Source organism: Bos indicus, chromosome 2, assembly GCF_029378745.1.
Source record: "Bos indicus isolate NIAB-ARS_2022 breed Sahiwal x Tharparkar chromosome 2, NIAB-ARS_B.indTharparkar_mat_pri_1.0, whole genome shotgun sequence".
Lineage (NCBI taxonomy): Eukaryota > Metazoa > Chordata > Mammalia > Artiodactyla > Bovidae > Bos > Bos indicus.
In genome coordinates this window covers 104,835,118-104,907,206 of record NC_091761.1, presented here as the reverse complement: position 1 = coordinate 104,907,206, position 72,089 = coordinate 104,835,118, and the positions used below count along the sequence as shown (strand labels likewise).

Below are 72,089 nucleotides of genomic sequence, written 5' to 3'. Positions count from 1 at the left end.
AAGCTATGATCCCCATCCAGGCACGCATCACATTTTCATGATGACCAATGAATCCCAGTGCTTAGCCTATGCCAGACACACAGTAGGTGCTCAACAAGTACCTGATGAATAAAAGAATAAATACAAAAATCAGTGAAGAAATAAATGAAGAACTGGGAGTCTATCTTTCATGCAGAGACTCATTTTGGACCACAGAAAGCCGGAATTCACCTCGTAGCTCAGTCAGTAAAGAATCCACCTGCAATGCAGGAGACCCAGGTTCATTTCCTAGGTCCAGAAGATCCACTGGAGAAAAAAATGACAACCTACTCCAGTATTCTTGCCTGGAAAATCCCATGGACAGAGGAACCTGGTGGGCTATAATCCATGGGGTCGCAAGAGTTGGACGGGACTTATCGACTAAACCACAGCAGGTTTCTGCTGTTGTGTTGTCCTGAGAGGTGGAGAAATGGAGTCCTTGAATTCTGACTCTCCCTCTGCCTAGTGAGCTACGTGGCCTTTTGGGTAGAAACAGTACATCTGAGGATGCAGAGCAAGATGCCCTTATCCCCATCTCTGCCCAGAGAGAGGTCTGGAGGCAGCAAGCTTGCCCACAGCCTGCCCCATCTATGTTGAGATGTCCTAGAAAAGCCTACTGTGTGCTAGTAAAGCTCATTTGTGCATGCACACTCCATAACAATTTTCAGCATCTGCATTGCTTTCACTGGAAGGGGCTTGCCTCTGTTGAAGTCTCCCTACCCTTCTTTAAAGTGGCTTGTATCTAGTCTTCTTTAAAACTATGAAGATAAAAATAAATAAAAATAAAAAATAAAAATAAATAAAATTTATGTTGTTAATGGGGATAGATCAACAACCTAAATAAAAAAACTAAAATTAAACCATTAGAAGAAACCAGAGAGTTATATATTCATGACCTTGGATTTGGTGATGGATTCTTTGGTTTAACACCAAAAGCATGAGAAATAGAAGAAAAAATTAGGTAAATTGGACTTCATAAAATTTAAAACTTTTGTGCATCTTAGGACATTGCCAAGAAAGTAATAAAAGACAGCCTATGGAACGAGAGAAAATATTTGCAAGTCTTTTATCTGGAAAGGGTCATATACCACAATATATAAGGAACACTTAACAACTAAACTGCAAAAAAAGAAAATAACCCAATATTAAAAGGGGGCAGAAGAATGGAATAGTCATTTCTCCAAAGACATGACCAATAAGCACACGGAAAGATATTCAACATCATTGGTCATTAAGAAATGAAAATCAAAACCACAATGAGATATCACTTCAAATCCACTAGGATGGCTATAATAATGGGGGGAAAAGAAAGAAAATAACAAAAATAGCAAGTGTTGGAGAGAATGTGGAGAACAGGAACTTTCATGCACTACTAGGGAAATCTAAGATGGTGCAGCCACTGTAGAAAACAGTCTGAATGTAGATTCCTATATGACCAACAATTCTACTCATAGGTGTATATCCAAAAGAATCGAAAATAGGTATTCAAAAAATACTTGTTCATGAACATTTATAGCAGGACTATTCACACTGATTTAAAAAAAAAAAAAGTGGCAACAACCCCAAATGTTATCAATAGATGAATTGATAAATAAGTTGTGGTATGTATATTTCCAATAAAATATTATTTAGCCGTAAAGAAGGAATGATATATCCATGCATGCTACAACAGAGTTAAACACTGAAAACGTTAAGTAAAAGAAGCAGCCAAAGACACAAAGTTCACATTGTACGATTCCTTTCATATGAAGTATCCAGAATAAGCAGGTCCATAGAGACAGAAGACAAGTAAGTGGTTGCCCGTGCATAGGGGGAGGCCGGAATCAGGAGTAACTACTTAATGGGTATAGGATATTCCTGAAGTGATCAAATAGCATTTCAACTAGAGAGAAGTGGTGCTTACACGTTGTGAATACTCTAAATACTGCTGAATTTTGCACTTAAAAATGGTTCACTCTATGTCATATGGATTTCATCTCAATAAAATAATCATAAAACTAATTTTTTAAAAGCTAAGAAAAAGGAACAGTGGAAATGTCTGTGTACTACTTGGAAACCCCACAGCGCTGTCCCACAGAGACATAGCAATGTTGCCGCCGTACGCCGTTAGCATTGTGGACTCCATTGGGAGTCCACCTGGGCTTAGGACTCTGCCTCTTTGTAATTGAATAACCTTGGGCAGTTTACTTAGGCTCCTGGGCTTCAGTTTTCTCATCTTTAAAATGGGGGTGATAGTATTATTATTATTAGATGCTGGTGTTTAGTCACTAAGCCATGTCCAACTCTTTTGTGACCCCAAAGACTGTAGCTCACCAGGCTCCTCTATCCATGGGATTTCCCAGGCAAGAATACTGAAATGGGTTGCCATTTCCTTTTCCAGGAGATCATCCCAATTGAGGGAATGAATCCTCACCTCTTATGTCTCCTGTGTCTGGGTGTGGTGGGTGGTCTTTACCATCAGTTAATACATGTGGAGTCTTAGAATAAACCTGATGATAACTGCTCAGTAGATGTGAGCCTCTCCTGTTCCCATACGTTAAGGAATTTTAGGCTGAAATTTTCTCTTTCTGCCACATCTACTTCTACAATGCCATGTTTATGTTTAAGCTCAGGGTATATTTATAAGGGAGTGGTGGATGAAAAATGGTTAGATAGCATCACTGACTCAATGAACATGAATTTGAGCAAACTCCAGGAGATAATGGAGGACAGAGGAGCCTGGCATGCTACAGTTCACGGGGTCGCAAAAAGCTGGACACAACTTAGCCACTAAACAACAATGTATTTATAAGATACATAAGTGAGCCCTGAGCAAATCTGGCCCTGGGGGTATTAAAACCCTGTGGGAAGACAGATTCCATAAAAGCAAGAGTATTTTATGACAGCCCCTCGTTCTGGGACCAGAGTTGGGGAGGAAATGATATAGAAAAATAATAGCAGGAGGAGGAAAGGCAAAACTCTGACCCTACCAGGCTCTTGGGAATATCTAAGTGTGAGCCTCCCACAATGTTTGGCCACACTAAATTAAACGGGTTTCTCCCTTCCAGCCTCTCTCACCCCCACAGCTGTGGCCACAGATGATGCAAGAAAAATTAGAACTGAGCTCTCTCCAACTTCAGGAATTTGCATATGGTTTCTGTAAAGCTATTTCATTAATATTTTTTATTTCAATAGACTTCCTTTTTAGCGTCAATAAATTTTATTTTACAGGAAATTTTATATTACTACTCTAAGTCAGGAACAGCAGACAATGGCCAGTTAGCCAAATCTGGCCAGCCACCTGTTTTTTCAAATAAAGTAGAAAACAATAAACGTAACACAGCCATGCCCATCTGTTTGCATATTGTCTATGGCTGCTATTGCATTCCAATAGCACAGTTCAGTTCACTTCAGTTCAGTCACTCAGTCGTGTTCGACTCTTTGCGACCCCATGAAACGAAGCATGCCAGGCCTCCCTGTCCATCACCATCTCCCTGAGTTCACTCAAACTCACGTCCATCGAATCGGTGATGCCATCCAGCCATCTTATCCTCTGGTGTCCCCTTCTCCTCCTGCCCTCAATCCCTCCCAGCATCGGAGTCTTTTCCAATGAGTCAACTCTTTGCATGAGGTAGCCAAAGTACTGGAGTTTCAGCTTCAGCATCATTCCCTCCAAAGAAAGCCCAGGGCTGATCTCCTTCAGAATGGACTGGTTGGATCTCCTTGCAGTCCAAAGGACTCTCAAGAGTCTTCTCCAACACCACAGTTCAAAAGCATCAATTCTTTGGTACTCAGCTTTCTTCACAGTCCAACTCTCACAACCACACATGACCACTGGAAAAACCATAGCCTTGATTAGATGGACCTTTGTTGGCAAAGTAATATCTCTGCTTTTCAATATACTATCTAGATTGGTCATAACTTTCCTTCCAAGGAGTAAGCATCTTTTATTTTCATGGCTGCAGTCACCATCTGCAGTGATTTTGGAGCCCCAAAAAATAAAGTCTGACACTGTTTCTACTGTTGCCCCATCTATTTCCCATGAAGTGATGGGACCAGATGCCATGATCTTAGTTTTCTGAATGTTGAGCTTTAAGCCAACTTTTTCACTCTCTTCTTTCACTTTCATCAAGAGGCTTTTGAGTTCCTCTTCACTTTCTGCCATAAGGGTGGTGTCATCTGCATATCTGAGGTTATTGATATTTCTCCCGGGAATCTTGATTCCAGCTCGTGCTTCCTCCAGCCCAGCATTTCTCATGATGTACTCTGCATATAAGTTAAACAAGCAGGGTAACTATATACAGCCTTGATGTACTCCTTTTCCTATTTGGAACCAGTCTGTTGCTCCATGTCCAGTTCTAACTGTTGCTTCCTGACCTGCATGTAGGTTTCTCATGAGGCAGGTCAGGTGGTCTGGTATTCCTATCTCTTTCAGAATTTTCCACAGTTTATTGTGATCCACACAGTCAAAGGCTTTGGCATACTCAATAAAGCAGAAATAGATGCTTTTCTGGAACTCTCTTGCTTTTTCCATGATCCAGCGGATGTTGGAAACTTGATCTCTGGTTCCTCTGCCTTTTCTAAAACCAGCTTGAACATGTGGAAGTTCACGGTTCATGTATAGCACAGTTAAGTAATTGCAATAGAGACCTTATGGTCTGCAAAGGCAAAAATATTTACCAACTGGCTTTTTCCAGAAAAAGTCTGTCTACCCCTTCTCTGGGCATCTCTGGTGGCTCAGATGGTAAAGAATCTGCCTGAAATGCAGGAGACCCAGGTTCTATCTCTGGGTTGGGAAGACCTCCTAGAGGAGGAAATGGCAACCCACTCCAGTATTCTTGCCTGGAGAATCTCATGGACCAAGGAGCCTGGCATGGCACCAGTCCATGGGTCGCAAAGAGTCAGACATGACTGAGTGACTGAGCATACACGCACACCTTCTCTAGGTGAAAACTAACATCACTTAACTAGAAGGGACAAGCAAAGATGAATATATTGGAAACATTATTATTAAATTCCAGCTATTCTATTATTTTTACTCAATAAAATAAGTGTCCATTCCATCTGTTCATTCATTATCTATTGAATACTTGGTTAAGACTCTCTGCAAGGTCCTGGAGATAAAGAGGCAAACAAGATACAAAGGTCCCAGCTTTCATGGGGGTTATGCTGTAGGGGGGAGTTGACAGGCACTGAAAAATGAGTATCTAAAGCTACCCAAAATAGAAGACATTCTAGTTATCTTTGAATTTCATTGTAACAGAAAATAACAACACAGTGCATGATGGATGACTAAGAGTCAGATAGTGGCCCTTTGAATTGGCAGTTCAGGGAGGATCTCTCTGAGAAGGTAACATTTGGGCACAAACTCCAGAATTTGTGGCAGAGAGGACAGAATGTGCAAAGGCCCTGGGACAGAGATAGACTTGATGCATTTCTTCTGGGCAACTATATGCCCATAAACAGATGGCCGTCTCTGATACCAATCAGCACACACTAAAAGGTATTGATTTGATTTGTCGGGATATTGCAGGGAGGGCTGTACACCTACTTTTCTGACCTTCAGGACATTCACCTGCCCAGAAGCTGGGACTGGGCCTGAAGCATGACTCTGAACTATTCTTGAGGAGAACCAGGAAATGGGATGTCACATTGGGTTCTCTATAGGCAGATGCTGAGAAGGAACTCAGGTGAATGCTGTTTATTAGGGATCAATGGTCACAAAAGGAGCTTCCCTGGTGGCGCAGATGGTAAAGAATCTGCCTGCAATGCAGGAAACCCAGTTTCGATTCCTGAGTCTTGAAGATCCCCTGGAGAAGGAAATGGCAACCCACTCCAGTATTCTTGCCTGGAAAATCCCATGGACAGAGGAGCCTAGCAGGCTACAGTCCATGGGGTTGCAAAGAGTCAGATACAACTGAGCAACTAACACACACACACTCACAAAAAGAGAGGAGTAGCCATAGGACTGAGCAGAGGAGGACGCTGAGCTACACATGGTAAGGCCTTGGCCAAGTTGCCGGCTGGCTCTGGGTGATCACTGCAGCTCAGCAGAGCTGGCCAGGCCTGTGTGCCACCATCTTGCATGGTCACTGGAGGTAGGTGCCTAAAAAGGGCTTGACCTTGAATGAAGTGGTTCCCTGGAGCTGGGGCTGACCCTGAGGAAGCTGACAGCTGGAAACCATCCACTTATGATTCACTTGCAGCTGGGCAAGAAGTCCTTCCCAGAAAGGGCACCTGGGCAGCGTGTCTCCAGGTCACCCATATAGGGAAACACTTTCACCAAAGACTGTGATGCTTCCTCTGATGCTTGTTCTGCCCCAAATCTTGGCCCACTGTGTGCCTCCAATTTTCCCTAGAACCTCATAATCAGCTGCCTAGAAGGACCTGAGAAAGGAGCTGAAGCCCAGCTAAGGCATTGGTTGGAGTGACTTATAGGACAAATGTTTTCCTTTAAGAACACAAAGACAAAAAGCCATCAGGACTCAATAAATAAATATGTTCATCAACTCATCTCCTAAGAAATTATGAGTCACATTATTGTGCTTAGCAGAGAAAAACTCAGAATCTCAGATACTATGTGTGACTTGGGGTTGTGAGCATTTTCTAGTCTTCCTGGAAACACACTAAATAGAAACCTATCTTCTAAGGCTTGTAAGCCTGGCCCACCCTAAAGCCTCTGTGCCTTGGGCCCTTGGACACTAGTGGCTGCCCAGGGCCAGGCTGACTGACCCACAGCAGCGAGGGGGAAAACCACAGGGTAGTTACTCATCAAAAACCACTGAACTGGTCAACGGTCCTCTTCATCTCAGAAAAAAAAAAAAAAAAACAGAAATTCCCCCAAGGAATCCCTGCCAGGCCTGAAAGGAGAGCAAGTGACTGTGGTCCAGATCCACTTGTCCGACTAGCTTCACTAGGGCATGCTGCAGCAGCCAAAGCCCCTTTTCACCAAAAACACCATGAGGACCCCTGAGTTAGCCAGTCGGTCTGCTTTAAAGATGTGCTGTTTGAGGGCAGCTGATGCTTGTGATATGGGCCCCCACACCCTCCATTCAAGCAGAGGTCCATGGAAGAGAGACAACTTGTGGGAGACCATACAGTCAGACCCTTCAGGGCCCGGAGAAGAGCCCCCGTCTCAGTCTCCTGCTTCCCCGTCTCCCTTATCACGGTCCACTGCAGTGTCCTGTCCTCCCCACGCCTGCCTCTTTCAATGGCTATGGTCCCTCAGGGCCCCATGCTAGGCCTGCGCCCCTCCAGCCTGGGCCCAGCTCGCCTTCTGTCTGAAAACTGGGAATGATGCCTCCTACCATGTTGCCAACATCACCTCACAACCCTGTCATTCAGCTGCTTCCAGGGACCGACCTCTCTCAACAGCGGGAGATTGTCCAGGCCCCTCCACTTCCTGAGGGAGTCCCTGTTGGGTCTTTACAGGAAGAAGCTGCAGACGACCAAAAAATGATGACACGTAACACGCATGAGGAGCCACATGTGCGTGTTCAGGGGAGTGGATTATGGACATGGGAAGGCAGGAGATAGGGGAACAGCCTGGGGCAATGGGGCAGCTGGCAGTGTGCCTAGACCCCTCTGGCTGGCCTAGGAGAGGGTGTTCATGATGCTCCTCGTCCTCTGTGCCCAGAGAGGGCTTCCTCAGCCTTGTGGGGAGGAGGACATGCCCTCCACCCTGCTCCATCCCCACGTGAGTGAGGATTCTGACTTCATCCTCCAAGTTTGAAGGATTGAGCTTTGAAGGATACTGAGAAGCCAACTACTTATTACTTCTGTGCTGTCCACCCACAGGCCTGAGCCTCCAACAAGTCCTTTGGAAAACAGAAAATGGGCTTAGAAATGTAAAAGCAAGGAGTTAAATGTCCTTTGCAGGGATCTAGCAGGAGGATGCTCTAGGTATGGGCGGGTGACAGCCAGACATTGGGTCAGAAGTCCGACAACCTCGGAGGGCGTTTTTTAAACAGGACCTCCTGCATTGGAACTCCCTGGATTGGGACATATGTTTTAAATCTAGATTCCTCCGCCTCACAGACCACAGCTTATTAAGTGGTCCCAATAGTCTGTACTTTATCCAGCCTCTGGATAAGGTGTCAGTACCATGACCAGACAGAGCCTCATCCTGTGTCCGTCAGAGAGCAGGTGAGCTTCTCGGAAGGTCTTGTTTCCTTTTCTGTAAAAACCAATTGCGTAGTTCCTTTTATTTCCGGAGTTTTTGCCATTTACAGTGCACTTTCAGACGTAGGAGGCCACCACCTTTAGAGAGGCAGGCCACGCCAAGGAAAGGGTCTGAGATTGGGAGGGCTTGGGAGTGGCAGAGGGTGTGGGTGCTGGATGTTTGAAGAAGCCTCCAAAGAGGATGCATCACCCCTTTAACCAAGTCATCACAACGAGAGGAAGGACGTCCAGGAAGTCAAGAAGCACCCAGCAAGAGGTGACTGGACAGGCATAGCTGAGACGCTGGGAACCAAGGAGGCTGAGGATCTCAGGAAGGCAGGAGGCTTTCCAGGGAAAAGGAGAGGCAGCCCTCGCGGATGGATGATGGAGGGTGAGAGGTTAGAGGGGAAAGAAGCCTGGCTCTGGAGTGGCCAGGGGTACTCAGGCTTGATGGACTTGCTTCAGGGAAGCTCAGTGAAGTGCTGTCCTCTCCACGAGCCTGGAAGGGCGTGGTCGCCCTGGGAAGGGTGTGGAGAGGTCACGGTTCCTGAAGGAGACATCTGTCAGTTCGCATCTGTTTCCAGCAAGCTGGGCAGGAAAGGCTCTGTAATGGCTCTGAGCCCAGGGATCAGGGATGGGAAGTGATGGAGGCATGAGTCATCTGGGAAGGAGAGAGAGGAGATGACTCTTCTGTCTACCCCCAACTCCTGATTATCTCCTTCCAGATTCTTTTCTACTCTGACCCAAAGTTCCAAGTCCCAGAGCCACAAGCCTGCTCCTCACCCTCATCTGACAGAATTCCTCCTTAAGACCCACTGCCAATCTGCCCAACCAGCTCAGCCAAAGAGTGAGACTGCCTTTGACCTTTGAGAGCTATTGTTTTGGGGGGGGGGGGCGCGGGGAGGTGGGTGGTGCTAAGGACCATGATGCAACATTAAAGGAATAAAGAATGGGTAGAATAGGTAATGTGACAGCCTTAAAGGACAACTTCAATGTTGCATGATGGAGAAACATTATACTTGTAGGACAAGAAGTTCTCTTTGAAGACATCGAATCTCAGCAGATATAGGCTTTCAAATCCTCAAAGGTGTAATCTTTCACAGTATGGAGTTTTCGCAAAAAACTAAAAATAGAACTATCATATGACCTAGCAATTCCACTCCTGGGCATATATAAAAAACAGAAACACTAATTCAAAAAGACATGTAAACCCCAATGTTCACAGACGCATTGTTTACCAAGATATGGATGCACCCTAAGTGTCCATTAACAGATGAAGAGATAATGGATACACAAACACACACACAGTGGAATACTATTCAGCCATAAAAAAGAATAAAATGTTGCCACTTGCAGCAACACGAATGGACTTGGAGGGCATTATGATAAGTGAAATAAGTCAGACAGAGAAAGACAAATTCTGTAGGATATGATTTATATGTGGAATCTAAAAAATGCAACAAATTAGGGAATATAACAAAAAAAGCAGCAGACTCACAGAAATAGAGAACAAACTTGTGGTTAACCATGGGGAGAGCGAGGGGGAAGGGACAAGATAAGAGTAGAGTATTAAGAGGTACAAACTATTGTATATAAAATAAGCTATATTGTACAGGGAATTCCCTGGCAGTCTCATGGTTAAGACTTCACCTTTCCCAGGGTTCCAGCCCTGGCTGGGGAGCTAACATCCCATATGTTTTTGCTGTTCAATCGCTAAGTCATGTCCAACACTTTGATCCCAAGGGCTGTAGCAAGACAAGCTCCTCTGTCCTCCACTATCTTCTGGAGTTTGCTTAAACTCACGTCCATTGAGTCGGTGATGCCATCCAACCATCTTGTCCTCTGTCGTCCCCTTCTCCTCCTGCCTTCAATCTTCCCCAGCATCAGGGTCTTTTCCAAGGAGTCCGTTTTTCCCATTAGGAGGCCAAAGTATTGGCGCTTCAGCTTCAGCATTAACCCTTCCAATGAATATTCAGGATTGATTTCTTTTGGGATTGACTGGTTTGATCTCCTTGCTGTCCAAGGGACTCTCAAGAGTCTTCTCCAGCACCACAGTTCAAAAGCATCAATTCTTCAGCACAGCTCAACCTTCTTTATGGACCAACTCTCACATCCCATATACTTTGCAGCCAAAAAACCAAAACACAAAATAACAGCAATATTGTAAGAAGTTCAATGAAGACTTTAAAAATGGTTCATATCAAAAAAAAAAATCTTTTAAAAGGAATATATTGTACAACATGGGGCATATAGCCAATATTTTGTAATAACCATCAGATCAGATCAGATCAGTCACTCAGTCGTGTCCGAATCTTTGCAACCCCATGAATTGCAGCACGCCAGGCCTCCCTGTCCATCACCAACCCCCGGAGTTCACTCAGACTCACATCCATCGAGTCAGTGATGCCATCCAGCCATCTCATCCTCTGTCGTCCCCTTCTCCTCCTGCCCCCAATCCCTCCCAGCATCAGAGTCTTTTCCAATGAGTCAACTCTTCCCATGAGGTGGCCAAAGTACTGGAGTTTCAGCTTTAGCATCATTCCTTCCAAAGAAATCCCAGGGATGATCTCCTTCAGAATGGACTGCTTGGATCTCCTTGCAGTCCAAGGGACCCGCAAGAGTCTTCTCCAACACCACAGTTCAAAAGCATCAATTCTTCGGTACTCAGCTTTCTTCACAGTCCAACTCTCACGTCCATACATGACCACAGGAAAAACCATAGCCTTGACTAGACAAACCTTTGTTGGCAAAGTAATGTCTCTGCTTTTGAATATGCTATCTAGGTTGGTCATGACTTTCCTTCCAAGGAGTAAGCATCTTTTAATTTCATGGCTGCAGTCACCATCTGTAGTGATTTTGGAGCCCAGAAAAATAAAGTCTGACACTGTTTCCACTGTTTCCCCATCTATTTCCCATGAAGTGGTGGGACCGGATGCCATGATCTTCATTTTCTGAATGTTGAGCTTTAAGCCAACTTTTTCACCACTTTCACTTTCATCAAGAGGCTTTTGAGTTCCTCTTCACTTTCTGCCATAAGGGTGGTGTCATCTGTATATCTGAGGTTATTGATATTTCTCCTGGCAATCTTGATTCCAGCTTGTGTTTCTTCCAGTCCAGCGTTTCTCATGATGTACTTTGCATATAAGTTAAATAAACAGGGTGACAATATACAGCCTTGACGAACTCCTTTTCCTATTTGGAACCAGTCTGTTGTTCCATGTCCAGTTCTAACTGTTGCTTCCTGACCTGCATACAGATTTCTCAAGAGGAAGATCAGGTGGTCTGGTATTCCCATCTCTTTCAGAATTTTCCACAGTTTATTGTGATCCACACAATCAAAGGCTTTGGCATAGTCAATAAAGCAGAAATAGATGTTTTTCTGGAACTCTCTTGCTTTTTCTATGATCCAGCGGATGTTGGCAATTTGATTTCTGGTTCCTCTGCCTTTTCTAAAACCAGCTTGAACATCAGGAAGTTCACAGTTCACATATTGCTGAAGCCTGGCTTGGAGAATTTTGAGCATTACTTTACTAGCATGTGAGATGAGTGCAATTGTGCGGTAGTTTGAGCATTCTTTGGCATTGCCTTTCTTTGGGATTGGAATGAAAACTGACCTTTTCCAGTCCTGTGGCCACTGCTGAGTTTTCCAAATTTGCTGGCATATTGAGTAATAACCATAAGAGCAGTATAACCTAAAAATTGTGAATCGTTGTATTGTACATCTGTAACTTATATAATATTGTATAATAACTATACTTCAATAAAAATGTTTAAAAGTATATAAACTTTCAATGTCCCAGTTTCCACTCTAGCTGTCATCCCTCTTCCCTTTCCTATCTCCTCTGAACATGAAGAATGCCTCATTACAGCCCTGAGCATAATGCTACTTACCCCATCAGAGGGAGGAGGGTCACAAATTTACTGCACTTATCCACCTTCCTCTCTTTATCCCCCTCAGACCTCCCAGAGCAATAGCTTGGCTCTGAGATTGACCAGAGTTTCCAGGAAGGTTGGGAGGGAAAATATAAAGACCCCAAACCAAGGTTTTGGTTGACTGTGCCCAACAGGACATGCTGCAAGCCAGGACAGGTGGGACAGCTCAGCACCTGATCTGCTTTGCAGAAGATCTGTGGGGCCACCCTTGGGTAGACCCACAAAGCAATAGCCTTGCTGACAATGCTGCACCCATTTTATTTATACCCGCAGCTCTGTGGTAGCCACAAACAAAGGCACTGCAGGCACCTGCCTTATGTTGCTCACTTCTCCCCTCCCATATCTAAAGGATCTGCGGAAACCACGTACTCCAATAGCTTCCCACCTCAGCCACCACCACCTCTGCTCTGGGGCTTTCTCCCACTGGCTCAGATGGTAAAGAATCTGCTTGCAATGCAGAAGTCCCAGATTCGATCCCTGGATCGGGAAGACCTCCTGGAGAAGGTCATGGCAACCCACTCCAGTATTCTTGCCTGGAGAATTCCATGGAAAGAGGATCCTGGTGGGCTATAGTCCGTGGGGTTGCAAAGAGCAACTAACACTCTCATATTCCAGCTTCAGGAACATGATTTGCCCACATGTGGAGCAGGTTGAAAGTCCTGGGGAGTTAATGCCCCAGGGGCAACTAGTGAGGTCAATAAACAGTTCTTAAACACACTGCCTTCCTCATGAAGTGGGCACCTCTGAGACGATCCCCATCAGTACTGAGCCCAGTTGTCCTGCTCATTAACACACTGACTTTCCTCCTTTTCTGCTGCCACTTTTCCTGTTCCTTACCATGCGTCCTGGAATCACCTAGTAAATCAATTCCTGCACCCAAATCCTGATTCAGGGTTTGCCTGGGAGAGAAACATAAACCGAGATAGTCTGGGGCATAAAGAATAAACTATGGGAACTATTCATCCCCTCTGAATGCAGTCTGTTACTTTCACCGCCATTGACTGCCAGTGCAACCGCCAACCATCAAAGATACAGAGAGCAAGAGGTGAGCAGGAACGGGGCCACCCCGGTAATGCAGACGTTACTCAGCTCCAGAACTTCCGGGCACACAGAGGGGTCTGTTCACCTCCTCTGAGCCACTGTTACCTGGCCCAGGAAAGCAGAGTGCTTTTGTATAAGGCAAGCAAAAGGTGCCCTGAGAAGCTGAGTCAATCCCAAGGCATGACTTCCGTTCTTAAGAGCTTCCTCTTTGGGAATTCAGCTCTGCCGGTCCCAGACCCCACAAACACAGAGGAGCAAGCTCCAGAAAACCCTGGCAACCTGGAAAACACAAAACAGTGAGCATGGCTTAGGAGAATTCTCTGTTGCTTAAGGGGAAAAAGGAAACATCTTGAACAGCTTTCCAAAGAGCCCCAAATCTGAAGCCAGCCTGTAGCCACAAACACCGTCCTTCCCTACACACAGCACATGGTCTGTCTGCTCAGCACTTGGGATGCCTGCTCTCCACACCTCCCTTCCTATTCATCTTTCTCACCAGTTGACCTTTCCTCCCTCAGCCCACCCCAGCCACTTGGCCACTAAACCACAGGAGATGAGGAAGAATGGCAGGGGAGAAGCTGGGAGCATGCTGGGTGGCCAGAGGGTGAGCAATCCCATCAGTGGGCCCACAGAGGGGAGGTGAGTTCCCAACACTCAAGCCTAGAGCTGAAGGGGGTGGGCTGGGCTGAGGGTGAGGGTGACGTTCCCTGGTTCTGAAACCCTTGTGTATTTTCAAGGAAATTTTATCCATATGTTTCTGATTCATTTACACTTAACTCATCAAAATGTTATTTGTTAAAAGCTATTTGAAGTCCAAGAAGCCTTATAACTGCCTGTTTAATGAGCCCAAAGAGCTTTTACACTTTCTTTTATTTTGTAGGAAGAGGATGGAATTTTTTTTTTTTTCCTCTTTTCTCTCCAGAAAAGCAAGCTGTCATATCCTGTATAGTGACTCAGGCCTATGAAACGCAAATCTATGGAAAGACCATGAGACAGGAAGGCAAAAGTCCAGATATTGGACTCTGATGTGCTCTGACCTGGGTAATCTTCTCTAGATGACTCACCTTCCCAGAGCTTATTCAGTCATCCAGACTGCATGATGCTTAAAACCAGAGGACCCTTGGTTTTAAGCTCCTGCAATTCCTCACTTCTATATTTGCCATCACCGGCTTCCCTATTGGCTCAGCTTGCAAAGAATCCACCTGCAATCCACCTGCAATGAGGGAGACCTGGGTTCAATCCCTGGGTTGGGAAGATCCCTTGGAGAAGGGAACAGCTACCCACTCCAGTGTTCTGGCCTGGAGAATCCATGGGGTTGCAAAGAATCAGATGTGACTGAGTGACTTTCACTTTCACATTCCCCAACCTCTATGCTTTGTCCAGACTTCAGTAAGGTAAATTCTGTTATGAATTAAAATCTTCGAGAAGAAAATAAATAGGAAGGGATATGTGTGGCAGAGGCTAAAAGCAATTATTTAATGAATATTAAAGCTTTATTCTCCAAAATCAACTGAACCTCAGACAAAATAAGAAGACATGTACTGAAAGAGAACCATTGTATAAAACTAGAAGCAGGAAAAACTAACCTTGAGAGGGTGAAATACCAGATTTTTAACCAGGGAAACTAGAATCTTTCTGTACATCCTAAAAGAAAGACTCACCTCCTTTTCATTGCATCACAGATCTACTAAGTTGATAATTAGCTGCCCTTCCTGGAGGCAGGAGAATGGACAAGTTGACCTTCGTAGGACCCTTGTTCACCCCCAGGACTTTTACAATTTGCCCATTAGCCCAGTTTAGCCTAGAGTCCACTAAGAACAGAGGGTCATTATGTCATTCTTTTCTTAAGACCGCAGACTCCCAGGGATGAAAAGGTCAGATGCCTCAGGGGCAGCCCACAGTTGCTGGTGCTTTGTCATTCAGGGTGAACACAAAGCCCAAGGACTAACTATTGCTCTCCCAGCTGGTGAACCTAGGCCCCAGGCTTTCTCCCTCATTCAGCAAGGCAGAGAATGTGCTACTTGGATTATTCTGGTTACTGAGCAAACAATTGAGGTACCGCGAATGAGAACAGCAGTTAAGATGCCAGATGACTTCACAAACTTGAAGAGAGTGGGGAAACTGAAGGCATTTGTGTGCAAGTGACTGTTGATGTCCATAGATTAGATCCAGAGATTTTCATTGCTGACTAAGCATCTAGGTCTAGCCACCCCTAATACAGATAGGATCTAGTCTTGCATCATTTTTTCTCTCTCATACCAGTTTCTGGACTTCCCCAGTGGCTCAGCAGGTGAAGAATGTGCTTGCAATGCAGGTGATGCCGAAGACTCAAGTTCGATTCCTAGGTCAAGAAGATCCCCTGGAGGAGGATATGGCAACCCACTCCAGTATTCTTGCTGGGGAAATCCCACGGGCCGAGGAACTTAGTGGGCTACAGTTTATGAGGGCACAAAGAATCGGACATGACTGAACACACTAGCACACACCAAAATCCCAGTTTGGGATGAAACAATTCCTATGTGAATCAACACATCTTTACTGAATGCCTGGTGGAAGAGAGAGAGAGAGGGAGAAAGGAAAAAAGAAAGAGAGAGGGAGGAAGGGAGTACGGAAGAAAGGAGAGAAGAGAAAATATCCAAAAGAGAAACCTCAGTTCTCCTGCATCCTAACCTTAGAAGTGACATTCCATTGGTTCTGCTACATTCTATTCACTAGAAGCAAGTCCATAATCCCACGCTCAAGACAAAAGAATTACAGGACACAGAAACCCTTGGGAGCCACCTTAGAAGCTGCCTCCCCTATACCACGAGGTTAAAAGTCAGGGGACGTGCATCCCAGCAAGTTCAACCTCTGCCATTTTCAGGCATGAGGCCTCTGGGACCTCTTTCTATCTGCAAAGTAAACAGGTTAGGATGGTTTCCCAAATGACACGGGCCACAACTTCGTGCCACTCAAGAGTGGGTGACAGACTCCTCGGGTGACTGAGTGCCTATGAAAGTCAACCATCCCACACCTCCTGATGGAAAAGCCTCTTCTCAGCCCTTGCATATGAACCTCCTGCTGCGATAGCCCTCGTGGGGAAGACACCACCTCTTCTAATCTCATCCATGCCAATACTTCATCCTTGCCCCCGGAGGGAGAGCTTCCTGGAGTCCATCCTTCATCTGTTTCTTCATCTGAAGCCTTGTTCCTTTTTTCTGTGTCTGGTCTTTTGGGACCAGAGGATAGCTTTTCCAGCTTTACCTAATAACCTTCATGTAACTTGAATGTGGAGAACCCACCCCCTCGGGTGCTTGGGTGAGATGACTTCCCTCTAACCAGGCAGATCACTGGTGTTTACTTCAGACATGAGGACATCGTGCTTGGATGACGATTCCCATGTGACTCGTTATTTTACTGCCTTGTCCTGTGGTTCTTTATCACCATGGACTCTCAGTCCAGAAAGGTCCTTAAAAAGAGAAAACTACAAAAAGTTAAGAAGACAGAGGGCGGGGAGAGTATATTTGGAACTGAAAGTGACACTGTGCTTAGGAGCTAGCACATCACCTCATTGACATCTCCCAGCAGACCTCTGTGAAGGTCATTGACTCAAGCTCTGTGTCCACAGCTGGAAAGTCAAAGTCAAGATGAAGCCCATGTCTGTTTCACACTAAGCCTTGAAACACTCTTAAGACTTGCTTCATGGTACCTTGGGACTTCCCAGGTAGAGCTAGGGGTAAAGAACCTGCCTGCCAATGCAGGAGATATAAGAGACATGAGTTCAATTCCTGGGTTGGGAAGATCCCCTGGAGGAGGACATGGCAACCTACTCCAGTACTCTTGCCTGGAGTATCCCCATGGACAGAGGAGCCTGGTGGGCTACAGTCCATAGGGTTTCAGAGTCAGACATGACTGAAGCAACTTGGCACACATGCACCCACATGGTGTCTTTGGTTAGTTTAGGCTGAAGCGAATCCTTTCTTTAAAAGAAGGCATCATCAGAATCCTTTAAGGTTTAGTGTGCAAGGGCCACCAGAGATGACTTCCTTTATTCCAGTTTGTGGGCAATTATCCTTCTGATGCCCTGTGTGGACTAAAGTTTCTGTTTAAGGAACCAGACTTCATTAGACTATGTATGCATCATGGAAACACAAGAGGTGAGAAGATTGAGACCCCAGAGGTAGTTGGGACTCAGGACCTCGTCCCCTCATCCCAGTTGAAGGAATCAGTTCTGACCCCCGGCCTCCTGTCCCACACCAAGGGCTGGAGGAAAATGCAGTAAGGCCACTTAAAGCTGGGACAGATAGACCAGTAGCCTCACCTTCTACTTCTCTCTTGTCTTCCTCTTGACCTAGGAGGCTTCTAGGTGTGGGAAGTGTCCCTGGGTCAGAAAGATCCCCTGGAGAAGGAACTGCTAACCCACTCCAGTATTCTTCCCTGGAAAATTCCATGCACAGAGGAATCTGGTGGGCTACAGTCCACTGGGTCCCAAAGAGTTAGATATGATTGAGCACAAACATAGATCTTTTGTCACATTCTTTCTGAACTGTGCACAGTCTGGCTAGAGAGGATCAGCTCTGTGAGGATGGAATGAAGTTCATAAATGACCCACATATTTTACTTACTGCCATAACACATCTGAATAGCAAGAATTTGATAGTCTCTCACAGCCTCCTTCAATCTTTCTCCCTTGGCTTTGAAAGAGAAGCCTGAGAACCACCCACCAATGCCAAGTTTGTTTGAGGCTCAGGCACTTGCTCTCCTTTTAAACCAGGACCACTGAACCCCACTAGAATGACTCATTGATGAGAGGAACAGTCCCAGGACTGACTGCAGAAATCTCTTTCCTCCTGCCACGCTGACTCAACTCCCCAACCCTGCCTACAGGGACAGCGGATGGGTTTATGCCTCATCTGTTAAGCCATGGGCCCCTTTCTGTGGATCAAAGAACTTTAAATACCAGGACTCCAGTGTGTTCACTACGATTACAAAATCCCTGTCCCCTGTAGGCACTATATTCTGCTTGTGACAAGGATTCTCTCCCTTAATCCTCAAAAGAGCCCTAGGAGGATAGCTCTTTTTTATTTCCCCTGCTGCTGCTGCTGCTGCTAAGTTGCTTCAGTTGTGTCCAACTCTGTGAGACCCCATAGACGGCAGCCCACCAGGCTCCCCTGTCCCTGGGATTCTCAAAGCAAGAACACCGGAGTGGGTTGCCATTTCCTTCTCTAATGCATGAAAGTGAAAAGTGAAAGTGAAGTCACTCAGTTGTGTCTGACTCACAGCGACCCCATGGACTGTAGTACCAGGCTCCTCCATCCTTGGGATTTTCCAGGCAAGAGTACTGGAGTGGGGTGTCATTGCCTTCTCCATTTATTTCCCCTACCTTTTCACAAATGAGAAAACTGAGGCTGTGGGAGATTAAGAAATTGCTAAAGTGACACAGCTAGACTGACTAAACTAGGGTTTGGATTTGGGTTAGGATTTAGACCCAGGCAGGCTGACCCTCTCAACTGCCTCTCAGGGAGGATCATAAGATATCCCATGGCTCTCAGTACAGCTGGAAGCAACTCATACCAGTGTGGAATGACAAAGCTGTGGCTTATGCATCAGATGTCTTTAAGAATGGGGCTTCCCTGATGGCTCCTCAGTAAAGAATCTGCCTGCAACGCAGGTGATGCAGGTTCCAAGTCCCTGGGTCAGAAAGATCCCCTGGAGAAGGAACTGGTAACCCACTCCAGTATTCTTCCCTGGAAAATTCCATGCACAGAGGAATCTGGGGGGCTACAGTCCACTGGGTCCCAAAGAGTTAGATATGATTGAGCACAAACATAGATCTTTAAGAACAAGCTCCCCCAAGGAGTCTGTGTTCTCCCAAGTTATTGTTGTTATTGCTGTTTAGTTGCTAAGTCGTGTCCAACTCTCTGTGACATGGTGGGCTCTGCCACCTCTTTTCCTTTTGCCTTCAGTCTTGGCCAGCATCAAGGTCTTTTCCAATGAGTAAGCTCTTCACATCAGGTGGCCAAAGTTTTAGAGCTTCAGGTCTAGCATCAGTCCTTCCAATGAGTATTCAGGGTTGATTTCCTTTCAGATTGACTGGCTTGATCTCCTAACTGTCCAAGGGACTCTCAAGAGTCTTCTCCAACACCACAGTTCGAAAGCATCAGTTCTCCAAAAGCTCGGCCTTCTTTATAGTCCAACTTTCACACCTGTACAAGACAAATGGAAAAACCATAGCTTTGACTATATGGACTTTTGTCAGTAAAGTAGTGTCTCTGATTTTTAATCGCTGTCCAGATTTCTCATAGCTTTCCCAAGATTAGACGTCAAACCAGTCTAAGGGCCTAAGAGATGAGGATCCCTTCACCACCCCACTTTCTGGAGTAGCATCACTAGGAAACAAATTTCTGCAGGGAAGTCAGCAGTTCCCTCCCACAGCCCATGCCCTTGCTTTTGGGAAGTCCCCAATTTTTCTTGCCATACAGATTGACAAGAGAGGTAAAATCTCAGGAGTTTCCTGCTTGGAAATGGAAGTCCAGCACCTCCACTGGTCCTCGGGTCCTCCTTAAACCCAGTGCTTAGAGACTGTGGCTTGAGAACCAGAAGGAAGTGGAAGGACAGGCATCTGTACTCTTGGCTGTGAAGCTACTATCTCTCAAGTGAGACATCTGGACTCTCCAGTCTCTAAGGTGCTGTTGGATGTGGTCTTAGTCACAAAAGTGCAGAAGCCAATGAAGAGGGCAAATATGGAGGAGGAGTATGCTTCTGAAATTAACTTATACGTGCAGGGTGCTGAGCTGTCAGGAGCCTCAGAGATCACACAGTACAGTTTTTCATTTTTCACATGAGGAATATTAATTATGAAGAATCACTTTTGAGGGCTTCCCTGTTGGTCCAGTAGTTAAGGATCCACCTGCCAGTGCCGGGGACATGGGTTTGATCCCTGCTCCAGGAATATCTCACATGCCATGAAACAACTAAGCCCACATGCCATAACTACCAACCCTGGACCCTAGAGCCCATGCTCTGCAACAAAAGAAGCCACCGCAATGAGAAGCCTGCACAGGGCAACTAGAGGAAGCCCTAGCACAGCAACAAAGTCCCAATACAGTCCAAAAAATTAAATAAATAAATAAACTTTCTTTAAAAAAAAAAAAAACTGTTTTGAAACTCTTTTCTGGGCTGACTTCAGTCCTGGTTAACCTATTTCAACCATGTGTCCACCAGGTCTCACTCTACATGCACCCCAAACTCATCAGAGCCTCTGTGAAGCTTTGAGTTGGCGTTTTCAGTGGCAGCTCTTTGACCTGAGAATATTTGTGTTTGAAGAGGAAGCATTCTCCAAAGATAAAAAATTCTAAGCAAAGAGATAATACAATTCATTATCTAAACCAGTAGACTTTAGAGAGGGATAAGGATAAGGACAAACCAGGAAAAATGGGGACAAAATCCCATAAGAGATTTCCTGGTCTTTCTTGGTGGAAGCATCATGTAAGCACAGAGCAGGGTTGCAGAAGGCCTGGGATGGCTCATTCATTGGATCAATGAATTGAATTCACTGAAAGCACCGGCTCAAAGCTTCAGAGAGGCTCTGATGAGTTTCTGGGTGCAGGTAGAGGGGGACCTGGTGGACACGTGCCTGAAGTAGTTTAACCAGGACTGTCTGGAGTCAGCCCAGCAAAGCGTTTCAAAACAGTTCTTTTTTTAAAAAAAGAAGGTTTATTCCTGGACACCAAGATTGTGACAAATAGGTAAAAGCCACATACACACAGACTAGATTTTTGGTGGTTCGGCTCCTACTACCAACCAGATGTGCCTTTCATAGGCCACTGCCTCTCTCTGGGCCTCCTTTCTATCTTCATAAAATGAAAAAGTTGAGTCACATCATGTCTGAGACCCCTCCCTTCAAGCTGTAGTGTCTAGGAGTCAGTGGGACCTCTGGCTGAGAAAGGGGGTCCCAGCACAGCAGCCTCCCCCCTTGCCAGCCCAATGCACTAACCAGCAGAACACATGGCCTGGCCCCTCTCAGGACCCCCAGGCCCCATCCTTACCCAGCCTGCTCCAGCCCCACCCTACACATGTGGTTGCTCTTCCTATCTGGTGTCTAGGAATATACTCGGAGACCCTAGGAAAAGAACTGCCACACGCACACACACACTTCAGAATCCTAACAAATATTAAAAGCCACAACATTCAAACAAGTGCAAAGGATACGCCAAGAATCCTCTGGCACTGCCTTCTGTGAAACACCTGGTCATGTTTAACCCAGCCCGAAAATCTGATTTCCGCATGAGACTCCTGGCAGGAGTGGTAGGAGGCAGACTGGACACCCTCAGCAGGGACTGGGCTAGCCTGAGTCACCCCATCTCCTCCTAAGGGACAGGTTCTGCCCCTGCCAGGCAGCAGGTGACAAAGAGGGAGAATGCAAGCACTCCAGCTCTCAGCCGTGTCCTCGCTTCAGATGCACTCTTAACCTAAGCCCTGCCACCACCTCCCTGGGAGCCAGCAGATGGAGAAACAGAAGGGAGACTGGCTGGTAGGGCCCATTGGCTTCCCATGGAGGACCTCAGCCTAATAGAAGTTGTCATGTGTCAGCTTAGGGCATGAGCAGAGCTCGCCTGGGCAGCAGCTGCTCCAGGGGCCCTGGGCCAAAACGGTGCTCACGTGAGAAGGGGGTGTGTGTGAGTAGGTGCGGGAGAGCAGGCCTAGCTCAGGAGCTGGACAGAGGAAGGAGCCCAGGACCAGCAACGTGAAAACAATCTGGCAGCACAGGAAGAGGAAAAGGACTCTAAATATAAATTCAACCTCCTCTTTAGCTGGTCCAGATCCTGATGTTTAATGATACTGCCTCTCAGAGGTGGCAAGTGAGAGAAAAGCAAGAAGGATCAGAGGGTAGAGAACCCACCATTAAGCTCGGTCCAAAGTGAAAGTGAAAGTCGTTCAGTCGTATCTGACTTTTTGCGACCCCATGGACTGTAGCCCGCCAGGCTCCTCTGTCCATGGGATTCTCCAGGCAAGAATACTTGAGTGGGTTGCCATGCCCTCCTCCAGGGGATCTTCCAAACCCAGGAATCAAACCCAGGTTTCCTGCACTGCAGGCAGATTCTTTACCAATTGAACCACAAAGGAATTCTTCCCCCAAATCCAAACTCTTAGCTGTGTTACTTGCTCAGTCATGTCCGACTCTTTGCGACCCTATAGACTGGACCCTTGGAGAAGGAGATGGCAACCCACTCCAGTGTTCTTGCCTGGAAAATTCCAGGGACGGGGGAGCTGCCGTCTATGGGGTCGCACAGAGTGGGACATGACTGAAGTGACTTAGCAGCAGCAGCAGCAGTGGCAGACTGGATCCTGCCAGGCTTGTTTGTTCTTGGGATTCTCCAGGCAATAATACAGGAATGGGTTGCCATTTCCTTCTCCGGGGATCTTTCCAACCCAGGGGATCGAACCTGGGTCTTCTGCATTGCAGACAGATTCTTTACTGTTTGAACCACCAGGGAAGTCTTGGAGTCTGATGGACTCAAGTTATCATGGTGTCTGACCCTCTCCTTCTACAAGTGAGTAACCTGATGCCAGAGATGCTCCAAGGACCTGACCCATGTGGTTCAGCTGGTGGAGCCTGAGTCATCCAGCCCAGTACTTTGCTTTGCACTCTGTTCTCTCCTACTTCTCATCAATAAGATACATAAACATCAAAATAAAGTCAACCATGAACTCATTCACTTAATCTCTATTCAAAGTAGCACACCTTTATTTAGAATCTTTACAAATCTCAAATATTATATAATTGTAAATAATAACTAAATATTGTAGTGAGGTGCATTTCAACAATGATTTTACTTAAACTAGTTATAGAGGTATAGAAATCTGTTAGAAATGTCTGAATCATAAAGAAATTATAACATTTTACCAAATTCTGAATGTTCTTTGTAACTGACCAAACAACCTAATTATGTGTAAACCTCCAGTTCCCTTTAATGCAACATTTGAATATACGGTACATGGATCTTTTGTGATCCATGTTTTTCTCACGCATGAGGTCTTGAGTTCCAGTGGTCATGCGCTGTGATTTCCTCATCAAGGATAATCAGAAAGAAAAGTGTTAATTTTGGTGAGAAATAAATAAACGATGTGAAATTGTTACAGCAAAGTTGAGTATTTTGCACTGAAATCATAGAAAACAGAAAAGAGGCCAAGGGCAAATTTTATTTTATAACAGAACTTAAGATCCACCCTCTTAAAACATTAAGTGTACAGTACAGTGTTATTCATTATAGGTATGACATTGTACAACGGACCTCTAAAAGGCATTCTTGCTTAAAGGAAACGTTATGCCTGTTGGGAACAAAGTTCTAAATCTTCTCCTAAAAAGAGTGTTAGGAGGAAGGGAACAGATGAGCAGAGAGCAGACAGAGCCAAGGCTGTGAAATCCCTTGTGCTGGGGACACTTGAGAAAGCCCGCTTACCTCTTCTAAGCAAGTTCAGTGCAAGTTAACCGAAGCACTCAAACGTTCCACCTCACCAGTCTTCCCTGGCCCACTGTGTTTCCGGAGAACTGCATTAACGTCCCCAGTGGTAAGATCACATTGGCCATTTGTGTGGAGAGCAGATGCAGAGTAAGTGCCTTTTAGCATGCTCATTGTCAGCAGCAAAGCAAAATGATTGTCAAGCCTGTCATGAAAACAGCAGGGGAGAAAAATCCTGAAAAAGTTATAGCAAACAAGGGAGAGAAATGGAAATTAAGTGAATATACAGTACCGTGAAGACGTGTAAAAAAGTCTTTAGCAAAGACAGAGCACTACGAAGGGTGCCATGTTTTATCTCAGTGAGTATATTTAGTCATTACTTAGTCCTTTGTGGATTGTATTTTAACCTCAGAGACCCATACTCTACTTATTCTTATTCAAGTCTTTAAATTCCTTAATAGTAAATTAGCAAATTTCCTTACTCTGTTTCTCGTGTGTTTCAGAAAACTTGCCTTCCTCTTAAAGGAAACAGATGCACATTTGCACACTCATTCAGACACACTCATACACACCCACAACTGAGAAAGATCTAGAGTATCAATAACAAATCTGGATAATTAAAAAAATACCATAATCTTCATGCTGATGGCTCATCTGTTTCCACGATCTGAAGTGAGATGTGATCCAAGCAACCTGCTGACCAGGTGGCCAGTTTAATGGACTGGTAATAGTTTTAACTACCTCTTTAGTTTGAAAGACATAGGAGTAATGCTGGTGTCAAGCCCCTCAGAGGCATAGACCCAAATGGGCTAGTTATCTCAGGGAGAAAAAGGAAATTAGTTCATAAACTTAGAAAGCCAAGCTGTCTGATGGAGTGGAAAACACAGCACACTGGAGGCACAGACCTGAAAATAATTTTCCTTTCTGCCCCCCTTAGTTTTGGGACTCTGGGTAAGTTATTTACACTCTCTGAACTTTCATTCCTTTACTTGCAAAGTTAAGAAAATAATGCCTACTTCACAGCACTGTGGTGAGGATGAAATGAAATTGTTTATGGAAAGCAGCTTGTATGCTATAAATTGCTAGATAGATATTATTCTAACGGCTAAAACTCCAAACCTCTGTCAGGTTGTAATCTGAAAAGTGATAACCACTTTCTGATTATACTATAAAACAAATGTGAATGAATGACTTTCCACTGTAAGCAAAATAGATCCACACTGGTCATCTAAAAACCTCCCTGCCATCTCCACCCCAGTAAGGCCTGCTTGTTCAGAATACTAGAATACTGGCTGGTGAAAGGTTACCAAAACTCCTTCTCAGGAGAGCTTTCCTTGCATGAGATCATCCCACTCTTAAGGGGGTAAAGAAGAGCTGAACCATCTCTTTGGAAACAAGATAGACAAAGTGAAAATTTCTATGTCAAAGGCATATTCAGAAATACCACTGGTCTCATACATTTGACACTAATAACTATGCTGACCATAAGAGTAACAACTTCCAGCTATCAAGAACTTCCTACATTGAGCATCTCGATTAGCAAGACTTTACGCAATAAACTGTGGAAAATTCTTAAAGAGATGGGAATACCAGACCACCTGACCTGCCTCTTGAGAAATCTGTATGCAGGTCAGGAAGCAACAGTTAGACCTGGACATGGAACAACAGACTGGTTCCAAATAGGAAAAGGAGTACGTCAAGGCTATATATTGTCACCTTGCTTATTTAACTTATGCGCAGAGTATATCATGAGAAATGCTGGGCTGGAGGAAGCACAAGCTGGAATCAAGATTGACAGGAGAAATATCAATAACCACAGATATGCAGATGACACCACCCTTATGGCAGAAAGTGAAGAAGAACTAAAGAGCTTCTTGATGAAAGTGAAAGAGGAGAGTGGAAAAGTTGGCTTAAAGCTCGACAGTAAGAAAACTAAGATCATAGCATCTGGTCCCATCATTTCATTGCACATAGATGTGGAAACAGTGGCTGACTTTATTTTTCTGGGCTCTAAAATCACTGCAGATGGTGATTGCAGCCATGAAATTAAAAGATGCTTACTCCTTGGAAGGAAAGTTATGACCAACCTAGACAGTGTATTAAAAAGCAGTGACATTACTTTGCCAACAAAGGTCCATCTTAGTCAAGGCTACGGTTTTTCCAGTGGTCATGTGTGGATGTGAGAGTTGGAATATAAAGAAAGCTGAGCACAGAAGAATTGGTGCTTTTGAACTGTGGTGTTGGAGAAGACTCTTGAGAGTCCCTTGGACTGCAAGGAGATCCAACCAGTCCATCCTAAAGGAAATCAGTCCTGGGTTTTCATTGGAAGGACTGATGTTGAAGCTGAAACTCCAATACTTTGGCCACCTGATGTGAAGAGCTGATTTGAAAAGACCCTGATGCTGGGAAAGATTGAAGACAGGAGAAGTGGATGACAGAGGATGAGATGGTTGGATGGCATCACTGACTCAATGGACATGGGTTTGGGTGGACTCTGGGAGTTGGTAATGGACAGAGAGGCCTGGCATGCTGTGGTTCATGGGGTTGCAAAGAGTTGGACACGACTGAGCGACTGAACTGCACTGACTGATGCATTTATCTGGGCTTCCCAGGTGGCGCTAGTGGTAAAGAACCCACTTGCAAAAAACATAAGAGACATGAGTTCGATCCCTGGGTTGGGAAGATCCCTTGGAGAGGGGCTTGCAACCTACTCCAGTATTCTTGCCCACAGAATCCCATGGACAGAGGAGCCTACTGGGCTGTAATCCTAGGGTCACACAGTCGGACATGACTGAAGTGACTAACCACGCATGCATTCATATATCTGAATTCTCACAATCCCCTTCTTGTGTGTGCAAGGCAGGAATTATCTTTTTCTGTTCTACCCACGAGAAAACGGAAGCTCCAATAATCCTACAGAATGCATCGAAGTGACACCTCTAGTAGCAGAGTTATGAATTGAGCCCAAATGTATCTGACTACAAAATTTGTTCTCCATTAAGCCAAACTACTTATATTATTTTCCTGTCCCTGTGTAACCAAATATCACAAACTGAGGAGCTTAAAGCAATACACATTATCTCCCAATTTCCATGGGTCAGGATCCTGGATATAACTTAGCTGGATCCTCTGTTCAGGGTCTCACTAAGCTGCATGCAAGATATTGACCAGGGAGTGCTCTCATCCACAAGGTTGACTAGGGAACTCCATCAAAGCAGCAAGGAGCTCCTCTCACTTTAGGTAGTGTCCAGTCCCTCTTTTAAGGGATCTTGCCTGATTAAGTCATGCCCATTCGGAATAATCTTCCTTTGGATTAACTCAAAATCAACTGAATAGGATCTTAATTAAGTCTGCTATACTCTCTTGGGTAGGAACAACTCACAAGTTCACCCATTTTCTGGGAAAGAAGATTATACAGGGCATGAACTTCGTGGGACAAGGATTGTAGGGCCATCTGAGAATTCTGCTTACCACACAACCTCCCTTGAGCTGTGGTTATAGGAGACACGATCACAAAGAACACAGCCTAGCACAGAAAGAGAACAGCTTGTTCTGCCCTGTCTTAGTATTTTCCTGTGGTGTCATAGAGAGCCCCAAGCTAGACCACTAGAAGCAGAAAATTGCCTCTGGTGTATATTCTAAAATCTAGATCTGCAAGAACAGATGTTCTAGACCTTGGCTACATGCTAGAATCATCTAGGGAGATTTTGAAACAAAAAATTATCTCCCAGAGAGCTTTATTTAATTGGTCTTAAGTAGGACCTGGGCATTTGTTTTTATCCTTGTTTGAGGGTGGTGGGGGGGTGAGGGTTTTTTGTTTCTTTTCTTTAAGCTTTTTATTTATTATTTATTTTGACATTTGAATCTTTAATTCATTAAGAATTAATGTGGTATGTGTTTTCTGGTGAGAAGCTATTTTTTTCCAGCTTGCCAACTGTTCCAGCATTAGTTTTGAATAATGTATCCTTTTCTTAATAACTTGTAATGCACCTCTATCTTATGTTATAATTTTATAACTGTAACAAGAAGGATTTACTACTGTTCTTTTTTCCCTCTTTCCTTTCAACTTCTCAGAATTCTCTAGTGTGATGTAAAGTTAAAAATGCCTGATCAGAAGAAAGTAGCAAGATATATTCAAAGACCTGAAAGGAAAAAGCCTGCAGCATAAGACACCCAGCAAGATTATTGCTTAGAATAGAAGGAGGGATAAAGGATTTCTCAGACAGGCAAAAACTAAAAGAATAGAGAAATACCAAACCTATCTTAAGAGAAATATTGAAAGATATTCTCTAAACAGAAAAGAAACAAGAATCTGCAGGAAAGAAAAAATAACAACTGCAAAATAAATCACTTACATAAGCCATTGCACAGATGTTTTTTAAATTTTAAAAATTTTGTGAAAGTGATTATAACTACAATGAACAACAAAAGGACAAATATAAAGATGTAAAAGAAGATATCAAAATCACAAAATGAGGGGGAGGGGAGTAAGGGAGTATAGTTTTTGGTTTTTTTTTAAGAATGTGTTTGAGCTTATATGACTACCAATCTAAAGCAAATAGATACAGTAATGGGTTAACATATTTGAAAAATAGGGTAACCACAAACTAAAAACATACAATAGATTCACAAACACCAAAAAGAAGAGAACACAGTATAATACAAAAGAAAGCCATCAAACCACAAAAGGAAAAACAAAAAGAAAGGAACAGAGTAGAAAAGCAAAATAAACCAGATAACAAGGTTTAAAAATGGCAACAAATACATATATATCAAAAATTATCTTAAATCTTAATGGACTAAATGCAGCAATCCAAAAACACAGAGTGTCAGATTGGATTAAAAAAATAGTCTACAACATGCTGCTTATAAGAAGCACACTTTAGGGCTAAGGACACACATAGATTGAAAGTGAGAGCATGGAAACATATATTTAATGCAAACAGAAATGACAAGAAAGCAGGGATAGCAATACTCATATCAGATAGTTCAGTTCAGTTCAGTTCAGTTTAGTTCATTTCAGTCGCTCAGTCGTGTCCAACTCTTTGCGACCCCATGAATCGCACCATGCCTGGCCTCCCTGTCCGTCACAAACTCCCGGGGTTCACCCAGACTCAGGTCTATCGAGTCAGTGATGCCATCCAGCCATCTCATCCTCTGGTGTCCCCTTCTCCTCCTGCCCTCAATCCATCCCAGCATCAGAGTCTCTTCCAATGAGTCAACTCTTCGCATGAGGTGGCCAAAGTACTGGAGTTTCAGCTTTAGCATCATTCCCTCCAAAGAAAACCCAGGGCTGATCTCCTTCAGAACGGACTGGTTGGATCTCCTTGCAGTCCAAGGGACCCGCAAGAGTCTTCTCCAACACCACAGTTCAAAAGCATCAATTCTTTGGCGCTCAGCTTTCTTCACAGTCCAACTCTCACATCCATACATGACCACAGGAAAAACCATAGCCTTGACTAGAGGGACCTTTGTTGGCAAAGTAATGTCTTTGCTTTTGAATATGCTATCTAGGTTGGTCATAACTTTCCTTCCAAGGAGTAAGCGTCTTTTAATTTCATGGCTACAGTCACCATCTGCAGTGATTTTTGAGCCCAAAAAAATAAAGTCTGACACTGTTTCCACTATTTCCCCATCTATTTCCCATGAAGTGATGGGACCAGATGCCATGATCTTCGTTTTCTGAATGTTGAGCTTTAAGCCAACTTTTTCACTCTCCACTTTCACTTTCATCAAGAGACTTTTGAGTTCCTCTTCACTTTCTGCCATAAGGGTGGTGTCATCTGCCTATCTGAGGTTATTGATATTTCTCCTGGCAATTTTGATTCCAGCTTGTGTTTCTTCCAGTCCAGCATTTCTCATGATGTACTCTGCATATAAGTTAAATAAGTAAGGTGACAATATACAGCCTTGACGTACTCCTTTTCCTATTTGGAACCAGTCTGTTGTTCCATGTCCAGGTCTAACTGTTGCTTTCTGACCTGCATACAGATTTCTCAAGAGGCAGATCAGGTGGTCTGGCATTCCCATCTTTTTCAGAATTTTCCACAGTTTATTGCTTTGGTATAGTCAATAAAGCAGAAATAGATGTTTTTCTGGAACTCTCTTGCTTTTTCCATGATCCAGCGGATGTTGGCAATTTGATATCTGGTTCCTCTGCCTTTTTTAAAACCAGCTTGAACATCAGGAAGTTCACGGTTCACATATTGCTGAAGCCTGGCTTGGAGAATTTTGAGCATGACTTTACTAGCATGTGAGATGAGTGCAATTGTGCGGTAGTTTGAGCATTCTTTGGCATTGCCTTTCTTTGGGATTGGAATGAAAACTGACCTTTTCCAGTCCTGTGGCCACTGCTGATTTTTCCAAATGTGCTGGCATATTGAGTGCAGCACTTTCACAGCATCATCTTTCAGGATTTGAAATAGCTGAACTGGAATTCCATCACCTCCACTAGCTGTGTTCATAGTGATGCTTTCTAAGGCCCACTTGACTTCACATTCCAGGATGTCTGGCTCTAGATCAGTGATCACACCATTGTGATTATCTGGGTCGTGAACATCTTTTTGTACAGTTCTTCTGTGTATTCTTGTCACCTCTTCTTAATATCTTCTGCTTCTGTTAGGTCCATACCATTTCTGTCCTTTATTGAGCCCATTTTTGCATGAAATGTTCCCTTGGTATCTCTAATTTTCTTGAAGAGATCTCTAGTTTTTCCCATTCTGTTGTTTTCCTCTATTTCTTTGCATTGATCACTGAGGAAGGCTTTCTTATCTCTTCTTGCCATTCTTTGGAACTCTGCATTCAGATGTTTATATCTTTCCTTTTCTCCTTTGCTTTTCACTTCTCTTCTTTTCACAGCTATTTGTAAGGCCTCCCCAGACAGCCATTTTGCTTTTTTGCATTTCTTTTCTATATGAATGGTCTTGATCCCTGTCTCCTGTACAATGTCACGAACCTCATTCCATAGTTCATCAGGCACTCTATCTATCAGATCTAGGCCCTTAAATCTATTTCTCACTTCCACTGTATAATCATAAGGGATTTGATTTAGGTCATACCTGAATGGTCTAGTGGTTTCCCCTACTTTCTTCAATTTAAGTCTGAATTTGGTAATAAGGAGTTCATGATCTGAGCCACAGTCAGCTCCCAGTCTTGTTTTTGTTGACTGTATAGAGCTTCTCCATCTTTGGCTGCAAAGAACATAATCAGTCTGATTTCAGTGTTGACCATCTGGTGATGTCCATGTGTAGAGTCTTCTCTCGTGTTGTTGAAAGAGAGTGTTTGCTATGACCAGTGCATTTTCTTGGCAAAACTCTATTAGTCTTTGCCCTGCTTCATTCCGTGTTCTAAGGCCAAATTTGCCTGTTACTCCAGGTGTTTCTTGACTTCCTACTTTTGCATTCCAGTCCCCTATTATGAAAAGGACAACTTTCTTGGGTGTTAGTTCTAAAAGGTCTTGTAGGTCTTCATAGAACCATTCAACTTCAGCTTCTTCAGCGTTACTGGTTGGGGCATAGACTTGGATTACTGTGATATTGAATGGTTTGCCTTGGAAACGAATAGAGATCATTCTGTCGTTTTTGAGATTGCATCCAAGTACTGCATTTCAGACTCTTCTGTTGACCATGATGTCTACTCCATTTCTTCTGAGGGATTCCTGCCCGCAGTAGTAGATATAATGGTCATCTGAGTTAAATTCACCCATTTCAGTCCATTTGAGTTCACTGATTCCTAAAATGTCAACATTCATGCTTGCCATCTCCTGTTTGACCACTTCCAATCTGCCTTGATTCGTGGACCTGACATTCCAGGTTCCTATGCAATATTGCTCTTTACAGCATCGGACCTTGCTTCTATCACCAGTCACATCCACAGCTGGGTATTCTTTTTGCTTTGGCTCTATCCCTTCATTCTTTCTGGAGTTATTTCTCCACTGATCTCCAGTAGCATATTGGGCACCTACTGACCTGAGGAGTTCCTCTTTCAGTATCCTATCATTTGCCTTTTCATACTGTTCGTGGGGTTCTCAAGGCAAGAATACTGAAGTGGTTTGCCATTCCCTTCTCCAGTGGACCACATTCTGTCAGATCTCTCCACCATGACCCATCCATCTTGGGTTGCCCCACGGGCATGGCTTAGTTTCACTGAGTTAGACAAGGCTGTGGTCCTAGTGTGATTAGGTTGACTAGTTTTCTGTGAGTATGGTTTCAGTGTGTCTGCCCTCTGATGCCCTCTTGCAACACCTACCATCTTACTTGGGTTTCTCTTACCTTGGGCATGGGGTATCTCTTCATGGCTGCTCCAGCAAAGCATATCCACTGCTTCTTACCTTGGATGAGGGGTATCTCAACAAAAGCAATAAGGAAGGATACTATACAATGATAAAAGGATCAATACAAGAAGAGGATATTACCCTGATTAACATATATGCATGCAATGTAGGAGCACCTAAATACTTAAAACAATTACTACCAGACACAAAGGGAGAAATTGAAATGAACAAAATAACAGTAGGAGAATTTACCACCCCTCTGACATCAATGGACAGATCTTCCAGACAGGAAATCAATAAGGTAACAGAGATCTTAACTGAAACAGTAGACCTGTTAGACTTAATTGTACTTTCAGGATATTATGTCCAAAAAAACCAGAATACACATTCTTTTCAAGTTCACATGGAATATTCTCTACAATAGATCACCTACTATGACACAAAACAAGCCTTAACAAATTTAAGAGGATAAGAATTATTTCAAACATCTTTTCTGGCCACAACAGCACGAAACTAGAAAAGAATACCTGGTCATTAACAGTGATCTACAAGGTGTGCTGTGTTCACCCCAAAGCTATGTGGATGACAATATATGCAAATGTGAGAAGAAAACCTTTAAACATCAATAAAAATGTGTTTTTTAATTTAAAAATATAGACAAAGAAGACTTTGACTTCTAGTTTCTGATCTGACACGTAAAGACCTGAATGTCACTACCATCTTCACAATAAGAAAAATCAGAACAAAGCAAAAATCAACCAATTTTCTTAAACCTATCAGAGAATTGAAGTCACAGAGTAAAGCACTGCCTCAGTCTGGAGAGGCAAGTGGATACAGAGAATTACAGAGGTGCCAATGCTTAGGAACAGAAGCCTACAGTTGGAGCCATCAAGCAGGATACATATCAACAACAACAACAAAAAATACACATAGGAACATCACATTCAAACTGGAAAATCAAGGACACAAAGGAAATCTTGAAAGAAGCCAGAGAGAAAAACACACAAAATGAAACACCTTACCTACAGAGGAATATGAGTAAAAATTACTTGGACTTCTCTGAACAAACAGTTCAAGCACAAAGAGAATGTAGTGGAATAAAATGTTGAAAGAAAAAAGTCACCAATCTCAAATTCTGTATCCAGCAAAATTATACTTCAAAAGGAAGGAGAAATAAAGACTAGACTTTCTTAAACAAACAAAAATGGAGGGAATTTGTTACCAAGACCTGCTTCACATAGAATGTAAAAGAGTTCTACAGCGAGAAGGAGAATTGTAAAGGTCAGAAACTCACATATATCTGAAAGGAAGGAAGAGTATTAGAGAAGAAATAAATTGAAGACAAAATAAAATCTTTTATTTTTAGATCTTAATTGACCTAACAAATAGCAACATGTTCAAAATAGTCATACCAATAATATATTCAGTAATTGTAGGTTATGGATAATTGAAATAAATGACAGCATTGTTTTAAGGGATGGAAGGAAGAATTGGAAATATTCTGTCATTATCAAGTAAGTCCTTGCCCTACCCATGATGTGGAATAGTGTCCTTTGAAATTTATTAGCTGTAAATATATATCACAAATTCTAGGGCAATCACTAAAAAAAAAAAAAATGTTAGACAGAAGCTGTCAAAGTTGAATTAAAAAACAAGACTCAAATATGCATTGCTTATAGGAAGACTTACTGATGTTTAATATTGATGAAAAACATACATATAATTCAAATATATAAATATTAAAGGTATATATATACTCAATCTTTTTTACAGATGGAACTGATCAATCTAAAATGTTTGAATGCTACTGATCTACAGTAGAAGCACTTCTGAAATCTTAATCTGACTGGAAATCACCTGGGGACTTGATTACAATACAGATTCTGGATTAGTGGATCTAGAATGGGGCTGGTATTTTATATTTAAGAAAAAACCCAAGGGTACCAATACAGGCATTCCTCAGGCCTCACTGTGGGCAGCAAGGGTATAAAGAACACATTCTAGACCCCAATAACTGTGTTTGGGTTGCACATAGGAAAGGAACCAAAGACCTGCCTTATTGAGGGGTTACTCCCCTCCTTGCAAGGACAATGTATGCATGTGTACTAGAGTACATATTTTTTTAAAGATCTATTGGGACAAAAAGAAGCAATAATTGATCTAAATGGGAACTTAAAAAAAGTGAAAGAAAAAGAAAGGAGAAAGGAAAAAGAGGAAAGCAAGGACAGAAGAAAGGAGAAGAGAATTAGAAACGGAGAAAGGATAAAGGGGCTAATTTTAGTAAGAAAACATTTTGGCTCTAGGGTCACGAATCAGAAAAAGTTATCAGAAAATTAAAGAAACTTATGGAGATAAATGATTAGTGTCTCACATTAAAAGCTTTACACATGGCTTAGTTGGTAAAGCATCTGCCTGCAATGCGGGAGGCCTGGGTTCAATTCCTGGGTGGGGAAGTTCCCCTGGAGAAGGGAATGGCAACCCACTCCAGTATTCTTGCCTGGAGAATTCCATGGACAGAGGAGCCTGGCAGGCTACAGTTCATGGGCTCGCAAGAATCCGACATGACTTAGCACTATCTTTCTTTCTTTCACATTAAAATTTGCTCAGATCATTTTAAAACTTATGATTACATGATGATGAATATTTTGAAATATGGGTCTCCAGAGCAGTCTATCATTTTATACTTTCCATTTTTATGGCTATTAAGGAAATCTTGTGATGGGATCTATACAATGCAGGTGTGGTAGAGGATCAGGTCATATCAACATCCTTAATTCTTGGACTGCAAGAAGATCCAACCATTCCATCCTAAAGGAGATCAGTCCTGAATATTCATTGGAAGGACCGATGCTGAAACTCCAATACTTTGACCACCTGATGCAAAGAACCCGCTCATTGGAAAAGACCCTGATGATGGGAAAGATTGAAGGCAGGAGAAGGGGGTGACAGAAGATAAGATGGTTGAATGGCATCACTGACTCAATGGACATGAGTTTGAGTAAACTCCGGAAGTTGGTGATGGACAGGGAGGCCTGGCATGCTGCAGTCCATGGGGTCGCCAAGAACTGGACATGACTGAGCGACTGAACTGAACTGAATTCTTGGAAGAGTATTTCAGAGAACAAAATTGGATGATCTCATGATAACCTGAATTTATACTAAGCAAGTTGGTTCAAGATCAACCTATATGGAGGGAAAGAAAGGAATACAGGCCATGATGCTGTGACATCTTCTTGACCAAAGCAAATGCTGGAGAGAATTTGAAGAGTACTTTTACAAGTAAATAAGTAAAAGGAGTAAATAAGTAAAAGGACAAATAAATTATTGTGAGAACAGAGATAAATTTACCAATTTGGAAAGGATCATAGCATTTACTTGAACTACTTCCACTCTTCTTATATACCCCTCTATAGGCCCTACCCTGGTTTCTGTTCTCCCCAATCCTTTCATCAACTTTCTACTGAAAGTTCTAAATTCACATGTCCTACCAACTTCAAAAATCCAAAGACAATGCCCAGCACTTCCAACTGACTATTTGGCAACATCTAACTTTGGTGTCACTAAATCAATCAACCAATCAATCAATCAAAATAAACAGGCTTTGAGGAGAAAGGGGGTGGTCTACATACTCTGGGTCTCCTCCCACATACCTGACAACAGTTCAATCTCCTCCCCTTCATCTCTTCTTTCAATCAACTTTTGAAATGTCTAAATGCATCTCTCTTAAAATATGGTGCCCAGAGGTCAATGGTACGGTGACTATGCTATAACCCATGTGAGGTCTGAACAAAGGCAAGTACAGTGGAAATAATCATTATCACTCGTTAACACTCTAAGAAAGAAAGAATTTAAATGCAGAGAGAACTAGAGAGAAGAGTGTCAGAGTTTCTGCTCCATACATTCAAAATTCTGTACAAAAAAATTTATCTAAGCCCCCTTTCCCCAAGTCAAGCCCATCTAAGTACAAAATCTTAATATTATAATATGTTATAGAGATAAATGTCTTTATATATTTTTAAACAAACTGCTTTTTGAAAAGAAAACTAGCTACATGGGAAAAATGATGTGTGAATTATTGATTGCAAAACATCCTATAATTTCTTGGCAACTTCTACCAATAAATTACTATCCACAGAAAAAGCAAAAACTAAAGTTATTACTTACTCCCTAGGTATCTTGCATAGTTCATTAGATTAAGGGGTGGAATATCAGTGAGGCTGGAGAGTATGGTATGTGATGGCTACAATAAGCAGTTGGCTCCTATGACATCTATCTCTGTATTGACTCAGATATTTGGCCTTGAGCAATTAAATCCCTTCTTGGCTTCCTCTCCTCATCTGTAAAATGAGCCTGTTGGATTCCGTGCTCTCTAAGTTCTGTTTTACGTACGTGATCAGCCTGGCCATGATTTCCCTTCCCAAAACATCCCATGGTCTTTATAATCACCTTTGTCTCCTCAGTCTTACCTTTTGAGAGTCCATTCACCTTCCTACCAGGACCCGCTCTCTCTGGATCTAGCTTTTTCATTTCATTTTCTTCCTGGAACCAGTCTATGGCTTGCATATAAGCTCTCCTCACCTACAGCGCACCGACTTGAAAAGAGAAAGAAACTGCATTAGCAGCTGGCATTGTCACATGAAAGGACATGTAAAACACAGACCATCTATAACTGGGCGTGAGACCAGTCCTGTGTTGCTGACTTCCACTGGGTGCCTCGGGAAAGTCATGAGTGCAGTCTGGAGATTGGTCCCCGAGGGCAGTGACCTGTCACCAGGCCTCATGGGAGCACAGGACCTGCTGTGCTAACTTGGCTCCACCTCCGCTTTAAAAATAGATTCTGTCCTATCTGTGGGCTCCTTTCCTTCCAAGCTGCCTGGGCAACTTCAGCTTATCTTCCCCATCCTTTCAGCTGCCTGAGAAAGTGGAGAAACTTGTTTTTCCTGATGTTCTTTGGGGCCCCTTGACCTTGCCTTTGATTCATTCTCTGGACCCCTTTTAGAGGAGAGGTCAGAACTATCTTGCTTCTCACTTAAGTGCTGAGTTTCCAGTTTTCTTCTCTATTGAGTGAAGGCCTGCAGGTCAAGCCTAAGGAGTGGTATGGAGAGGAATGTGGATCTTCCGTCCCTAAGGACTGGCCATTGCCCTGTCCCGCTGAACTTCACCACCCAGCCATATACACAGAGAGAACCCCCCGACAGAGGATGCTTGCAATTTATTCCACCTGTTTCTCTCCACTTCTATCAACTCTAACCTTCTTATGAAACTCTCTGGAGAAGAGATTCTCATCACCTCCTCCAGTTATCTACTTCTGCCCTCAATACCGGAAATTCATATATTTATCTGCCAGGATTTACCCAAGTAACACTTTTCTGAGAATAAACAGAACGTAAAGAGTGCTGCTTTATGGGGGAAAAAAGTGGGGGAGGGGTTCCTTTCATTTTGAAGCTGATAATGAAGGAAGCCAAAGGTAATGTTCAGCTGTTTATCCAAAATGTTATCTAATTTATTCACATCTTTCTGGCATTTAGATTAGCATGAAAATCTGTCTTCTGAAAAGTTCAAAATCTGCTTTGAGATAAACCCTTCCTGTTTTCAGTAAATGACTGTTGTAGCTTTAAGAAGGGTGGTCTCGCCATCATTCTCACACCAAATCTCTCTCTTATATTCCGAGACCTCAAGAAGCTGAGCCGGTACAGATAAGCCACTGGGGTTTGAGCAGTAGATATTCTGGGAGTCCTGTCAGGCACAGACCAGCACTGTACTCACAGGTTCCCAACTCACATTTGCTGCTTGGGTGGTGGTTACACCCTTAGAGCAAGGGTTCTCAAACAGGGATGATCCTGTCCCCCAGCGCACATATGGGAATGTCTGGATCTATTTTTCGTCATTCCAAGTGGTGTGGAGGGTTGTACTACTAGAATCTAGTGGATTAAGACTTTGTTGCTGTTCAGTCACTAAGTCACGTTCAACTCTTTGCAACCCCATGGACTGCAGCAGGTGAGGCTTCCCTGTCCTTCACCATCTCCTGCTCAAACTCATGCCTATTGAGTCAGTGATGCCATCCAACCATCTCATCCTCTGTTGTCCCCTTCTCCTCCCACCTTCAATCTTTCCCAGTATCAGGGTCTTTTCCAGTAATTCAGCACTTCTCATCAGGTGGCCAAAGTATTGGACCTTCGGCTTAGGCATTAGTCATTCCAGTGAATATTCAGGACTGATTTCCTTTAGGATTGACTAGTTTGATCTCCATGCTGTCGGACTCTCAAGAGTCCTCTCCAACACCACAATTCAAAAGCATCAATTCTTCAGTGCTCAGCCTTCTTTATGGTCCAACTAAAACAATAAAATGGAAAAGACTAGAGATCTCTTCAAGAAAATTAGAGATACCAAGGGAACATTTCATGCAAAAATGGGCTCAATAAAGGACCTAACAGAAGCAGGAGATATTAAGAAGAGGTGGCAAGAATACACAGAAGAACTGTACAAAAAATATGTTCATGACCCAGATAATCATGATGGCGTGATCACTCACCTCAAGCCAGACATCCTGGAGTGCAAAGTCAAGTGGGCCTTAACAAGCATCACTATGAACAAAGCTAGTGGAGGTGATGGAATCCCAGTTGAGCTATTTCAAATCCTAAAAGATGATGCTGTGAAAGTGCTGCACTCAATATGCCAGCATATTTGGAAAACTCAACAGTGGCCACAGGACTGGAAAAGGTCAGTTTTCATTCCAATCCCAAAGAAAGGCAATGCCAAAGAATGTTCAAACTACCACACAATTGCACTCCTCTCACATGCTAGTAAAGTAACGCTCAAAATTCTCCAAGCCAGGCTTCAGCAATACATGAACCATGAACTTCCAGATGTTCAAGCTGGTTTTAGAAAAGGCAGAGGAGCTAGAGATTAAATTGCCAACATCCACTGGATCATAGAAAAAGTAAGAGAATTCCAGAAAAACTCTCTTTTTTTTTTTTTTTTTTCAGAAAAACTCTCTTTATTGACTATGCCAAAGACTTTGACTGTGTGAATCACAATAAACTGTGGAAAATTCTGAAAGAGATGGGAATACCAGACCACCTGACCTGCCTCTTGAGAAATCTGTATGCAGGTCAGGAAGCAACAGTTAGAACTGGACATGGAACAACAGACTTGTTCCAAATAGGAAAAGGAGTACGTCAAAGCGGTATATTATCACCCTGCTTATCTAACTTATATGCAGAGTACATCATGAGAAATGCTGGGCTAGATGAATCACAAGCTGGAATCAAGATTGCTAGGAGAAATATCAATAACCTCAGATATGCAGATGACACTACCCTTAGGGCAGAAAGCAAAGAAGAACTAAAGAGCTTCTTAATGAAAGTGAAAGAGGAGAGTGAAAAAATTGGCTTAAAACTCAACATTCAGAAAACGAAGATCATAGCAACTGGTGCCATCACTTCATGGCAAATAGATCGGGAAACAGTGGCAACAGTGGCTGACTTTATTTTTGGGAGCTCCAAAATCACTGCAGATGGTGACTGAAACCATGAAATTAAAAGACGCTTACTCCTTGGAAGGAAAGTTATGACCAACCTAGACAGCATATTAAAAAGTAGAGACATTACTTTGCCAACAAAAGTCTGTCTTGTCAAGGCTATGGTTTTCCCAGTAGTATTGTATGGATGTGAGAGTTGGACTTTAAAGAAAGCTGAGCACCAAAGAATTGATGCTTTTGAACTGTGGTGTTGGAGAAGACTCTTCAGAGTCCCCTGGACTGCAAGGACACCCAACCAGTCCATCCAAAAGGAACCAGTCCTGGATATTCATTGGTAGGACTGATGTTGAAGCTGAAACTCCAATACTTTGGGCACCTGACGTGAAGAGCTGACTCATTTGAAAAGACCCTGATGCTGGGAAAGATTGAAGGCGGGAGAAGGGGATGACAGAGGATGAGATGGTTGGATCACATCACTGACTCAATGGACATGAGTTTGAGTAAACTCCAGGAGTTGGTGATGGACAGGGAGGCCTGGTGTGTTGCAGTCCATGGAGTTGCAAACAGACACGACTGAACTGAACTGAACTCACGTCCATACATGACTGCTGGAAAAACCATAGCTTTGACTACAAAGTAATCAAACTACCTCTTTGACTACCTTTGTCAGCAAAGTAATGTCTTGCTTTTTCATATGCTGTCTAGGTTTGTCATAGCTTTTCTTCCAAACAGCAGGCATCTTTTAATTGGAGAAGGGAAAGGCTGCCCACTCCAGTATTCTGGCCTGGAGAATTCCATGGACTGTACTAAATTCCATGGGATCACAAAGACTCGGATATGACTGAGCGACTTTCACTTTCACTTTAATTTCATGGCTGCAGTTGCTGTCTGCAGTGATTTTGGAGCCCAAGAAAATAAAGCCTGTCACTGTTTCCATTTTTTCCCATCTGTTTGCTATGAAGTGATGGGACCAGATGCCATGATTTTAGTTTTCTGAACGATGAGCTTTAAACCAGCTTTTTCACTCTCCCCTTTCACCTCCAACAAAAAACTCTTTAGTTCCTCTTTGCTTTTTGCCATAAGTGTGGTGTCATCTGCATATCTGAGGTTATTGATATTTCTCCTGGCAATCTTGATTCCAGCTTGTGCTTCATCCAGCCTGGCATTTTGCATGATGTACTCTGCATGTAAGTTAAATAAGCAGGATGACACTATACAGCCTTGACATACTGCTTTCCCAATTTGGAACAAGTCTGTTGTCCTATGTCCAGTTCTAACTGTTGCTTCTTGACCTGTACACAGATTTCTCAGGAGGCAGGTAAGTAAGGTAGTCTGGTATTCCCATCTCTTTCAGAATTTTCCATAGTTTGTTGTGATTCACACAGTCAAATGTATTAGCATAGTCAATGAAGCAGTAGTAGGTACTTTTTCTGGAACTCTCTTGCTTTCCCTGCAATACAAAGGATGTTGGCAATTTGATCTCTGGTTCATCTGCCATTTCTAAATCCAGCTTGTACATCTGGAAATTCCCTGTTCATGTACTGTTGAAGCCTTGCTTGTAAAATTTTGAGCATTACTTTGCTAGCATATGAAATGAGTGCAGTTGTGAGGTAGTTTGAACATTCTTTGGCATTGTTTTTTTTAGGATTAGAATAAAAACTGACCTTTTCCAGTCCTGTGGCCACTGCTGAGTTTTCCAAATTTGCTGGCATATTGAGTGCAGCACTTTCACAGCATCATCTTTTAGGATTTGAAATAGCTCAGCTGGCATTCCATCACCTCCATTAGTTTTGTTCGTAGTGATGCTTGCTAAGGCCCACTTGACTTTGTACTCCAGGATGTCTGGTCCCAGCTGAGTGATCACACCATCGTGGTTATTCAGGTCATTAAGATTTTTTTGTGTATTTCTGTGTATTCTTGCCATCTTTTCTTAATATCTTCTGCTTCTGTTAGGTCCATACTGTTTCTGTCATTTATTGTGCCCATCTTTGCATTAAATGTTTCCTTGATATCTCTAATTTTCTTGAAGAGATATCTGGTGGTGGTGATTTAGCTGCTACACTGTATCCGACTCTTGTGATCCCATGGACTGTAGCCTGCCAAGCTCCTCTGTCCATGGTATTCTCCAGAATACTGGAGTATCTTTTCCTACTCCAGAGTATCTTCCCGACCTAGGAATTGAACCTGGGCCTCCAGCATTGCAGGCAGATTCTTTACCGACTGAGTTAGGAGAGAAGCCCTCTAGTCTTTCCCGTTCTATCATTTTCCTCTATTTCTTTGCATTGTTCACTTAGAAAGGATTTCTTATCTCTCCTTGCTATTCTTTGGAACTCTGCATTGGAACTTAGAAAGGATTTCTTATCTCTCCTTGCTATTCTTTGGAATTCTGCATTGGAACTCAGATGGATATATCTTTCCTTTTCTCCTTTGCCTTTAGCTTCTCTTCTTTTTCTCAGTTATTTATAAGGCCTCCTCAGACAACCATTTTACCTTTTTGCATTTCTTTTTCTTGAGAATGGTTTTGATCTCTGCCTCCTGTACAGTGTTACAAACCTCTATGCATAGTTATTCAGGCATTCTGTCTATCGGATCTAATCCCTTGAATCTATTTGTCACTTCCACTGTATAATCATAAGGGATTTGATTTAGGTCATACCTGAATAGTCTAGTGGTTTTCCCCACTTTCTTCATTTTAAGTCTGAATTTGGCAATAAGGAGTTCATAATCTGAGCCACAGTCTGCTCTCGGTCTTGTTTTTGCTGACTGTATGGAGATTCTCCTTCTTTGGCTGCAAAAAATACAATCAGTTTGATTTCAGTATTGACCATCTGGTGATGTCCATGTGTAGAGTCATCTCTTGTTTTTTTGGAAGAGGGTGTTTTCTATGACCAGTGAATTCTCTTGGCAAAACCCTCTTGGCCTATGCCATGCTTCATTCTTTACTCCAAGGCCAAACTTGCCTGTTACTCCAGGTATCTCTTGACTTCCTACTTTTGCATTCCAGTCCCCTATGATGAAAAGCACATCTTCTTTTGTTTGTTTGTTTTAGTTCTAGAAGGTCTTGTAGGTCTTCACAGAACCGTTCAACTTCAGCTTCTTCAGCATTACTCGTCGGGGCATAGACTTGGATTACTGTGATAGTGATTGATTTGCCTTGTAAATGAACCAAGATCATTCTGTTGTTTTTGAGATTGCACTCAAGTACTGCATTTCAGACTCTTGAGTTGACTATGTGGGCTATTCCATTTCTTCTCAGGGATTCTTGCCCACTGTAGTAGATATAATGGTCATCTGAATTAAATTCTCCCATTCCTGTCCCTTTTAGTTCACTGATTCCCTAAAATGTTGATATTCACTCTAGGCATCTCCTGTTTGACCACTTCCAATTTGCCTTGATTCATGGACCTAACATTCCAGGTTCCTTTGCAATATTGTTGTTTATAGCATCAGACTTTACTTTCACCACCAGACACATCTAAAACTGGGCATTGTTTCTGCTTTGGCTCAGCCTTTTCATTCCTTCTGGAGCTATATCTCTGCTCTTCTCCAGTAGCATATTGGGCACGTGCCATCCTGGGGAATTTGTCTCTCAGTGTCATATCTTTTTGCCTTTTCATACTGCTCATGGGGTTCTCAAGGCAAGAATGCTGAAGTGGTTTGCCATTCCCTTCTCCAGTGGACCGCGTTTTGTCAGAACTCTCCACTATGACCCATCCATTTTGGATTGAGCCTAGGGATGCTGGTAAACATACTACCATGCACAGAGCAGCTCTCACACCAAAGAATTATCCAAATAAAGATGTCAGTTTGTGCCAATCTTGAAAAATCCTGCCTTTAGTGTCACCAGTTCAGGAAAACAGTCATTTCTGATATGTTTTTTCAGACCCATCCTCTCCCAAACTCAAATTCTGCACCAATTCTTTCTTTCATGTATTCATTCATTATGCACGTGCATGCGCACACACACACACACACACGCACGCACACACACACACACACACACACACACACACACACACACACATATATATATATATTTTATATACTGAGCACCTATTTTAATATGCCAAAACCCTTGCAGGTGTCAAACAAAAATGGCAAGCAGGAATGGCCTCCATCCCTGTCCTGAAAGAAGATACCATTTTGCAGGGAAAGGTCAACATAGAGAGTGTGTACCCACAATATCTTACTGTAGCACAGACGCTGCTCTAGGCACTTTATGAACTTACTTAGCTCTCACAACAGTGCTATGAAAGAGATATCATCATCATTTCTGCTTTATCAGTGAGATAACGGAGGCATGCATAGAAAGGTTAAATGACTGGTACAAGGTCACACAGATAAAAGACGGAAGCAGGATTCAAATTCAGGACATTAAGCTCAAGGGTCCATCTGTGCTTTTTTTTAATCCCTAAATCATGTTAATTGTTCTTATCAATAAAGATATCCATTAACTGACCAGTAACTGGTGTCTCAAAAATTCAGCAATGACAAGATAAGTAGCCAGACTCTAGCTGTAATATTCTTCATTTATTTAACGTCTCCCTTTCAGGGCTGCTTTAAATTTGTTTTATGAGACTGATAACATAAAATGGCTTGAACGTGAAAGTTTTAGAACATTAGAAGCTTGATGTAGAAATCTGTAAACAGAGAGAAGTAAATACATGAAGATCTTGCAAGGGACTCCTCTGGTATTTACTCTTTGGCATTTTGTTTTATTTTTTTTCTATTCTTTTTCAAATTATTTTGTTATTTAGCTTATTACAGAAAATTGAGCAGAGTTTCCTGTAGTGTACAGTAGGTCCTTGTTGGTTATCTATTTTAAATATAGCACCACGTACATGACAATCCCTATGTCCATCTGAGCTTTTAACCAGCATAATGTGCTACGTCTCATATAAAGACACACAACTGCAATTATAATGAGTGATTAAAAAGGAGAGGAAGACAAAGCTTAGAGTACCTCTTATAAAAGCAGCTGTCACCTAGACAGGGGATCTTGAGGAAATGGCACTTGGCTAAAATCTGAAGAGTTAAATAGAGAACAAAGTGGAAGAAGTGCATTCCAGGCAAAGGGACAGCATGTATATGAGTTTCCTATGGCTTCCATAACAGATCACTGCAAACAGTGGCTTAAAACAACACATTTTTATTATCATATACTTCTGTAATTTAGAAGAGAGATACGAATCCCACTGAGCACAAATCAAAATGTCAGCAGAGCTGCAATTCTTTCTGAAGGCTCCTTGACTCATCTAGCTTCTGGAAACTCCCTAGATTCTCCAGCATGTGGCTTCCTTCAGTCTTCAAAGTCTGCTGGGATGGGTTGAGTCCTTCTCCTACCAAGTCACTCCAACCTTCTTCTAGCCCTCTCTTCCACCTTTGAGGACTCTTAAGATTATATTGGGCCCATGCAGATAATCCATGATGATCTCCCTGTGTTAAGATCAGCTCATTAACTATCTTCATTCCACCTAGAACTTTATTGCCTCTTTCTGCCATGGAGTACAACACATTCACAGATTCTGGGAATTAATAGACGTGCATCTTTGGGGAGTCATTATTCTGCCTACAGCACATGCAAAAGCTCTGCAGAAGAAGAAAGGCAAGCACAGGGCTGAAGAAAGTCCATGTGGTTGAAACAGAACAAATGAAGACAGGGGACAAGCCTTGAGGGTCAGACATGGTGTTCCTTGTGAGACAGGCTGGGACCTGAGGCCTGAGACACTTTTCTGCAGTGACTGCCCCTGGACAAAGGTCTCCCTTGAGCAACAAAATACAAAGAAACTAAAAAGGACTAAAAATGTCATGGATACATAGTTGGGGTAAATTATGGACAGCAAAATACAAAAAGCCCAACTGCCACTTCTGAAGAGCTGGGAGCAAAAGCAGGGGGTCAGGAGAAATACCAGAATATTGCACATGCCCCCTGCACACAACACAACCAAAGGGGTGAGCAAACCACCAGAGTCACCCCTCTGGTCCAACCTCTGACAGCCCCCTGCCCTCACCCCAATAAGAAACCAACTTACCCCCACTCAGGGAGGACCAAGGGAACATACTGTTTGTTTGCTCCCCACTGCTGCAGCAGGGGCCACAGTAAAGCCTTGCCTGGATTTCTTGTCTGGCCTCTGATTAGTTACTATAGATTAAGGATACCATGAGCCTTGATGGGTTACGCTTTGAAGCTGTGTCAGACGTTTGTCATCTTCCTGAGAGCAAGAGGGTTTGCCACCGAGACATGTTACCCAGGGCACGGGTGAAATGGACTGGCACTTTGAAATGTCACTCTAGCTGCTGTTTGATGAAGAGAGAGTGAGAGAAGGAGCCAGAGAGGGTGAGGTAGACCAGTGAGAGGAAGGTCGGTTGTAGGAGGCCAGATGGGATTGGTGGAAGCCCAAGCTGGGACTTAAATCAGAGAGAGGGAAGAGGAGGATTCAAGCGATATTTTGGAGTTGAAATTGACAGGAGTTCAGATCGGGGAAGTGGGAAATAGAGAATGAGGGAGGTGGATTAATCAGAGGGGCTCCTGGGCTTCCAGCTTGGGCTGGTGGCAGTGTTGTTCAAAGGGCAGGGAACATGTAGGAGAAGTATGTGTGGGGGGTGAAATTCAGCTTTGGGTGTGTTGAATTCAAAATGTCCACCAAGAAATTATGGATATCCCAGCTAGGATTTGTGGGTCTAGGCAGTTGAATTGTGGGTCTAGAGGCAAAATTGGGCTTCTCAGGTGGCACTAGTGGTAAAGAACCTACCTGCAGTGCAGGAGACCTAAGAGACACGGGTTCAATTCCTGGGTTGGGAAGATCCCCTGGAGAAGGGCATGGCAACCTACTCCAGTTTTCTTGCCTGGAGAATCCCATGGACAAAGGAGCCGGGCAGTCTATAGTCCATGGGGTCACAAAGAGTTGGACACAACTGAAGCGGCAGCATGCATGCATACAGAGGCAACATGATGACTGGAATCTTCCAATTCAATGTCCTGCTGGCCTCTCAAGACCAATATATCTCAATCCAAGCCAGTTGTCTTCCTCCAAACCAACTCCAACACCTGTGTCCTTTCCCTTTTCAGCACCATCGTGCAGGGTCAGAGACCTTATCTGTTTCATCTTGCCAAGACTAGCAAGGCTTAGTAACATGTCTAGCCCTTGTAAGAGGTTAATAAATGTGATAGAAAAAAAATAACTGAACGAATTAACCAATTATCTCTATGTCTGTCTGTCCGCCTATCTCTGTCCCTGTCTCTCCTTCTCTCTGCCTCTCTTTGTGTCTCTATCACTCTCTGTCTCCTGTCTCCTGCTTCCCCCACCACACTCCTTTGTCCTGTTACTTTTGAGCAGAAAGTCAGGTCTGTTTAGCTTAGCAAGATCTGAGGTCAAATTCTGTTGTGACCCTAGCACCTGTTGACACAGGACCTTTGACCTTAAAGCTGCAAAGGACTCTGCCTCCTCAGGCAGCTCAGCCAGGCACTCAGAGACAGACTTAACAGAACTGACAACCCATTGCTGGATTTTATTATGTGTTTGGGTATCTAAAATCATAGTCATTTCCTGTAGGAGATAGGCTTCACGAGGCACTGCTATAAATTGCCTTATTTAAATATGAAGTTGTAGTTTTTCAATCAGATAAATATATTCCTTTGTATATGGATTGTGTGAATCCATGTTCTTTGTTCTTCAAGGTTTCTAGGACCTAAGCACTCGTCTACTGCACAGAGTGGATCTTCAGAACAACTGGAGGAGAGGAATAGCAGCTCACAAAGGAATGCCGCACAGTGTCAGAGCCTCCCCGAGCTTAAACTTTAATTAATCAATCAGTCAGCAAAACATCCATTAATTCCTTCTGTCCATTAGTTCATCACTGTAAGAAAAGAGTGACACAGACACGGTCTTCTAAAATCTCACACTCTGAGGCTATTCTGCCTTCTGTTTTTACATAATGCTTATTAGGCTGTTAAACAAGAAACTGGACAAAAACACAGCTGAATGTTAAAAGGAGTTCTGGAATCCTCTTTAGGTCCAATACTAATTCACCATATAGCAGCAAAAACTATGACCAAAGAATTTTCCTTTTCTTCATTCATTAAATAAACTGTATTGAATACCTATTATTTGTCAGACAAGGGAAATACAGCAGGGAATGGGAGGAGGAAACCTGTTACAGATCCTTGCTGAGCTTATATTCTAGAAGGGAAAGATAGCCAATGAGTAAATAAGGCAATAAATAAACAGGAAAATATTAGATCTTGTTGATTACAGGAATATGAAATGAGGGAAGGGGAACATTAGATTAGACTTGTAGGAAAGGTATGTTGAAGTCATTGATATTTAAGCTGAAAGTCAAACAGGAAAAAAATTTTAAAAACCTAAGATCTTAAGGGAAGCATTCCAGGCATTTCTTAAGTAAACGCTCCATAAAGCTGGGACTGAGCCCTATTAAACATTATAGTTCCCAGAGTTACCACCACAGGGTGTTACCCCAGTAATCACAGGCACTCACAAATGTGGGCAAAGCATATCTACTAGAGTCCCAAACCAGGTGTTCATGATCTTTAGAATGTGTATAGTTATCTCCAGGAACTGTCCAGCATGTTCTCACCTTGCAAGGTTCCCTGACCCAGTACAACACCCACTACAAGGCTATGGGCTTAGAGACCTCAAGCCTGCAAATTTAGCTGGCCTTTTCTTAAGGGTGGAAATCTTCTCACCTTGACTCTCTCCCTGACGTTTTTTCATTTCCCACTTTCCCTTTATTGGGCTCAAGCCTTTGCCCAGTTTCCATGTGGAATTAGCCTTGGCACCTTAGGAAAAACATCAGGAAAACCTCTCCCTGCACCTTTAAACCACAGCAGACGCAATGCTTGTGTTAGGAAAGACTTGACAAGACTGGAGCCTCACGCCCTCCCCACAGGATGCCACATAAGCTGTGCTGGGGATCAGATTCCTTCAACCTTCCCTTCCAGGACTCCACATTCTCCATCACAGAAAGTTCTTTCTTATGGTCAGTCACTTACAGCTACAACCTTGTCCATTTCTGGAGAGTTGATTCTTGCTGCTGAAACCCATAGCCAACTCACCCATTGTCTCGAAACAGTAAAGGAAAGAATTAGTGAACTTGAAGACAGGTCAATGGAAATGAAACAAACTGAAACACAAAGGTGAAATAAGAGTGGAAAACACAACGAAATGAAACAATAACACACACAGCCTCCAAGAGCTCTGGGGCCATGAAAACCAATGGCTGGAAACGTGAAGGCTGCATAAACTGGACAGATTCTAGGAGTTTTAGTTCAACCCATCACTGCCTATCACCTAGTTAATTCCACAAAGCTAATTTCAAACCCACCCAGAAACTTAACTTTTTTCTAAGACATCCTCCTTGACTAACAAATCATTATATTCTAATGTAGAGCTTGTCTGGCAATAATGAAAATGATGTTCCCACGGTTTTAGGGACCATTAAAATAGGCTTGCCAGATAAAACACAGAATACCTAGTTCAATCTAAATATCAGATTTTTAGTATAAGGTGAGTCTTGAGCAATTATTTAGGACATATTTAGACTAAAAATGTCATTGTTTATCTGAAGTTCACATTGAACTAGGTATCCATATTTTTATTTGCTAAATCTGGCAATTCTACATTAAAAGCTACCATGTAACCCACTCAAAAATATCTCCTTTCTGACCATCCACATTGCATATATCTGATGAAGTTTTGTCATAGTTTGATTTATCAGGTCTGTGTGTGTGCTAAGTCACTTCAGTCGTGTCCAGCTCTTTGTGACCCTGTGGACTGTAGCCTACCAGGCTTCTCCGTCCATGGGATTCTCCAGGCAAGAATACTGGAGTGGGTTGCCATGCCCTCCTCCAGGAGATCTTTCTAAACCAGGGATCGAACCTGTGTCTCCTATGCCTGACCCGCATTGGCAGGCAAGTGCTTTACCACTAGCACCACCTGGGAAGTCCTTGTTAGGTCTAACAGGCATTAACCTAAAGCAGCAGGTGCTTGATAGAGCACAGGACACCAGACAGAGGAGTGGTGGGGAGAAAATCTGCTGCAGAGGAAGGAGCTACCAGTTAGGAATCAGAATATTCTCTCCTAGAATCAGCCCTGTCTTTTACAAGCTGGGCCTGTCACTGAACCTCCTCTTAGCTTCTCAGTATAAAAATGGAGATGACAAACCCCTCCCATACTCTCTGATGACTCTCCGCACAGCTTTCAGTAGGCTCTTATCAGAAAACCACATAGGAATACGTGCCCACCTGGCTGTGGATTTATTGTTATTTACAAGAAGTGATAGGCGTTTCCCAGGTGGCTCAGTGGTAAAGAATTCACCTGCCAAGCAGGAGGCACAGGTTCGATCCCTGGCTCGGGAAGATCCCCTGGAGGAGAAAATGGCAACCCGCTGCAGTATTCTTGCCTGGAAAATCCCATGGACAGAGGAGCCTGGCAGGCTATAGTCCATGGGGTCGCAAAGAGCTGGATACAACTTAGCGACTAAACAACAACAATAATAGGAAGTGATGGAAGGAAGCTGTTGTGCAGGGCAGGGGTGCCCAATCCCTGGGCCACAGATTGGTACCAGTTGTGGCCTGTTAGGAACTGGGCTGCACAACAGGAGGTGAGCGGTGGGCTAATGAGCAAACCTTCATCTGTATTTATAGCCACTTCCTTCATTCACGTTACTGCCTGAGCTCTGCCTCCTGTCAGATCAGCAGCATTAGATTCTCACAGGAGCTCAAACCCTACAACCTACTACGAACTGTGCATGCAAAGAATCTAGGCTGCATGCTCCTTATGAGAATCTAATGCCTGATTATCTGATTCTGCATTATGGTAAGTTGTATGATTGTGTCATGATATATCACCATATAATCATAATAGAAATAAGTGTTAGTTGCTCAGTCACATCCGTCTCTTTGCAACCCCATGGACTATAGCCCACTAGGCCCCTCTGTCCATGGGATTCCCCAGGCAAGAACCTGGAGTGGGAAGCCATCCGCTTCTCCAGGGGTTCCTCCTGACCCAAGGATCAAACCCAGGTCTCCCGCACTGCAGGCTCTTTATCATCTGAGCCACCAGGATAAAGTGCACAACAAATGTGATGTGCTTGGATCATCCTGAAACCATCCCCCTCCTGGGTCTGTGGAAAACTTATCTCCCTGGTTCCTGGTGCCAAGAAAGGTTGGGGACCGCTGGAGTGAGAGACACTGGGTAAGGGAAGAAGGAGCCCCCTGTGGTCTTTGCATGGTTCTTATCCCTTGCTGGCCTTGCAGGATCCACGGCCATCAGACTTGCCCATTTTTCATCTCCCCACTAGTCGCATTTCAAATCTTTATTGGTCGATTGCATTTATTTTTGGACTTTGTCAGCGCAGGCACGCCAGGCGCAGTCAGGCCCTGTTATGGAAGCGCAGAAGAGCTGGCCTGCTCTGACTGCGGAGAGGGAACTGCCAAGGGGAGCACGGGAGCGGGCAGTGATACGAGACCCTGTCCTCTGAGTCAGCCCTGATGCCAGGCGGGTGAGGTAAGCCTCCGTCGGGGGCACCCTTCACCTGCTGGCTCCTGGCCTCTCTCTGGCGGCCATCAGTTCCCTGCAGGCTGGCTAGGGTGTGAGAAACAACACAAGTCTGCTTCCTGGGGCTCCTGGCTAGAAATTAGCGGCCTGGATTCCATACATCAATAAGAAGACAGACAGCGAGCTGGTGCTGCCCTGGAACGAGTGCTCCCAAGCTGACTGTCTGGGACCGCTCTAGCCATCACTTTGGACTCCAGGACCCTGGACCCTGTCTTCTGGATCCAGGATTCAGCTGCCCCTTCTGAGACGCCCATGAGCCCAAACGACACGCCGCTCCTCTGCTGTCGCTGCCCCACCAGCACAAGTGACAGTTTCCAAGTGGAGGAAAAATAAGGCTTCGTTTTCCTCTGAATCTAGGAAGTCAAGCTCCCATGAACCGGGGCAAGCTACCTAGGCACCACTCTCTTTAGCTTACAGTCAGAAGGAATGTGCCAGGGCTAAAGAGTTTTGAAAGACAGACCACAGAAAGAGGCTCATTCACTGCCCTCCGGGTGTCCACACATGGACTGGAGGTGCTGGGACCCGTCAGTAAAGGAGGTTACGGAAGCCCTTATGTGCATGACCTGGGGGGGGAAAAGGATGTGATGGCCCGGAAGGAAATTCCTGGGGAGGGAAAATTTGTGATTCTTTGCACCATGAAAATAGACCAGTGCTCGTCTGTCATGTCTGCTTAGAACCCACAGCATCTACAGGTACATCCTTGGACACAGCAGGTCTTCTCACCCAACTCTGGTGACTGGAAAACAGCAGGCTTCCAATCCCTCTGACCAGTCAAGAGGTTGGGATTAGGGTTAGGTGAACCTGACTGGTGAGCATCCCAGGCCAGGCATGCATCCTCCGGGACCCAGAGACTAACCCGGACCCACAGGTCTGAGAACCTGGGCGAGCACTGGCTGGCCAGCTGCATGCTCTCACACATGGGGCCCATCCAATTCACAGATCAAAAGTCCAGTTGAGGGGGAAGAGGACAAGCGGCCCCTTGGGGCCAGGAGAAGGCTCAGAAAGATCCCTACTGGGGAGGGGCCTCTCCAGCTCCCATCTGAGCACCAGCACCCAGGTCTGGCCCGGGGCCTGGCCCTCCTGGCGCCCTCAGACGTGGCTCCTGTCTGTCCCTCCAGACCAGATCTGGTTTCACTAGACTTGGAACTCTCCGAGCCCTTTCCTGCTGTGCACTGATTTATTTGGATGCATCTGTCAGAGCGTGACTGAAGGATGTCTGGACGGCCGGGAGCACAGCATGGCAGATGTGCCTCAGAATGCCTCCAAGGGAGGCCCCTTCCCCACCTTCCCCCCGTCCCCAGCCTGGGAAAGGCGAGGGGAGGCTGAGGACATCTGTGCAGCCCCTGAGAACCAGGAAAGAGCTGGGAGAGCTCACAAGAGGCCGGCATGCTAGAGGATCAAGTACTGGAAAACGGGCATCTAGACCTCATTTCTCCACTGGTGAGGTTTTCCCAGGTGGTGTTAGTGGTAAAGAACCCACCTGCCGATGCGAAAGATGTAAGAAATGTAATTTCGACCCCTGGGTCAGGAAGACACCCCTGGAGAAGGGCATGGCAGCCCACTCTAGTACTCTTGTCTGGAGAATCCCATGGATAGAGGAGCCTGGGGGGCTACAGTCCATAGACTTGCAAAGAGATGGACACAACTGAAGTGACTTAGCATGAACGCACAAGGTCTGTGACTGTGAGCAGAGCTGGGGGCTTCTTAGTACCAGTTCCCAACATTCATTTTAGAGTTTTCCAACCCCACAGGACCAAGCAAACTTCTCTTCCCCTTGATTTCACAGCACCTGATTCTCCTCTAACAAAACACTTGAACACGGAACAGTCTCGATATGGGGTGCTGGCAAAGGCTTAACAATAGGCTCTCTAGAAAACATGAATAAAATAAATTTTGCTGATACAAAGCACACAATTTACAAATAATTAGTAAAATACACAATACTCTTTATTGTAAATTCCATCTACCCAAAAGAGTCTCAAAGAATGCATCCCTAGATTGTTGCCATCAATCCTAAAGGAAATCAACCCTGAATATTCATTGGAAGGGCTGATGCTGAAGCTCCAATACTTTGCTCAATTGATACAAAGGGCTGACTCATTGGAAAAGACCCTGATGCTGGGGAAAGATGCAGGGCAGGATTAGAGAAGAGGGACAACAAAGGACGAGATGGTTGGATGGCATCACTGACTCAATGGACATGAGTTTGAGCAAACTCTGGGAGATAGTGAAGGATAGGGAAGCCTGGCATGCTGCAGTCCATGGGGTCGCAGAGTCAGACATGACTTAGCGGCTGAACAATAACAACAGATTTTTGCCAAACTCTTGTATCTGTGGTAAGCCTATGGCTGCAGTTCAACAATGGTTTAGCAAAAGGTTGTGTTGAAACACCAGGAAAATCCCTGAAAATTTAACAAGTGGCTCTGAGGACATAGTAGGACCTGACCTCACCCTGGACAGTGGGTCCCCACGCACAGAGCCTATGATCAACTCTATCTTCAGTAGCCATCCCAGACTGGCCCACATCATCACAGTTAAGTCTTCAGGCTGCTCCCTGAATTGAACCTGCTCTCCTTAATTTACCCACAGAGGAAAGCCAAGTAAGCAGGGTCTGATAAAGCAGAACAGGTGTCCTAAGGAATTGTGGCCAAAGACGGATGGTGGCAGGTGGTGGGTAGCCCGGAAGATTCTATCGCCGGGATGAGTCAGAGATGAGAGAGAAGCGATCAGCATGGAATGGGGAGAGCAAAAGACAGGGAGGGTGTTCCCCGCAGGAGGCACAGCACAGCTAAAGGCACAGTATAGACAGCTGCCTTCCCTGACACCCAGACCACTGTGATCCTCCCATTCAACAATCACTAATTATTCCATGTACGCTAAGCACTGTTCTCAGCTGAACAAAGTCCCTGCTCTTTCAGAGAATGAATTCCATTAGGTGAGAGACCCACTACACAGCACAAAAGAGCCTCCCGTGGTGGAGGATGCTTTGAATACACAGATTTGACTTCAATGGAAGGAAGAACCTGACACAGAATTTGAACCCTAGGAGACTGACAGGTGAGGTTCTGCAAGGAAGAGTGTCCTTCCTGAAGGGGTTCTCAGGCCCCTGGCTCTTGGGTGCTGGGAGAGACTTAAGGGATGAAGTGTTTGCCAACTTGCATCATGGATGGAAGAGGGGGAAAGTGGATCCTTGTGTGGAGAGCCTGGGTCTGACGTTCATCTGGGTTGTGGAGAACCAAGCAAGGAAATGTAAAAGGAGAGGAAAAGCTGATCCGGAGAAGTAGCCACTCTTTCTGTCTTAGCGCCTGCTTCTCTACACTGTCCTTACCACTTCCCCACACAACCCTGGCCTCCAAGGGAAATGGAGCCCCCAGCCACTGGTGGCACCTGCCCTAGGTAGATGCTCCTACCCCTGTCTTTCTAGTAGCAGGGCCTACCCCTGTGCTGTGGTGCAACAGGCCCAGGTCGGTGAACTGAAAGGCCTCCGAACCACTCATACTTGGCTGGACTCCTGAGGAAGCAGTTAAAGCCACCTGAGAGCTCATACTGAGTCTTAGAAATACCCAGTTTGCTTAATGATTTGCCAAATGACTTAGGCTTCTCCAGTGGTTCCTGGGGCTTCCCAGGTGGCGCTAGTGGTAAAGAACCAACCTGCCAGTGCAGAAGACTTAAGAGACATGGGTTTGATCCCTGGGTGGGGAAGATCCCCTGGAGGAGAACATGGCAACCCACTCCAGTGTTCTTGCCTGGAGAATCCCATGGACAAAGGAGCCTGGTGGGCTATGGTCCATAGAGTTACAAAGAGTCAGACAGGACTGAAGCAACTTAGCACACACAAGCATGCAGTGGTGCCTTAACTGGGTTTCGTGGCATCCCCAGGATCCTCCAAGGTGGCTTAGAAGTCACTGAGAGAGGCGATGGAGGAGCTGAGGGGATGGGGCTTCAAGCATCTCTCTGCCTGAACCACAGAAGACCCTGCTGTGCCATATTGAGACTGCACAAGAAGACTCGGCTGACCCAGAAAGAAAAATGTATTTCCAACACACCCAGGGTTCCAGTTAAGTTCAGTGGTCCAGTAGTGTCCAACTCTTTGTGACCTCATGGACTGCAGCATGCCAGGCTTCCCTGTCCATCATTAATTCCAAGAGCCTACTCAAACTCGTAGGCTCCAGGTTTTGCCTCTGGTCTCTCCAGACATCCAGACAGCCCCCTCCTAAACTCATCTTCCACCATCCATCCTCTGCCTTCACCATGAATTTGACAGTTGACCAGATATTCCTTCCCCAGGTATTCCAGGGTCTATCCATCTGCCAGGTCTAGAGCAAGAAGGCAGAGGGAAGGGAACACTGACCCAGAGAGAGGAAATTTCGGTCAGCAGCAGATGAAAGACCCCCACCCCCATCCCCACCAATGGGACAAGCTCTCCATCTGCCTCTGCATGACCCTGAGAGACCCTGCCCTCCCTTGTTCCTGGCCACAACACCACCTTGCCCCCAGATTGCTGCCCAGGGTCTCATGGAAACCCTTCTTTGCTTTTTTTTTGCTTTTTTTTTTTTTTTGGCCTTACTTCTTGGTTTGACTCACAGCAGACTTTGCCCATTTTTGAGCCAACCCTGAATGACAACCATTTTCCCCAGGATTAAAAATCCCTTAGTAAAGCCGTCATGCCACACAGGCTGAGCCTGGGAAGAACATCTGGGAGACATACATCTGGCCTGTCGGCCGACCTCCCTTACAGATGGAGCTTTATGGGCATTAGCCCTGGTGCCTGTCACAATACCAGGAGTGGGGCTCGGGGACCCGAGTAAGCCAAGGGCTTACTCATGCCAGGAGAAAGTCAACAGATGTCTCTGAGCCGGATTCCAGTTTTTCACAATGTGGGGAGACCCTACCCTATTAATTGACTTAAGCGGGCATAATAATGAGCAAAGATGTGGCTTCCAATATAGTCCAAATCCAGACTATATTAGAAGTGAAGGCAGAGAATTTAGCCATTCAAAGTGTCAGTTGTCTTGCAATACTGTTGAAAGATACAATGACGGATTGTTCTCTTGTGTGGCAGGCTGAGATCTTTTCCATTCCACTCCTCGTTCTTTCCCCCAACAGCCAGCCATCCGACAGCCCGCCCTTGACACTGAAGCTTTTGCCACCGTGCTTTTCACAGAAGCCAGAGAGAGTCGTCCCTTATCTTTCTTGGGAATAAAGTTGCTGCGGCTGATGGGGAAGGAGGGAGGCTCCACCTGCCAAGGCCTGGAGTTTCCTGGAGGAGAGATGGTGGTGGCCAGGGGGGGGCCCATGGAGTGGAGGGAGGGGCTCGGGCACATGAGCCACTCCATTTCTGGCGGTGGCACCACAGGCAGACCTCCCTGGAGCCAGCCAGTCGAGCCGGACTGATTAGGTCAACCCAGTCTTTATCTGGGACCTGCAGATAAGGCTGTGGGCCCAGAGGGGTGACTATGGGATGTGCCTGGGGAAAGCAGACCTGAGGAGCACTGTGGATGCTGGGGAGGGCAAAGAGGAACAGAGAGAGTTCTCTCAAGAGCTTCCTTTTGGCATGGCTGGGGGTCTCAAGTGGTTTCCGGTCAGTGTGGGGCACTGGGCCTCCCTTAGCGCCCCACCAGAATGCTTTAAGCCAGCCACTCTCCATCCCTCAGGCATATCAGCCACCTGGAGCCACATTCTCCAGAGATTCTGACTCAGTAGGCCAGGGAGGCACTGAGAATTTGAGGGCATGGCAACCCACTCCAGTTTTCTTGCCTGGAGAATCCCATGGACAGAGGAGCCAGATGGGCTATGTACGGTCCACAGTGTCACAAAGAGTTGGAGACAACTAAGCTTAGCTTAGCACACACGCACACCAAGTTTCCAGGTGATGTTGATGCTGCTGGTCTGAGGACCACTCTGAGAAAAGCTGCTATAGGCCCAGCCCCACCCCAGGCCCTACCTTCAGACATCCTTCAGATCCATCTCCCTCTCTGCTCCTAGGAAGCAAAGATCATCAGAGAGGGCACACCCAGGAAAGCCCCTGACAAGGGAGGGACCACCATCCCTGTCCGTGGAGTGAAGGCCGCCTCGGCACAAAGGTGTTGTCGATGAGATGTGGGACCTCCCTGGGCCTCCCCTTCTGCAACTATGGAGTGAGGATGTTGGACAAAGTAGTGTTTAAGCAAGCCCCTCCCCACATCCTGAAAGCTCCCCAAGTCCCTGAAACAGGGCATACCCAGCTTCCCCTGCATATTTGCCAGGGCCACTCTGTTCTCTCCATTGAACTGGAATCGTACTCAATAGACCAGGACTTCCTCTTGAACAACCAGCTCCCACACCTTTCATGCACTCACTCCAAACCCCAAAGTGCCTGTCTGAAAATTTTACTCCTCGTCAGCTCTCCCCCCACTTTCCACTTCTCTATGCCCTTCCCTTTGCTGTCTTCCCAGGACTTAGGATCTGAGCAGAATGTTTGTCCTCATGATCAGATCAGATCAGTCACTCAGTCGTGTCCGACTCTCTGCAAACCCATGAATCGCAGCACGCCAGGCCTCCCTGTCCATCACCATCTCCCAGAGTTCACTCAAACTCACGTCCATCGAGTCGGTGACGCCATCCAGCCATCTCATCCTCTGTCATCCCCTTCTCCTCCTGTCCCCAATCCCTCCCAGCATCAGAGTCTTTTCCAATAAGTCAACTCTTCGCATGAGGTGGCCAAAGTACTGGAGTTTCAGCTTTAGCATCATTCCTTCCAAAGAACACCCAGGGCTGATCTCCTGATAAAGATGGTCAATCCATTTTAAAAATCAGCTTGCTACCTTTCACCTGGGACCTCTCCCCTGCTTGATGCTCTGTTAGAATAGAACCTTGTCCACCCATAGTGATGCTGATGTTGCCTCAGCTGCTGTTAATCACTGAAGCTATATCAGAAGCTACCTGCTACCCCAGGACCAACCTCAACCTGAAACCCAGAAAGGACACCTGGCAACCTAATTCCTGCCCTCTGATTCACCAGTAAGATTTCTGGCTCTCACACCAAGGCCTTGCACAAGTTCACAGCTGTCCCTGTGAGCAATGACCTTACAGCCAGATACCCAACATGTGTGCATGCATGCTCAGTTCTTCAGTCATGTCAGACTCTGCAACCCCATGGACTGTAGCCCGCCAGGCTCCTCTATCCATGGACTCTTCCAGGCAAGAATACTGGAGTGGGTTGCCATTTTCTATTCTAGGGGATCTTCCTGACCCAGGGATCAAACCTGTGTATCCTGCATCTCCTGCATTGACAGGCAGATTCTTTACCTCTGCACCGCCTGGGAAGCCCGGGACACCCCATACCCCATCCCTGTTCATGCTTTTAAGTGACTGCCACAGAGCAAAGGACTCCTTACTCCTCTCTCCATCAACCCATATTCTCCTCTCTCTCTCTGATGCTGTTCCCTTTGTTTCTCTTCCATGAAATCTGGAAAGGAACTCAGAGAATTTGAGTAGTAATTCTGAACCTCAGCACGCCCTGGGAAGAGATGGGCAGGATGATGACAGACCCCTGCCTGGGCTGGATTCGGGTCTGTGCGTCTACAAGCAAAAGTTGCTTGGTGCTAATCCCTCCTGTTCAGGAGGAACCCTGCCAGATACATGTGCTTTCTCTCACCAGACTGTCACCAGTAAGTTGTGAAGCCAACCCCAGGCACACTCTCCCAGAGCTGCAGGTACACAAAGCTGTGATCCCTGGAGAAGGGTCTTACCCCGCACTGCACAGCTGATTCTTAGTGGAGTTCAGAAGAGTGCCCAGGCTCCTGGACTTGAACTCCACTTTCCACCACAGCAAAGTGGCCTGTAGGGTTGTCACCTGACTTCCATCTGACTGTATGTGCCCACATTAGAGGTGCTGGGGTAGAGGGAGGGAGGAAGAACCCCTCCAATGTTGCATGAAGGGTAATGAATGAGTTCAAGGCCTAAGAAACATTCTGTCTTCTTCAACTCATTCACACAAGATCTAGATAATGAAGACACAGAAAAAGGAAACTGCAGCCATCAGCCAAGTTAGACACCAAAGATTTCTCCGAGGAAGGTGAAAACATGACCTCTGTCTATTCCAGAGCCTTGCAACCCCCAGGAAAGGGTCAGCCTGGAGATGCGGGCTATGTCGGGACTCAGGGTAGAGAGAAAGGAGGAAGGGTAGGACAAGCCAGGTGTAGGGAGCTGGTCCCGGAGGAAGAGCAGACTGTAATCACCATCATCACCATCGTCATTGCCATCATCGTCATTGCCATCACACAGGGGAGATAGGTGTGAGCTCTGGTGCTGCAGGCAGGACCGTTCACAGTCCCATCTCCCTCAGGACGGCTGGCCCGCAGGCACCAGGCAGAAAGAGCTCCCAGAGGCTCCATTATCCCTGGAGAGTCCCAGGCCAGCCTGGCTTGGTCAGCCCCTCTGTAACCAGACCCAGCGTGAAGGACACCACAGAGGGGTAAAGGAGCGTAAACCGAACACAAAGAGATTCAGAAGGTTTGGTTACAAAGTTGCACCAGCCATTTCCTGGAACCCAGTGGGAATGAGTTCTGAGAATTAGAAAGGGGGGAGCTAGAAGGGAGGGGAAAGAAAGGCAGACAGCTGGCTTGCAAGTAGGCATGTGGGAAGGAGAGACAGTTCTGCCTGCAGGCATGCAGGGCTGGCAGGTGGCCGATCCAAAGGTGGGAAGAGGTTCAGAGCACCTCTCTCCCCAGCCTAGAGGGATTCCAGGCTCCAGAGGCAGCCTAGGGTGAAGCTCCCTGCCTTTCCCTCCCCAAGCCTCCTTCCATGACCACCCCGGGCCTGGGAAGTCTCATGGTTGAAGAGTCCCTGCTGTGCCAACCTCAGCCTCCTTTGCCCCAGGAGACAGAGAGCAGGTCCTGGCATCACCTCCCGCCTTCCCTTCTCACTTTCCTCTGTGTCTCCCACCCTTGGCCTCTCCCCCGTGCAGTCCTGTATTTGTTCCTTGGCTCATCTTTTTCTGTCTCCCTCTTTATGTTCTTCTTTTTCTTCTTTGGAACTTTTCCTGCCTCCCCATGCCCCCACCCTCTTTATGCTTCCACATCCCATGGCCACCCAATCAAGGTCAATTGTGGGTCCTAGTCCTGAGCCCCATCCATGCCCAGCAGGGCTGGGAGTTGGGAGCACCCATGGGGGCTTTCCTTTGCCCAAGTGGTTCTGCAGCCTGCCTCCTGCTATCTCTCCCATAAGACATGAAATCAGGAGGAGCTGAAGAAGATGATGGTGACAGAATGAAGGCTGTTTCTCCAAGCCTCCTTTCCCCCAAGGAAGCATCCCCACCCTCCCAATGACCACCCTCAGGGAGCTGAACAACTCCCACTTTCCCAAGCTGCCCCCCACCACCATGCACACCTCATTTGCCTTTTTCCATTCCTTTTTCCTTCACTAAAAACAGAGGAAAGATCACCCCTGTGATGGTGCCTCTATGGTAGCCACATGTGTTGGCAGCAAAAGAACCAAGTTATCAGACAAGGCAGCTTCACGCACTAAACCACAGGCTTCCTGAGAGAAGGACCCATGCCTTTTGACAGTATGGTTCAAGATCACTGTAGCCACACTTCCCTCACCAACCATATTTGCGCTTGAGACCATCCTGGAAATCCGTTATGTATGGAGATGGTATATACTATCCCCAACTGGGTTTGGAAGAGATATGAAATAATAGTTCAGATCAGGTGTGTCCAAGTGCTTAGTTGTTTGGCTAAGGAAGTCAAGACAACGTGGAGTGGAAATTTGAAGGAGCCTATGCTGCAGATCAAGGGCTTCCCTGGTAGCTCAGATAATAAGGAATCAGCCTGCAGTGCAGGAAACCCGGATTTGATCCCTGGGTCTGGAAGATGCCCTGGAGAAGGGAATGGCAACCCACTCCAGTATTCTTGCCTGGAGAATCCCATGGACAGAGGATCCTGGAGGGCTACAGTCCTTGCAGTTGCAAAGAGTTGGACAAAACACTATGCTGCAGATCACACATTGAAACTCCTCCTAATCCAACATTCTATCATCAAAAGCAGATTTCCCTAAACCAGTTGAAGGTCTTTTCCAGGAGGTGCCCGCAGACAAGATGCCATCCCAGAATGATCTAAAGCTAGACCAGGGAAAAAGCAGTCCTTTTTTAGAACAATCAAATCTATGTTTCAACCCCAACTTGTTCCTGGGACCTGCTAGGTGGGGTACACAGTGGCTGAGTCATAGGTACCTGACTTTGAGGATGACATTGGAAAATGATGCCAAAACATAGAAGCAAAGCCTCAAGAAAGCTCCTTGGACTCATATATAAGCTCTCTCTAAAGTAGAGTCTGTGCCCCTAGGCTGTCCTTGACCATTCTTGTCACCAGTTTTCCAGCCTGAAAGCCCTGTCCACCTCTGTATGTCCACCTCTCCAAGCAACATCTCTGATTCTCCTTGTCTTGACTGATGTTCCCCTCCCCTGAGCTCCCAGAGCACCCATTGCATAAATCATCCATCTGGCCCCTGAGCCTCTGCGTATTATAAGCTGACTTTTTCCCATGTCCACACTGCAGAAACTACCAGGACACCATGTGGATCCTCTCAGATCCGTAGTACTGGTTCTGTGTATGCTCCTCTAGCTCTGATGTGCTTTTTCTTTCCCAGAGTCCCCTACAGGCGACTCTCCCATGGAGGCCTAGCTTTAGCCCCCTGGAGCCGTCGTGTGCACGCGAGCAGAGAGCATGACTTGCCTGGGATCACTCACAGGGTGACCTCTAGCTCCTCCGATCTGGAGCAAGAATCTAGCCTCTGGTGACAGAAACCACATCAGCTATTTTAAAATAGAGAATTTAATATAAAAAATTATTAACTCAATACTAAGGACAGAAAGGCCAAAGGGAATACATATTAAGAGGAGGAAGCAGTTACAAGAAGCATCTAACAGTCTTAGTCTGGGGGAACAAAAGTGGGAATTAAAATTATTTCAACTTAAAAGCTTATGGAGAACAGCACAGAGATTCCTTAAGAAACTAGGAATGAAACTACCACATAACTGAGCAACCCCACTACTGGTTACAAACCCTGAGAAAACCATAATTTAAAAAGACACGTGTACCCCAATGTTCATTGCAGCAGTATTTACAATAGCCAGTGTTCTGTGATGACCTAGAGGGGTGGGATGGAGGGAGAATGGGAGGAAGTTTCCAGTGGCAGCAGATACATGTATACACAGAGCTGATTCATGTTGTCATACAACAGCCGCCAACACAACATTGTAAAGCAATTATCTTCCAATTAAAAATTTAAAGAAAAAAAACCTTAACAGCTTGAAGGAAGAACCCACGGGGTGGGAATTCAGCTCAGTGGAAGAGGGGACCCATGGAGCTGGGACCCACACCCTGAGAAAGGGTGCCAGCCAACTGATGAGGGTATTTCTGAAGAGAAACGATGGGCCTGGTTCTGTAGGTGTTGGAAAAAACTACAGCTGGAATACCAGCCACGACTGGAAGGAACTGCCAACGAGAAAAAGCATCACCAAGTGATGCCGAAAGGGGAAGGAAGTGCATAGACGAACAGAGTGAACAGGAAGGAGCCCTGGCCGAGCCAAACTGGGGACTGCCTTGCAGAGAGGGATGAAATTCATTCACCTACAGAAACTTTAGAACCGCATTATCTGCAGTATATATGAGTTCCAGGGGCAACTTGACATGAACAGAGGAAAGAGCCAAAACAGGGAGAGATCTTTTGTTTGGATTCAACATGCCCAACTGTGCTCAGAAGCAACACTGTTTCTGTTTCATACCTAGGTTAGTTTATCCTGAGACAGTAAAGAAGATCTCTACTTAAGATGTTTAACTAACCAGGTCCCAGAATATGGAAACTATAGAACATCCCACATAGAGAGGGATCCAGGGATTAGTAAGTACAACCTCACTTTTCCACCCACTCACGAGCACCCATTAGAAGATGAGGACACCATCCCAGAAGGATCAAGCGATCAGAAAGTGTCAGGACGAGCCCTAGAACTGGATTGCTTCTTTCAGCCAATAGGTACTTTTTGAGCATCTTCTGTTTCAGATGCAGGTCTAGACCTGTGGAAAATATCAATGAATAAGGCAATCCAAGAATTCAGAGACATGCAATGTAAGCTATACCGAGGCGGAGATGTTTTTGTCTGCATCTCTTCTCCCCAAGATGCACTGTTTTTATTACTTTGAAGGAGGCTTCATTTCTCATTAATTTTTTATGTAGATTTCATCATGAAACAAAACGCAGAGACAAACTATGGTTACTAGGAAGTTTGGGGGGGTACCAGAATATAGATTTGATGGTGAAAGTGTTAGTCACTCAGTCGTGTCCGACTCTTTGCAACCCATGGCCTGTAGCCCAACAGGCTCTGTCCATGGAATTCTCTAGGCAAGAATACTGGAGTGGGTTACCATTCTTTTCTCTCCAGTGGATCTTCCCAGCCCAGGAACCGAACCCAGTTCCCTAGATAGTACATTTCCCACCAAGGGCACTGCCCACCATATTTCTGGAAACTCCAGGATTGTCCCAATTTCAGATATGCTGCAACCTGTGACTAGGGTATCCTAAGTAACTGATGTCCTAATGGTTTGGATATGTATGACTACATCCACACTTGATTTGAAACAGTTCTGATGCTGGGACCAGGCAGCAAAAGAGCTCTCCCTGGTGATCTAGAGGAATGGCCTCTCTTAGACACTAATGGAGCCCAACAAGGATGGTAAATCAGAAGTTTGCCTAATTCTTCCATGAAAATATCAAATTATCTTTTTAAGATCTGGTGGGGATCAGAGGAGATGGAGAGGTCAGAGTTCATCTGGGGGTTAAGAATTCTTAAGTTCTATTCTTCTTGTTTCTAATGATACCCAGGCCCATTTTTTTTGTTGGTGACAGATATGAATGTGCTCTGAGCCTAAAATATAAGCAAGGCAAGGAGGTCAAAAAGAAAGACAGAGTAGCACTGGAAAATATTGATGTGGCTGCAATTTACCTTCACCTAAGATCAGTCCTGGGTGTACATTGGAAGGACTCATGTTGAAGCTGAAACTCCAATACTTTGGCCACCTCATGCGAATAGTTGACTCATTGGAAAAGACCCTGATGCTGGGAGGGATTGGGAGCAGGAGGAGAAGGGGTTGACAGAGGATGAGATGGCTGGATGGCATCACAGACTCGATGGACATGAGTTTGGGTAAACTCCGGGAGTTGGTGATGGACAGGGAGGCCTGGCGTGCTGTGATTCATGGGGTTGCAAAGAGTTGGACATGACTGAGCGACTGAACCTAAACTGAAGTTCTAATTTAAAAAATATATGATTTGTGCTCATTAATCCCATGGCTGAACTGAAATTTTTATGAATTTGATCTTCAATTTTCCTTCTTTATATTGAGCTCTATTTCTTTTTATCCCTTTTTTGATTACTAGTTTCATTCTTAGGAAACAGAAAAGATGAAGGAACATTAAATCCTTTCCAATTCTGTTGATTCATAACTCAAGCCTTTTTTTGGTCAGACTTTCTTTAAAGCATTTGAAATTTCAAGAATCCTAACAGCTGGTTTACCCTTTCACACATAGTCACAGAAATTCGAACACAGGACACCTGGTAATTCATTAACTACATAGATAAACAGAAAATAAGAATAAACAAGGGACAATCAATTCAGAACCTTTGAAAACTCAGTTAGATATTGCTTTTCTAAGAATCTCTTCTGTGTGTCTTGTGTGCACAAATGTGCACATGCATGCGTATGTGCTTTTTTCAACTATAGTCATACACCTCATTTTATTGCATTTCACTTTATTGTGCTCTGCAGAGATTGAATTTCTTTTTAAGAAATTTAAAGTTTGTGGCAACCCTACATCGAACAAGTCTATTGGCACCATTTTCACAATAGCTTTCCTCACTTCCTGTCTCTGCATTTTAGTAATTCTTGCAATGTTGCAAACTTTTTTCATTATTATTGCATTTGTTATGGTGATCTGTGATCAGTGATCTTTGATGTAACCACTATGACTCACTGATGGCTCAGAAGATGGTTAGCATTTTTTAGCAATAAAGTTTTGTTTAATTAAAGCATGTACATTTTTAGACATAAAGCTATGGAACACTTAGTAGACTACAAGACAATATAAGCTTAACTTTCATATGCACTGGCAACCAAAAAAAATTCATATGACTTGCTTTATTGTGGTATTTGCTTTATTGCAGTGGTCTGGAACTGAACCTACAATATCTCCAAGGTGTGCCTGTGTAAAGAAGCATTTTCAGAATAGGGAGACACGGAATCCAGGATGAATGCCACCCATTGCTTTTCTATTCAAGTAGAATTGCCCTTAACCTATCCTAAATAAACAGAAGCCTCCACTATGCTAAAGGTTCTCTAAGTAATAAGATTTTACAGCCTCTCTTAGTCACCTGCTCCAGGTCATTGTCAACGTTCATGCTAAATGCTCTTTCACACTGCTGATGGGATATAGGTCAATCAAACCTCTCTAGAAAACAATTTGGAAAAAATTATTAATTCTTAAAGATGCCATCCTTCTTGATGCTGCAATTTCACTTCTGTAGATGTATCCTAAGAAAACATAAAAAGTACTAACAAATATTGGATAAATAAGTTGATTTTGCATACATTTTTATTAATAGATAAAATGAAATTATAAATGCACTAAATATAGAATGTTAGTTAAATAGACTAGGCAAATCCAAATAATGGAACATTATGCAGACATGTAGGAGAAGGAGGCAACTAGAGGATGAGATGGTTAGATGGTGTCGCTGATTCAGTGGACATGAACTTGGGCAAACTGCAGTAGATGGTGAGGGACAGGGAAGCCTGGCATGCTGCAGTCCATGGGGTTGCAAAAGTCGGACATGACTTGGCAACTGAACAGCAACAAAATGCAAACGTATATAGACGTGGGTTTCCCAGGTGGCTCAGTGAGTAAAGAATCTGCCTGCAATGCAGGAGATGTGGGTTCAATCTCTGGGTTGCGAAAATTCCCTGGAAGAAGAAGTCATGGCAACCTACTCCAGTATTCTTGCCCAGAGAATCCCATGGACAGAGGAACCTAGTGGGTTCCAGTCCATGGAGTTGAAAAGAGTTGGACATGACTGAGCAACTAACATACACACACACACATTTATAAACACACACACACACACACACACGTACATAACACACAATCAGAAAGGTTAAATGTTAAAATGAAGCACTTTCTATCTCATTTTTGTCTGAGACCCTCAAAACCAGAGAATGAAATAACAGGAAGTAAGTATTTCCACAACCAAAGATGCTAGGCAGCCTGGTAAGGGGGCAGTTAACACTCCCAGGACCTTTAACTAGTAGGGGATGGAAGTCAACAGAAGAATGTCCCAGCCTCACAGGACCAGGAGGGACAATTCTGAGGGCATTTCACACTGCTCTTCAGACGGCCTCCGGGGGGATTGAACCCCTGTTGCCTGTGAAACAGTAATCACCTCACTAGCTCACTCTTTTTTTTCTTTTACAGTTTTCAAGTTTTCATTATTAAATTCATATATAGTCTAATTGTTTACAAAGCTCTAAATAAACAAAAATGTAAAACCACTTGACAGTTAATTAAAGGAACAGCACCTCACTCTTTACTCTTCCTCCTCTGTCCCACACACTCTATCTTCTCCCTCCTGTTTTCTCAGATCTGCTTCCCAGAATAAAACCTATACTCAGGTCTCTAACTCTGGGCTCTATCAGAGGGTAAGTAAAATCAAGTCACCCCCTGACTTAAATGGGAAGGGAATCTAAAACAGAGAGGATATAGGTATACATACAACTGATTGGCTTTGCTATACAGCAAAAACTAACAACATTGTAAAACTACTGTGAAAGTGTTAGTCGCTCAGCGTGTCCAGCTCTTTACAACACCATGAACTGCAGCCCGACTTCTCCAGGGGATATTTCTGACCCAGGGATCAAACCTGGGTCTCCTGCATTGCAGGCAGATTCTTTACCATCTGAGCCACCAGGGAAGCAACTATACTCCAATAAAATTAACTTTAAAAATAAACAAATACAAATAAATAAAATTAAGTCACCCCCAAGACATAATACATAGGAAGAATGGAGGAAGACTCTTAGAGAATGAATCATAAAAGAGCAAACAGGTCTGCACTCAAATTCTTAAGCCCATGAACTTTTGGAACCAGTTTCACATCTGCCAGTAGGACATAAAGGATAATGCTGGACTTATTATGACCACATTGTGTCACACAAGGCCCTGACCCTATGAAGAGCCACTTAGCTCCCTTCCTCTTTTCACTGACTTAATATCTAGTTCAGGACTAGTTGCTTCTGTACCCACTTCCCTATTCTTACCTCTCCCAAAATGACCCTTTACAATAACTCTAAGATTACCACCAAGACAAGTGGAAAGATGGCCCTGTGCATAAAGATATCCAAAAAGAGGCACAGGCCTATGAACAGAAGGAACCAGGTACCATAATTAAGACTGGTTACTTCAATAGTACAATTGAGATCAGCAAAATCAAGGTTCACACAAGCTCTAAACATTTTTATAAAGTCCCATTAGAATGTGGCCATGGCCATTCACTAGCAAAGGCTCCTTTCAGCTGCAAAGACTAAAATACATCCTAGCTGGCCCTATAAGTAGCCCCTCACTCGTAGCCCTATCACCAGCCATGACTCAGAAAAGCTGTAGTGAGGTGTCAATTGTCACTATTTTTTGCTTTGTGCAGGATTTTAATCAAAAACTATCAGATGCCTTAGACACTGCACGTGCCAACTGTCAAACTCTGGGGACCAGGTAGGCAGGTCTCCCTGCACTGTGACTTTGATTCTAGACTGTAAGTTCTTGGAGGATGTGTACATGTGAACAGGGTCAGTTCTGTGTAAATCTGGCCAAAATGGTGAGTGTAGTGCATCGTTGACATGAATTTGAACAAACTCTGGGAGATGGTGAAGACCTGGAAAGCCTGGCGTGTTGCAGTCCATGGGATCACAAAGAGTGAGACACAGCTCCGTGACTGAAGAACAAGTGCAACCAACTGACACCCGAATGAAGCAGAGCAGGCTACTGACCTCCTGGGCTTTTGCCTTCTCCTCCAGGCGACACCAGTGAAAACAAACCATGTTACTGCAACATACTATCACTAGGTATAGCATTTTACTACAACATACTACCACGAGAGATCCTCCAGTATATTCCTACAGATACGCTTACATCAAGTGACAAAACTACAAAATATTACAACAGCATAGCACTGCAAGATATACTTGTGTCTAATGGCATAACCATAACATATTGGAAGATGCCATGGGACCTAAGGACACCAGCCATAATATCTTTAAATCACTGTCTCTCCCCACCCCACACTAGGACCAAATGTGATCACCTCAGAGGAAAAACAGACATCAAAGAAACCCTTGTTCCATTGGGAACACAAAACTCATTCACACTTAGGAAACAGGACAAAACCTTGGGGCCTAAGTCAGCAGTCCCCATCTCCTTTTCCAGTTTCTGCATCTTTCACATTTCAGAGGTAGAAGAATTAAGTTTCAAGGTCTCAACCTTATCGATTAACTAAAGCCTTCTGGTCTGTGATTTTTTTAAGATTGAATTTATGATCCTTAGGGGGAGGCAAAGTATGTTTCCCAGAAATTTTGCAGGTTAATAGTAATGAGTAAGGAGGAAGGAGATGACCTAGTATACAAGGTTCAGGTTCATTTACACAAGGGTTATTCTACCCAGCTATCAGAATTACTTGATTCCAAAGAGCCCCCAAACTTTATGGCGTCTAAAGTACACTATTGGAAGAAGCTTGAGAATGTTGTCCATTAAAATGTTCCCGAGTAAAGTAAGTCAGAAAGAGAAAAACATGTTATATATTAATGCAAATGTAAAGAATCTAGAAAGATGGTATAGATGAGGTAGTTTGCAAGGCAGGAATAGACACGCAGACAGAGAACAGATGTGTGACACAGTGGGAAAGGGGAGGGTGAGATTCATTGGGAGATTAGGATTGACGTATATACAGAGTGCATGCCAAGTCGCTTCAGTTGTGTCGACTCTTTGAAACCCTATGGACCATAGCCGACCATGCTCTTCTGTCCATGGGATTTTCCACACAAGAACACTGGAGTGGGTTGCCATGCCCTCCTCCAGGGGATCTTCCTGACCCAGGGATCGAACACGGGTCTGTTGCATCTCCTGCATTGGCAGGCGGGTTCTTTACCACTAGTACCGCCTGGAAAGCCCATATATACACTGCCACGTGTAAAGCCGACAGCTCGTGGGAAGCTGCTGCACAGCACGGGGAGCTCAGCTGGGTGCTCTGGGGTGATCCGGAGGGGAGGGAGGGGGAGGGGGAGAGTTTGTATACATACAGCTGATTCACTTCCTTGTACAGCAGAAACTAGCACAACATTGTGAAGAAATCACACAAATAAAAATAAAAAATAAGTATACTTTTAAAAAGTTCCAAAACACATATGCCATTCTAAGACCATGTCATGGTTTTGCCCTTCCCTGTGTTTACAGTGTGTTTCATGTTTGCATGATATGGGTCTGTTTCTAGAAAAATGGGTATCTTCGTAACTAATTACCAACAAGTGAAACTAGAAGTGTGAGCTTAATGTTGATCTGGTTACAAGCTTTCTGGTTGTTGTACCCTCCAGCCCAGCCAGTTTAGAAGGTCCATCAAACAACAAGTAGGCTCTTTTCACAGCCAGAAACCATCACAACCTGTCCCAAACCACAACCCAAGCACACATTTCATTAGCAAATCTCTTAAACCGGAACAAAGGAGAAAACTACATCTTTCCTCCTGACTCACTTGGTTATGCCTCTATTCATCACATTCCACTTGCTCTATAACATTAAAAAAGGTGGGGGGCACTTTTCCAGATTGCCACAGGTCACTCTCCAGCTAAACAAAACACCGTTTGTCAGTGAAAGGAGAGAAAGTTTATTTAGAGACCCTGGGGCAGAGAGGAGGAGTCAGTGATGATGATGGTGGTCTTGGGCTTGAAGTGAGAGAGGTTTTTCTTTTTGCCGGCCTTGAAAGAAAACACGACATTGAAAGACACAGGTTCAATCATCTTCTTCAACCAGGGCAATGGCATATGTAGCTGACTAACAGAGAGAATGAGAAAATTTATAAATTATACTCAGGTCGGAGAAGGCAATGGCACCCCACTCCAGTACTCTTGCCTGGAAAATCCCATGGATGGAGGAGTCTGGTAGGCTGCAGTCCATGGGGTGGCTAGGAGTTGGACACGACTGAGTGACTTCACTTTCACTTTTCACTTTCATGCATTAGAGAAGGAAATGGCGACCCACTCCAGTGTTCTTGCCTGGAGAATCCCAGGGACAGGGGAGCCTGGTGGGCTGCCGTCTATGGGGTCACACAGAGTCGGACACAACTGAATTGACTTAGCAGTAGCAGCATACTCAGCTATACCATTCATTTAGGACCTCCCCAGTCAGTTTGCCAGAGATTCCATCAAACATAAGGTTTCTAACAGTTGGAGAACCCTACCTTCAACAGTAGGCCTAGAGGTAATGGGCAAGATTAGGCAGAGGCTCTACAGCATCAAGAAAAAGAGCAATGAGCACATAAAGTCTGGTCCTTTGCAGGGCTGCTGAGGAATCAAGGTTAGAGGGAGACAGGGGGAGGAGTGTGTGTTGGGTGGAGGAGAGAAGAATGCTAGGGAAGGATTGACGAGTTTGGGGGAGATGAATGGAGAGCTCTGCTTTGATAAGGACTTAACATTTTGGAACACCTGTCAAGCTAGGATGATAATTCTCATTATCTGAGAGTTCCCTTTCTGAATCAGAAAATGTCATCAGTACCTTGGCTTCTTGGTTCTTTCCTGACATAACTTCATTGCTTTCTGTCTCTGTGGTAAGTCCTTTTGATGGCATCCTGAACACTTACATCTATGGGATTTCACCATCCTCTTACATTTCCCAACTCTGGCCAGTAGTGGGTTTCTTGTTGAAACGGCAGCCTCGGTCAGCTCCCCCTCCCTCACTCCATCTCTATTTGTCCAAAGCAGCCCACTCATCACTCCCTTTTATATATGGAGACATGTGGCCATGACATGGGCCCTCTTGGTAAAAGGACCTGTGATTGATGATTGTCACAATGACTGAGACTTAACAAGAGAGCTTGGTTGGATTTGGGAAAATACTGAGACACCTGGATAAAATCAAGAAAGTACTTATTAGGACTGCTAGAACCAGCTGGTTGTGCATCAGTATAGACCACAGGAACCACCCTGAATGATACAAACCAACTAAAATTCTCCCTGCCTTGTAGACACAAGTCTAGCATCATCAAAGCCTCCATTCGCTGGCACATTTAGGTATGCATTCTAAGTTCCATCTTCTCATTTCTAGAAACAACTCTTAAGTGAGGACCTCAATGATATGGAATTTGTAATGAATCTATTAAATTATAATTGACATACAACAAAGCTGTATATATTTCAAATGTTCAATTTGGTAAGTTGTAACATATCACCACAAATCAAAATGGTGAGCATATCCTACACTCACAAAAGCTGCTCTCAGGACCTATGTCATCTCTCCCTCCAGCCCTTTCCTAGACCCCACTCAAATTCCCAAGAATGTGGAATTCAAGGCCTTGGTCCAATTCATCTTTTTCATCTACTATCCCTGCCCCGTTCTCCAGAAACTCACAGAGATACAACTCCAACCTCAAGAAGTTCAATGTCTGAGAAGAAATGCATAGAAGTAAAAAATTCTAGACCTAATCTGGTAAATGATACCAAAATGTATTCAAAAGATGAATAATGGGAGTTTACTGAAGAAGTAATCATATAATTAGAGGAGCTTTATTTTAAGTTTTTAAAGTTCTCTAGGAATTTAATAGATTAAAATGCTAGAAAAAAAAAAAACAGTGCAAGACATTGAATTTCCCATAAACATCTATACTTTTTATACTTTTGAAATAACCCAATTTGACCAGAACAAGCAGAGGTTGCCTGAAGGAAAGAATAAAAGACACAGTTAAAAAATGAAGTTGGGATTGGGAGGGCTGATATGAAAACTTAAAAAGGAACCAGACCTTGTAGACAGAAAGACGTTTCCCACACATTCTCAACAGAAGAGTGACATGATGAGCCTCGCTTTAGGAAGACTAAATAGTTTAGGTACCCTTTCTTAGGGTAAGAGTT

The 72,089-nt window shown here is 44.4% G+C and overlaps 1 long non-coding RNA gene across 1 annotated transcript; it reads right to left on the bottom strand.

Moving 5' to 3' along the window:
- Positions 1–13,422: 13,422 nt before the first annotated feature.
- Positions 13,423–36,673, bottom strand: LOC139177278 (uncharacterized). The gene is made up of 3 exons (XR_011561752.1): positions 36,309–36,673; positions 23,571–23,775; positions 13,423–19,313 (listed from the first exon to the last, which is right to left on the bottom strand). It is a non-coding gene; the product is annotated as an uncharacterized lncRNA (long non-coding RNA).
- Positions 36,674–72,089: the final 35,416 nt, after the last annotated feature.